The sequence below is a fragment of the Nicotiana tabacum genome, chromosome 19 (genome assembly GCF_000715075.1).
Source record: "Nicotiana tabacum cultivar K326 chromosome 19, ASM71507v2, whole genome shotgun sequence".
NCBI classification, from domain to species: Eukaryota; Viridiplantae; Streptophyta; class Magnoliopsida; order Solanales; family Solanaceae; genus Nicotiana; species Nicotiana tabacum.
Genome location: NC_134098.1, coordinates 112,456,013 through 112,527,937, shown reverse-complemented (window position 1 = coordinate 112,527,937; position 71,925 = coordinate 112,456,013). Strand labels below are relative to the sequence as shown.

At 38.2% G+C, this 71,925-nt stretch overlaps 3 protein-coding genes across 7 annotated transcripts; 2 read left to right on the top strand and 1 right to left on the bottom strand.

Moving 5' to 3' along the window:
• The first annotated feature begins 20,414 nt into the window (after window positions 1-20,414).
• LOC107828687 (THO complex subunit 1) lies at window positions 20,415-46,299 on the top strand. Of its 4 annotated transcripts, XM_075238416.1 has the most exons (23): window positions 20,484-20,590; window positions 20,768-20,851; window positions 21,922-21,996; window positions 22,653-22,746; window positions 22,845-23,033; window positions 23,461-23,517; window positions 23,615-23,760; window positions 23,885-23,956; window positions 25,614-25,686; window positions 25,789-25,854; window positions 25,998-26,044; window positions 27,099-27,170; window positions 27,272-27,397; window positions 27,494-27,559; window positions 28,405-28,446; window positions 40,326-40,442; window positions 40,543-40,625; window positions 42,055-42,121; window positions 43,317-43,388; window positions 43,542-43,592; window positions 44,780-44,839; window positions 44,928-45,077; window positions 45,802-46,299. In XM_075238416.1, the coding sequence occupies exons 6-23, from the start codon at window positions 23,490-23,492 to the stop codon at window positions 46,051-46,053; spliced, it is 1,590 nt and encodes a 529-aa protein (XP_075094517.1). In that variant the 5' UTR covers window positions 20,484-20,590; window positions 20,768-20,851; window positions 21,922-21,996; window positions 22,653-22,746; window positions 22,845-23,033; window positions 23,461-23,489; the 3' UTR covers window positions 46,054-46,299. The 4 variants fall into 4 exon arrangements, with proteins under 4 accessions (XP_075094515.1, XP_075094516.1, XP_075094517.1 ...); XM_075238415.1 differs by lacking the exon at window positions 23,461-23,517 and having other exon boundaries at window positions 20,422-20,590; window positions 22,845-22,963; XM_075238417.1 differs by lacking the exon at window positions 23,461-23,517 and having other exon boundaries at window positions 20,500-20,590.
• A 663-nt stretch (window positions 46,300-46,962) lies between these two features.
• On the top strand, window positions 46,963-49,380 carry LOC107828686 (small ribosomal subunit protein uS10y). Of its 2 annotated transcripts, none has more exons than XM_016656051.2 (4): window positions 46,963-47,102; window positions 47,182-47,296; window positions 48,041-48,154; window positions 49,098-49,380. In XM_016656051.2, the coding sequence occupies exons 2-4, from the start codon at window positions 47,182-47,184 to the stop codon at window positions 49,238-49,240; spliced, it is 372 nt and encodes a 123-aa protein (XP_016511537.1). In that variant the 5' UTR covers window positions 46,963-47,102; the 3' UTR covers window positions 49,241-49,380. The 2 variants fall into 2 exon arrangements, with proteins under 2 accessions (XP_016511537.1, XP_016511536.1); XM_016656050.2 differs by having other exon boundaries at window positions 47,178-47,296.
• Window positions 49,381-50,492: 1,112 nt separating this feature from the next.
• LOC107828685 (uncharacterized) lies at window positions 50,493-62,149 on the bottom strand. The gene is made up of 5 exons (XM_075238413.1): window positions 62,023-62,149; window positions 61,807-61,887; window positions 57,797-58,383; window positions 51,444-51,619; window positions 50,493-51,363 (listed from the first exon to the last, which is right to left on the bottom strand). Exons 2-5 carry the CDS (start codon window positions 61,826-61,828, stop codon window positions 50,910-50,912), a joined length of 1,239 nt encoding a protein of 412 aa, XP_075094514.1. The 5' UTR covers window positions 61,829-61,887; window positions 62,023-62,149; the 3' UTR covers window positions 50,493-50,909.
• Between the last annotated feature and the right edge of the window lie 9,776 nt (window positions 62,150-71,925).

Sequence of the window (71,925 nt, the reverse complement as noted above, 5' to 3'; positions counted from 1 at the left end):
TTGTCACTACTTTGTCGAGGTTAGGCTCGACACTTACCAGTACATGGGGTCGATTGTACTGATGCTGTACTCTGCACTTTCTGTGCAGATTTGATACCCGCTTAGGTTGATCGAGATTTGCTATTGGTCCGCTGTCCGGAGACACAAGGTAGATCTGTCGGCGTTCATAGATCTTAAAGTCTCCGTCTATCTTTTATGTCCTACTTTTTTCTTTCATTCAGACTGTTCTATTTTTTTTAGGCTATTACTTGTAGTAAATTCTAGAATGTTCGTGAATTGTGACTCCAGATCCGAGTGGTAGTAATTAATACAGTTTTATAATATTCTGTACTTATTATATTTCATCTTAGTTAATTATTGTTATTTACTGAATGGAAATAAGGAATTGGTTTAATAATTTTCTAACGTTGGCTTGCCTAGCAAGTGAAATGTCAGGCGCCATCACGGTCCCGTAGGTAGAAAATTTTGGGTCGTGACAGTTGGTATCAGAGAACTAGGTTGCCTAGGTCTCACGATTTATGAGTAAGCTTAGTAGAGTCTAGAGGATCGGTACAGAGACGTCTGTGCTTATCTTTGAGAGGCTATGAAGTTTAGGAACAAGTTTCACTTCTATTCTTCTCTATCGTGCGATTTTGCTTTCTCAATACTGATTGAACTTTTCTACTCTTATTCTCTCGCATATGGCGAGAACACGTATCGCTTCCTCAGCTGAGCAGCAGCCAGAGCCTCCAGTGACAGCTCCTACGCGGGGCAGAGGTCGAGGCCGTGCCAGAGGCCGAGGCAGGGCTCAGTCTAGGGCCCGAGCAGCAGCCCCAGTAGTGGAGCCTTAGATAGAGCTTGACAAGGAGGTTCCAGCCCAGACTGTTCCTACCGGACCGGCTCAGGTTCTGAAGGGGTTCATTGCTACCCCAGTACTTCAGGACGCTTTGGTCCGTTTGGTGGGCCTTATGGAGAGTGTGGCCCAGACTGGCGCATTTCCCATGGCAACAGCAGTCTCTCAGGCTGGATGAGGAGCCCAGACTCCCACCACTCCCGCTCCGGAGCAAATATCTCCCCAGTATCAGGCTCCAGCAGCTCAGCCAGTCGGATTAGTTCAGCCGGTTATTGCGGCACAGGTCGGAGATGAGCCAGCTATGTCTTCTGAGGCTTTATGGAGACTGGACAGGTTTATCAAGCTCTTTCATGTTCACTTCAGTGGTGCTCCTTCGGAGGATCCCCAGGAGTATCTTGACAGCTGTCACGAGGTCTTATGGAACATGGGTATAATGGAGACCAATGGGGTCGATTTTGCTGCATTTCAGATGACTGGTTCCGCCAAGAAATGGTGGAGGGATTACTTGTTGACCAGACCAGTTGGGTTGCCTGCTCTTACTTGGGACCAGTTTTCTCAGCTCTTCATTGAGAAGTTTCTGCCTATCATATTGAGAGAGGAGCGTCGCCGTCAGTTTGAGCGTCTCCAGCAGGGCAGTATGACTGTTACTCAGTATGAGACCCGTTTTGTGGATTTGGACCGTCATGCTATTCTTCTGCTTCCCACCGAGAGAGAGAAGGTGAGGAGGTTTATTGATGGACTTGCTCAGCCTATCAGATTGTAGATGGCTAAGGAGACTGGAGTGAGATTTCTTTTTCAGGCGGCTGCTAATGTCACCAGACGAGTCTAACTGGTTCTTACTCAGGGAGGCCAGGGGTCTGACAAGAGACCTCGTCATTCCGGTGAGTTCGGCGGTGCCTCATCTAGAGGCAGGAGTACTTTTGGTATAGGCCATCCTCCCAGGCTGTTTCATTCAACGCTCCAGGCATCCCACGGTGCCTCAGGTGGTCGTGGCCCTCATATGCATTATTCCGACCAGCTAGCCTACACTGCACCACCAGCTCTTATTAGTGCACCTCCACTCCAGAGTTATCAGGGTAGTTATTTAGGTCGACAGGGCCAGCTTCAGGGTTAGCAGTCATAGGAGCCGAAGTTATGTTATACTTGTGGTGATCCGAGGCACATTGCTAGATTTTGCCCTCGAGCAACGGGCAGCTCATAGCATCAGAGTTCGCGTGCCATGGTCCCGACACCAGTTGCTGCACCACCTGCTCAGCCAGCCAGAGGCAGGGGTCAGGCAGCCAGAGGTAGAGGCCAGACTGTTAGAGGTGGAGGTCAGGCCGTTAGAGGTGGAGACCAGCCAGTTAGAGGCCGTCCCAGGGACATAGTTCAGGGTGGTAGGGCCCAACCCCGGTGTTATGCTTTCCCAACCAGGCCTGAGGCTGAGTCATCTAACGCTGTTATCACATGTACTATTTCAGTTTTGCAGTAGAGATGCTTCAGTTCTATTTAATCCGGGATCTACTTACTCCTATGTGTCATCCTATTTTGCTTCTTATTTGGTTGTGCCCCGTGATTCTTTGAGTGCTCCTGTGTATGTGTCCACACCAGTGGGAGATGCTATTATTGTAGATCATGTTTATCGTTCGTGTGTGGTCACCATTGGGAGTCTTGAGACTCGTGTAGATCTCCTACTTCTCGACATGGTTGATTTTGATGTCATACTGGGTATGGGTTGGCTGTCACCTTATTATGCTATATTAAATTGTCACGCCAAGACAGTGACCTTAGCTTTGCAGGGGTTGTCTCACTTATAGTGGAGAGGAAATCTTGGCCATTCTGCCAACACGGTTATCTCTTATGTGAAGGCTCGGCATATGGTCGAGAAGGGGTGTCTAGCTTATTTGGCTTATGTTCGCGATTCAAGTGTGAAAGTTCCTTCTATAGATTCGGTGCCGGTTGTTCGTGAGTTTCCAGAGGTGTTTCCTGCAGACCTGCCGGGGATGCCACCCGACATGAATATTAATTTCTGCATTGATTTGGCTCTGGGCACTCAGCCTATTTCCATTCCGCCATATCGCATGGCCCCGCCAGAGTTGAAAGAATTGAAGGAGTAGTTGCAAGATTTGCTTGATAAGGGCTTCATTAGACCTAATGTCTCGCCCTGGGGTGCACTTGTGTTGTTTGTGAAGAAGAAAGATGGATCGATGAGGATGTGTATAGATTATCGGCAGTTGAACAAAATCACCATCAAGAACAAATATCCATTACCGATGATTGATGATTTATTTGATCAGTTTCAGGGTGCCAAGGTGTTTTCAAAGATTGATTTGAGATCTGGCTACCATCAGTTGAGGATTAGGGCATCCGATGTTCCTAAGTCAGCTTTTCGGACTCGGTATGGGCATTATGAGTTTCTAGTGATGTCATTTGGGCTGACAAATGCCCCAACAACATTCATGGATTTGATGAACAGTGTGTTCAAACCCTACATGGATTCCTTTGTGGTTGTGTTTATTGATGATATCTTGATCTACTCCCATAGTCGAGAGGAGCATGAGCAGCACCTTCGGATCGTTCTTCAGACTCTGAAAGACAACTAATTATATGCTAAGTTCTCAAAATGCGAGTTTTGGTTTTGTTCAGTTGCTTTCTTGGGTCACATTATATCAGCGAAGTGTATTCAAGTGGATCCTAAGAAGATTGAGGAAGTCCAGAACTGGCCTAGACCCACATCAGCTACCGAGATCCGTAGTTTCCTGGGTTTGGCGGGCTATTACCATCGATTTTGTGGAGGGATTTTCATCCATAGCAGCCCCGTTGACCAGATTGACCTAGAAGGGTGCCCCGTCCAGGTGGTCAGACGAGTGTGAAGCGAGCTTTCAGAAGCTGAAGACCGCTTTGACCACGACACCAGTATTGGTGTTACCCACAGGTTCAGGATCTTATACAGTGTATTGTGATGCATCTCGTATTGGTCTGGGTACAATATTGATGCAGGGTGGCAAGGTTATTGCATATGCTTCACGGCAGCTGAAGGTTCACGAGAAGAATTACCATGTTCATGATCTAGAGCTGGCAGCCATTGTTCACGCGCTGAAGATTTGGAGGCACTATCTTTACGGCGTGCCATGTGAGGTATTCACTGATCATCAGAGCTTACAGTATTTGTTCAAGCGGAAGGAACTCAATTTGAGGCAGAGGAAATGGCTGGATCTATTGAAAGACTATGATATCACCGCATTGTAATCCCGGGAAGGCCAACATGGTGGCCGACGCTTTAAGTAGGAAGTCAGTCAGTATGGGTAGCCTTGCATATATTCCAGTTGGTGAGAGACTGCTTGCATTGGATGTCCAGGCCTTGGCCAACCAGTTCGTGAGGTTAGATCTTTCTGAGCCCAGCCGTGTTCTAGCTTGTATAGTTGTCCGGTCTTCTTTGTTTGAGCGCATCAGAGATAGACAGGATGACGATCCTCATTTACTTGTCCTTAGAGACACAGTGCGGCACAAGGGTGCCAAGCAGGTTATTGTTGGAGATGACGGAGTTTTGAGGATGCATGGTCGTATTTGTGTGCTTAATGTGGATGGACTTCGTGAGTTGATCCTTGAGGAGTCCCACAGTTCCCGGTATTCTATTCATCCGGGCGCCGCCAAGATGTATCAGGACTTGAGGCAACATTATTGGTGGAGGCGAATGAAGAAGAACACAGTTACCTATGTAGTTCGGTGCCTAAATTGCCAGCAGGTAAAGTGTGCGCATCAGAGACCTGGTGGTTTACTTCAGAGGTTAGATATTCCTGAGTAGAAGTGGGAGCGTATCTCACGGACTCAGAGGAAGTTCGATGCAGTTTGGGTTATTGTGGACAGGCTGACTAAGTCAGCGCACTTCATTCCTGTGGCAGTTACCTATTCCTCGGAGCGGTTAGCAGAGATTTATATTCGGGAGATCGTCCGTCTTCACGGTGTGCCCGTGTCTATCATTTCTGATCGAGGTAGCAGTTTACCTCGCACTTTTGGTAGGCAGTACAACGTGAGTTGGGTATGCAGGTTGAGTTGAGCACAACATTCCATCCTCAGACGGACGGGCAGTCCGAGCGTACTATTCAGATCTTAGAGGATATGCTCAGCGCTTGTGTTATAGACTTCAGAGGATCGTGGGATCAGTTTTTGCCCCTTGCATAGTTCGCCTACAACAACAGTTACCAGTCGAGTATTCAGATGGCTCCCTATAAGGCATTATATGGTAGGCTGTGTCGGTCGCCAGTTGGGTGGTTTGAGCCGGGAGAAGCTCGGTTGTTGGGCATAGACTTAGTACAGGATGCCTTGGATAAGGTCAAGATTATTCAGGATTGACTTCGCACATCTCAGTCCAAACAGAAGAGTTATGCTGACCGTAGAGTTCGTGATGTTGCATTCATGGTCGGAGAGAGTGTGTTACTTCGGGTATCACCCATGAAGCATGTAATGAGGTTCGGAAAGAAGGGCAAGTTGAGCCCTAGGTATATCAGACCTTTTGAGATTCTGGAGAGAGTGGGAGAAGTGGCTTACAGGCTTGCGTTGCCACCTAGTTTAGCAGCTGTTCATCCGGTATTCCATGTGTCCATGCTTCGAAAGTATCACGGCGATCCGTCACATGTGTTAGATTTCAGCTCTGTCCAGTTGGACAAGGATTTGACTTATGAGGAGGAGCCGGTGGCAATTCTAGCCCGACAAGTTCGCCAGTTGAGATCAAAGAGTTACCCTTCAGTTCGAGTGCAGTGGAGAGGTCAGCCTATTGAGGCAGCTACTTGGGAGTTCGATTTCGATATGCGGAGTAGATATCCCCACCTTTTCACCAGCCCAGGTACTTTTCTATGTCCGTTCAAGGACGAACAGTTGTTTTAGATGTGAAGAATGTGATGACCCAAAAGGTCATCTTATATTTTAGAACTCGAATCTATACTCTTAAGCCTTAAAAATCTCATTTTTACCCTCCTCTATTTGCGCACGCAGTTCGGGCAGGTTTCCGGAAAGCTTTTATGTTGAAAACAAATGAAAATAAGAATTTTTGCCTTAAAAGTTGATTTTAGTTAACTTCGGTCAATATTTTTTGTAAACGGGCCCGAATCTGTTCTTGGACGATCCCAGCAGGTCCGTATCGAATTATGGGACCTGGGCGTATGCCCGAAATCGAATTCGGAGGTCCCTAACTTGAGTTATGAGGTTTTGATAAAAATTAAAAGTTTGAAAATTATTTGTTTTTAAAAATTGATTGATGTCTGGCATTATTACTGTCGGGTCCGTATTCTGATTACGGAGTCCGGTACAGGTTCATTATGATATTTAAGACTTGTCTGTGAAATTTGGTGAGAAACGGAGTTGATTTGACGTGATTCGGACATCCAGTTGAGAAAATAGAAATTTTAAAGTGTTTTTGAGAATTTCATTTGATTTGGTACTAAATTCGTAGTTCGAGGTGTTATTTTGGCGATTTGATCGCACGAGCAAGTTCGTATGATGTTTTTAGACTTGTGTGCATATTTAGTTTGGAGCCCCGAGGGCTCGGGTGAGTTTCGGATATGCCACGAGATGTTTTGGACTTTGGAAATCTGGTATTTTGTTGCAACAAGTGTTCTGGCATGTCCTTCTTCGCGTTCGCGAAGGTACTCTCGCGAACGCGAAGAGTAAACTGGGCAGCTGAAGATTTCTTCTTCGCAAACGCGAAGGCTTGGTCACGAATGCGAAACGATGGGGGCGTTACCCTTCGTGAACGCGACAAGCCCATCGCGAGCACTTAGTGTTAGGCATTGGGGAGTGGGGAGTCAGTCGTTCCTTCATCGCGAACGCGAGCAATGCCTCGCGAATGCGGAAGCCGGGGGGGGGAGTAACCATCGCGAACGCGAGCTGGGTCTCGTGAACGCGTAGGCTTGGCAGCCAGTCCCCTTCGCGAACGCGACAATGCTCTCACGAACGCGATGAACATTGTCACCCAGCACTTAACAGAATCCAAAAACGGGATTTTAGCCAAAAATTCATTTTCTCAAAAACCAAACGATGAGAGACGATTTTTCAAGAGTCATCTCTTCCCCAAATTGTTGGTAAGTGATTTTAAACCATTTTTTTCAATTACCCATTACATTTCTTGAATTTTCAATCTAAAATCTAGAGTTTTCATTATAGAATTAGGGGTTAGGGTAGAAACTAAGAATTTCGTGAATTTGGGGATTTAGACCTCAATTTGAGGTCGGATTCCAAAACCGATTATATATTTGGGCTCGGGGATGAATGGGTAAAATAATTTTGGTCCGAACCTCGGGTTTTGACCAAGCGAGCCCGGGGTCAATTTTTTGACTTTTTGGAGAAAAATTTAGAAAATTTAATTTATGAAATATAATTGATTCCTTTAGCAATATTTGATATTATTGAGTCATTTTTGAATAGATACGAGTAGTTTGGAGGTGAACTCCAAAGGAAAAGTTGTGATTGAGAATTAAGTGGCCTTCAGAGCGAGGTAAGTGTCGTGTCTAACTTTGGCTTGAGGGAATAGGTATTATGTATTCATTTGCTACGTGGTTGGTTGTTAAATACGATGTATAGGTAAGGTGACGAGCATCTATGCTTCGTTGTCGAGTCATAGCATGCGAGTGAAATTCTATTCTTGTCTATTTTGTAGTCTTAAATTCTACTATTCATGCTTAGCGGGTTATTTGAAATGTTGGGTGATGTCGTGCTGTTCTATTTATTTATTTGGGTGAGGTTGAGAGTAAAAGCACGAAGGGTGATGTCGTGCCGTTCTATTTATTTATTTATTTGGTGAGGTTGAGAGTAAAAGCATGAAGGGTGATGCCGTGCCGTTCTATTTATTTATTTATTTGGTGAGGTTGAGAGTAAAAGCACGAAGGGTGATGCCGTGCAATTTTCCTTGCTATTTTAATGGCTCAATTCGTTTAAGGATTTTCGGTGTACTTCTATCTTTTCATTATTCTCACTCTTTATGTTGTATTCCCCATTGTATGTTCCCTTCCCATTATTTCTATGTTATTTCTTTATTTATTGTTATTGCCACTAGCATGATTATATTGTTCAGGTTATATGTGGGTGTCTTGTCCTAGCCTCGTCACTACTTCGCCGATGTTAGGCTCGACACTTACCAGTACATGGGGTCGGTTGTACTGATACTGCACTTCGCACTTTCTGTGCAGATTTGATACTAGCTTAGGTTGATCGAGATTTGCTATTGGTCCGCTGTCCGAAGACTCAAGGTAGATCTGTCGGCGTTCACAGACCTTGAAGTCCCCGTCTATCTTTTATGTCCTGTTGTTTTCTTTCATTTAGACAGTTGTATTTCTTTCAGGCTATTACTTATAGTAAATTCTAGAATGCTCGTGAATTGTGACTCCAGATCTGGGTGGTAGTAATTAATACAGTTTTATAATATTTCGTACTTATTATATTTCATCTTAGTTAATTATTGTTATTTACTCAATGGAAATAAGGAATTGGTTTAACGATTTTCTAACGTTGGCTTGCCTAGCAAGTAAAATGTTAGGCGTCATCACGGTCCCGTCAGTAAAAAATTTCGGGTCGTGACAGTTAAGAAGGTGTAATAAATGTGATACACCTCTTCAGATTTTAGTGCTTCACAATTAATTGGAGAAAATAAAGGAAAACTGTAGAAATTTATGAAAAAAGATAAATAATAATCCTAGTTTCTAAGAGGTGCCACGTCATCACCTTTTGTCCCTCATTTATATATATAAAAGATATATATATATATATATATATATATATATATATATATATATATATATATATATATATATATATATATATATAAAAGATTGTTATTTGAGCTTGCTGAAGCATTGTTGCATTCCTTTAAATGCTCAAAATTATTACTATTACATTGCTGTAAATTGTAATACTTGTACTCAAAACTATTGGATGTTGACTAATCATCTAAATTTTTTAAATATAGCTAAGTTAGTTAAATATTTTTTTTATTTATAATTTTTTAATTATACGGGATATACACACTTAATACATCTTTAAATACATTTTTTTGTTATAACATATAGTTGTCTATGAGAAACATATATATATAAATATAGTCCCATGTTAGTGATGATTTGCCCGTATATTTTATTTATTATTATTGTAAAATATAAATAAATTACTTAGTATAAATTATTTTTGGTCGAATTAAAAAAGATTTTATTCATTTTCGATAAGCGGAAGTTAAACTTTGGAAACAAAGGCAAACTTAGAAGCAAATGACCCATTATGAATTTTGCATGTAGGACATTATTAAAACATTTAAATACCATATTAGTAATCATTAGATAAGTTATTTGAAGGATTAAGTTTATAAGTAGCATCATGAGTGCACCTTTTTCAAAACCAACATGTACGCTAAAAGGAAGATTATTTTAAGTTTGTCTACTAAATGCATATATACATATATATGACGTACGTGTGCGATGCACCGTCCCAATCGTTGCCCTTGTTTCTTATTTTCTTCTTTTTAATATTTTTTGGTCTATTGCTAATTACATATTTTATTCGTCTTCACGGAAAGAAAACAATATAGGCATTTGTATAATAATGTATAAAACCACATTTATCTATATTATTTTTTTTATATTTTGCGTTATGTGAATTTTATTTTTTTTGAAATCGTATTCCTATACCAATCACTTTGTAATACTTGTTGAAGTGTGACACTTTATTTTACAAAGATTATACAATACTTCAAGTGCAATGTAGAGTATTTCTACATATTTTAATTTAAAAAAAATAGTTTTGCACCACCAAACTTAAAATTGATTATAAAAAAATTGATTGAATAATTGAAAAACAAGTCACGATGTATTTTCTCATGGTTTAAATTGAATATATATAGTTTTACTCTTTTAGTATTTTCAATTGTGTTAATGTATTATTTTTTTATATATTAATCAAAATTTGAATAATAAAACATATTCATTTTATTTCCAAATAGTTGACGAAAATATTTTTTTTGTTCTTTGAAAAAATAATTGTAATTTTTAATTATGCGGAATTGTTCTACCATAAAATTTGTATGTTATTCTAGTTTAATGGCATATATGAATAATTTATTAAAAATAAATTTATTTTTTCAATCACTTTAAATACTAATCAAATTGACCTTGAATTGAAGCATTGCAGTATTTTTCTAGTTTCATTTGATATGATTGAGATACTCTCAGGTGTAATACAACTTTCTTTACCATAATTATTTGTTGATCTTTTTTAAAAAATTGTTAATTTTATATTTATGTATTTTGAAATTTATATAATATTGAATTATTTATTGAACACGGAGGATGTACCCAACTAAATTTAATCGTAGAGAAAAAAGTATAATCATGCAGAATGATACTTCTTATGTTGCCTAATACATAATAAAGAAAATAATTTCCCAAATTAGTTGTCTTAATCTTTTGATTAGATTATTCTCAAATAATGCTTTATAGAGGGAATCATTATTATACAATTTGAACAGTATTCAATATTCTATAATAAAAAAGGAACTTGACTATATTTTATTCTTTTTTTTTTCTAATCTTATAAAGTATTCCAATTAAAATTACAATTTAATGATAACTTGTACAAAATTATGCCAATTGATACTAATATAAGAACGCCTTAATAAAAATTTACAAAATTTATTGCCACTTTAAAAAAAAAAATAGTCATTACCTAATAACAACAACAACAACAGCCCAGTAAAATCCCACTAATGGGGTCTGGGGAGGGTAGTGTGTACGCATACCTTACCCCTACCCCGAAGGAGTAGAGAGGCTGTTTCCGAAAGACCCTCGGCTCAAAAAAATAAAAAAAGACAAAAGGGGCAAAAAGGGAGACAATATTAGTATCACAACAATAATCATAGGATAAATAGGAACACCATGAAATCTAGAAGAAAGATGCAAAGTAAAGGGAGACAGTATTAGTAAATATTAGTATCACCACAACAGTCATAAGAAAAATAGGAACCTCATGAAATCTAGAAGAAAGATGTAAAGCAAAAGCGATAGCTAGTAAATAGGACCTGCACTGAAAAGAGAAATAGTAAGCCACAATATTCCCACTAGTTATCTTAGGAAAAAAGAAAAAAGAAGAAGAAAAAAAAACCCTACATGGCTAGTCCCACCATGTTACGAAGTAAGGCACGACTCAACTACCTCCTAACCTACAACCCTAATACTCGACCTCAACATCTTCCTATCAAGTGTCATGTCCTCGGAAATCTGGAGCCTCGCCATATCCTGCCTGATCACCTCTCCCCAATACTTCTTAGGCCGCCCTCTACCTCTTCTCGTGCCCTCCGTAACCAGCTGCTCACACCTCCGTACCGGAGTATCTGGGCTTTTCCTCTGAACATGTCCGAACCATCTAAGTCTCGCTTCCTACATCTTGTCATCAATGGGAGCCACATGCACCTTCTCCTGAATATCATCATTCCTAATCTTATCTATCTTAGTGTGCCCGCACATCCACCGCAACATCCTCAATTCTGCTACTTTCATCTTGTGGATATGTGAGTTCTTAACAGGCCAACACTCAGCCCCATACATTATGGTCGGTCTAACCACCACTTTATAAAACTTACCTTTGAGTATCGGTGGCACTCTCTTGTCACACAGGACTCCAGATGCTAACCTCCACTTCATCCATCCTACCCCAATACGGTGTGTGACATCCTCGTCGATCTCCCCTCTCCCCTGGATAACCGAACCAAGGTACTTGAAGCTGCCTCTACTCGGGATGACCTGCGAATCAAGCCTCACATCCACGCCCACTTTCCCTGGCTCAGCGCTAAACTTACACTCCAGGTATTCCGTCTTCATCCTGCTCAGCTTGAAACCCTTAGACTCAAGAGCCTGTCTCCAAACCTCCAGCCTCTCGTTAACACCGGCTCGCGACTCATCAATTAGAACTATGTCATCGGCGAATAGCATGCACCATGGCACATCCCCTTGAATATGGTGTGTTAACGCGTCCATAACCAGGGTGAATAAGAACGGACTGAGCGCAGAACCTTAGTGTAGCCTCATTACAACAGGAAAATGCTCAGAGTCGCCTCCTACTATCCTAACCCGAGTCTTAGCCCCATCATACATGTCCTTAATCGTCATAATATAGGGAACCAACACACCTTTTACCTCCAGGCATCTCTAGAGAATTTCTCTAGGAACCTTGTCATATGCTTTCTCTAGGTCAATAAACACCATGTGCAGATCCTTCTTCTTCTCTTTGTATAGTTCCACCAACCTTATGACAAGGTGTATAGCTTCTGTAGTTGAATGACCCGGCATGAATCCGAACTGGTTGTCGGATACAGACACCGTCATCCTTACCCTCACTTCAACCACTCTCTCCCACACTTTCATGGTATGACTCACTAATTTGATACCCCTATAATTGTTACAACTCTGGATATCACCTTTGTTCTTATACAGTGGAACCACCGTACTCCACCTCCACTCATCCGGCATCCTTTTCCCCTTAAAAATAATATTAAATAACCTAGTCAACCACTCCAAACCTGCTCTCCCTACACACTTCCAAAATTCCACCGGAATCTCATCTGGCCCGGTCACTCTGCCCCTACTCATCTTACGCATAGCTCCCACGACCTCCTCAACCTCGATACGCCTGCAGTACCCAAAGTCACGGCGACTCTCGGAATGCTCCAATTCACCTAGCACAATATCCCGATCCCCTTCTTCATTCAGGAGTTTGCGAAAGTAAGTCTGCCATCTCCTCTTAATATGGGCATCTTCCATCAATACTTTACCATCTTTGTCCTTAATGCATCTCACTTGGTCCAAATCCCGAGCCTTCCTCTCTCTCAACTTGGCCAGACGAAATAACTTCTTCTCCCTACCTTTTTTCCCTAATTCCTCGTACATACGACCATAAGCTGCAGTCTTAGCCTCTGTGACCGCCAGCTTAGCCTTCTTCCTAGATGCCTTATACCTATCCATGCACACTCGCCTCTCCTCCTCATATATGCTCCCCACTAACTTCAGGTACGCCACCTTCTTTGCTTCCACTTTACCTTGGACCACTTCATTCCACCACCAGTCTCCTTTGTGCCCACTAGAGACGCCCGTCGATACCCCTAACACCTCTCTCGCAACCTCCCTAATACAGTCTGTTGTCGTTGACCACATAGTGCTCGTGTCACCACTGCTCCTCCAAGCTCCCATAGCCGACAACCGCCCATCCAACGCTTGGGCTTTATCCTTAGTTAAGGCTCCCCACCTGATTTCGGTCTTCCTCGAGTAGACCTTTTCCTCCTCTTTAACATAATACCAACGTCCATCACCAAGAGCCTATGCTGCGTCGCGAGTATCTCACCCGGAATTACCTTGCAATCCTTGCACAACCCTCTGTCACACCTCCTGAGGAGGAGATGGTCAATCTGCGTCTTCGCCACCGCATTTTGAAAAGTAACCAAATACCCCCCTCTTATGAAAGCTAGAGTTCGCAATCACCAACCCAAAAGCCTTAGCGAAGTCCAACAACGATATACCTCCTCCGTTTCTCTCCCCAAAACCAAAGCCTCCATGCACCTCGCCATAACCACTTGCGGTCGACTCAGTATGCCCATTGAAATCCCCTCATATGAATAGCTTCTCAGCAGGCGGAACCTGACGCACAATCTCATCTAACCCTTTCTAGAAGCGTCATTTAACCTCCTCATCTAGGCCCACATGCGGCGCATAGGCACTAACGATGTTTAGGGTGCACTCTCCAACCACCAACTTAATAGTCATCAATCTATCATTCACTCGTCTAACCTCAATCACCGACTCTCTAAGTTCCCTATCCACTAAGATGCCCACTCCATTCTTACCTTTCTAGACTCCTGAGTACCAAAGTTTATACCCGTCAACGTTCCTCGCCCTTGACCCTACCCACCTTGTCTCCTGGACACACGCTATATTGACCCTCCTCTTCTGGAGGATCTTCACCAACTCTATAGATTTTTCCGTAAATGTACCTATATTCCATGACCCAATTCTCAACCTACAGACACCCTTGTTCCCTTTACCTCCCTTGCCTCCTGCCCCAACCCCTAAACCCTGCCCTACCTCCCGCCCCACCCCTCGTTCCCCCCGAGGAAAATTACCTAAAATAGTCAATAAATAAAATAAATGAAATAATATTTCTTAAGGAGACATTAGAATTGTTATATATAAATGTATGTAACCATTGTATATTTTTAATCAAATAAACGTTGAATTATAAAATTACCTAATATATATTTTTTTTAATTAAAAGTTCTAAATGGAAAAAGAAAAAAAAATTAGTCAGTGAAGGTGTGAAGTAGTCTCCTTTCAAACAAATTGAAGAGTAACATTAATTAAGTAGTGCGTTTAAAGAAGATAGCCAAGGTTAAATGGGAAGTGGGGTCCATCGAAGAATTCAATAGTTTGGGCCATGCTACTTTTGGTTTTTTCCGTCAATAGAAACCTAAAATCAAGCTTTTGAGCCTATTATACAATGTAATTATATTTTTAAAATAACCATGATGCCCTTGGTCGACCTTCTTCTCCTCTCTTCTATATAATAAACTAGAGGAGAGATGGCCCATGCTGAGTAGGGGTATTTATCGGTCGGTACGGTACGGTATTTAGATATTTCGGTTCGGTATTTTCGGTAATCAGTTTCGTAAAATGCTATACTAATTCCGTACCTAATTAAATTCGGTATGGTTTGGTTTTCCTCTTTTCGGTTTCGGTTTATTCGGTTCGGTAACTTTAGTTTATTCAGTTTGAATATTAACTAGTGCATGGAATCATAAACGATAATATTCTTAATTAAAGTACTCAAAAGTACAAAACTAAAAATATTTGTTGATAAAAGTTTTTCCTAAAACCAACATATAACAATCTAGAGAGAGAAAACTTAGAGAAATGTTTTGTTACTTGCTTAGAGTTAATTGATGAACTTAGAGAATAAAGAAAAGTAAAATTTTAGATTTCTTATACTTATGTTATAATTAATAAAATGTGTATTGTGTAATATAATATATATTTCGGTATGGTATCGGTATTTTGGTATTTTATTTTAAAATACCAAATACTAATTTTTTTTATAACTTAAACCAAATACCATACCGAATACCAAAATATCGAATACCGAAACCAACATTTTCGATTTCGGTACGGTAATTCGGTATTTACCAAATTATGCACAACCCTAATGATGAGCATGTGCCCAACACTTAATTACAAAAATAATTTTCTTAATTTTATCTCTCTAGTTATTTCGTAAAGATTATTTTATATTAATTTAAATAATATATTTAAAGATAGAAAATTTATACGCATCTTTATTTAATAAAAATATTATTTTTTAGAGTTAACTATCTGATTTTAAACTTATTTTGTTGGAATTAAACATCAACGAAAAAGATATAAAAAGGTTTCCAATATTTCATTAGCTTGCTTTTTTTTTTTTAATTGTTTTTTCCTCATATTCTTATTTAAAATTTACAATAAATTTTTTTTAGCAAAATATTAAGTAGGCTTGTTGTTAACACAAAAAAATTCATAGACAACACATGTTTATAATTTCTTAGTGAGTTAATGTAAGAGCAAAAAAAGACCCTAATTTATTTAAATCTCGTCAACTTGTGAATAACTAAAGAGTTTGCACTTTTTCCGTTGATAATTCATTTGCTAATAGTTTTAAATAAGATGAGATGTCCTCTTCTAGCATAAGAAAAATCATGTGTTACATTAAAAGCGGACCTGAAAATATAGAAACAAATATTTCTAAAAGAATACCAGCTCTACTCTTTCTTTTTAGAGACTTTTCTTATTAAGTGCTTGAATTAAAGATAGTTATTTGAGCAATTGCACCTTAAAATATTTACTTGACCTTCAAAATAATCATGAAGATAGTAAAGTTATTATAATTTGAATAGTAATATCGTGACTTATAATTTGAACCCATGTTATTTTCTAATCAGATTACTCTTTTCTTATTATATATACAAAAAAACATAAATTTACTACTAATATTCTATTTTCATTTTCCTTTTTCACGTGAAATATCGTCATTGGGTTCTCTTTTTTTCTTTTTCCTAATACTGCAGTACTATGCTATTTTACAAATTTTAGTATATTCTCTATTATTATTACTCCATTATTTTGTGTTTCCAATTAAAATGAGAGGTTGAAATATAACTGTGTTGCAATATCGCCAAAAGGAAAAATATGTGCACATGTTGGCAGTCTACGTGGTAATTTTTTGACTTAACATCACATGCAAAACAAAAAGTGATGGATGACATTTTGTACACTTTTAAGGGCATGCAAAGTTGCCTTAATTACCAAAATGTATAATGACAACTAAAGTAATAACAGACCATATCATGGTAAAATTTTGAGTGAACAACTGTCCTTTTTCAGCTACAGAAGCACGAATCAAAAGTATCCCTTCTGATCCAAAATATAACCGGATATACCTCAATTTGTATTAGGACAACTAAAAGAATAAACTAATCCGTCATTTCACTTTGATCGAAAGCTCCTCTCGATTCTCTCTTATTAATAGTAGTAAAATATACGCGCATATATGTGGTATATTGAACCTCGTAGTAATAATATGGTGTAAGGCCATTTCGCGTGTTAAAGTATTTAAGAACACGTCATGATAGTAGTTGTTAATAACATGAAATGTGAAGTCTACATTAACGAACCTTTTGTTAAAAACCAGTGTTTTAAAAGGCATGGGCGTGGGCGTGGGCGTGGGCGTAAGGCGAGGCGTTTTACATATGCCTCAGCAGGGCGTAAGCCCCATAGGTATTTAATTTTTAATATTTTATAAAATAATATAATGACAATTAATATTTATAAACAGGTAAAATTACATAAAAATTGAAGAAAACTATATATATGTGTGCTCCATCCCCACAAAAAAATAATCAAAACAATCTATTATACGTTACTTACAAGCACAAGTAATTTGAGTCTAAAAGAATAAAATTTTCTATATGGAGGAACAAAAATGATGATTAACCTGCAATTTGAACTTTGAATTTGCTGCAATGAAGAAAAATATAGTTCTCTTTGTATTTGTAAAAAAAATTAAATATTCGTTGCTTTTGGGAGAGATATTAGTAGACTAGCGGACAAGATACAAATTTGAGATTTTTAAATTTAATACTTTTGAGTTCCTTTTTAAACCTTTTGAGTAATTACCAAACTCACTTTTGAGAATTTGGGTATTATATGAAGGACTAATTCAACAAATTTTATTTTAATTTGAAAAAGTCTCTGGGGCTTACTCCTTACTAAAAAAATACGTCCCGAACGCCCGGACGTACGCCCCAAATTGCGGGCGTACGCTTCTTGAGACTTTCACCCCACACCATCGCCCGGGACGTTTTTGGTACGCCTCGCCCCATAAACGCCTTTTAAAACAGAGTTAAAAACCAAAATTGTGGCAACGACAAACGATGAGCCAGACCCCCCCACCCCCCCTAACTACATTAACTCATTATAACTTAACAAGTGCGAAACTTTAATCTAAAACGATCATGTATAAACAACTCATCAACACACTAAAATAGGTATCGTATGAATACATTCCTAAATATATTATCCTCACACAGGAACATTGTAGAACCTTTATACCAGTTTAAGATACTTCAAATTATGGGTGTTTAACGGGCGGGCTGAGACGGGTTGTACACAAAAAAAATTAGCCCGTCCGTTTAACGTTCCGGGCTGTTAGCGAGTTGAATTAGTGGACTGTTAGCGGGTTATACTTTTTCGATTTTTTTTGTCCGTCCGGGTTCGGGCTTAGCGGGCTGGACCGGGCTGTGCAATTTTATTTTTTTTTAAAGTAAATTTTATTTTTCTTATTCAATGTTATTGATACTTAAGTGTTTGCAAACTTTTAAGGCTTAGAATTAAACTTTGAAGTTTAAAGTTTTAAATTTGAACAAATTTTAAATTGAAATTTGAAAGTAAGCGGCTACAAAAAATTATTTAATAAGACAAATAGGCAATATGTAAGGATCAAGCTCCGAAAACTTTCATTTGATATTTTTATTGAATAATATATAATACTTTAAATTAAGTTGCAAGTTCTTTTTTTGATTTTGTTATTTTTGAACTTGAAAATTAAAAGTTTACAACAATTATAAAAAAAAAAAGTACATCACATGCTTTGCATCATTTTTGTAAGTTCATCCATGTCAATTGATAGATCGATACTTAATAGTTGATACCACACTTCACTTGAATACTTGATATTTGATAATAATAATTTTGTAATGGCTAAACTAAATATTTAATGAAACTTGAAATAATAAGTAATTGAGAATTTAAGAATAATAATTAATAATATCAAGAGAGAATTGAGAGAGAAATAGAGTAGTAAGAGAGTGAATTGTGAGGAAAAATGAAGAAGAAAGGAGGCTATTTATAGTTTTTAAAAGGTTAAAATTATAATTTATCAAATATTATGGGTGTGGGGGCTATTTTTCTTAAAGGGTAGGCCGAAATGGCCATTTCTGCAAAAAAAGGGCCGTTGGCCAACGGTTGTATTTGAATTTGGCTGCTGGCAACGGTCCAGAAAAAAAAGAAAAAAAAAAGAACAAAAAATTGTAACGGATAACGGGTTGAACCGAGCTGTAGCCCGTTAAAAACCCGTTAACAGGTTAACGGGTTTCGGTGCACCGATATCAAAAAATTATTCGTTTGAAACCCGCTCCCTGCCCAACCCGTCCCCGCCCCTCTCCCCTACCCTACAGTACCGGACTGACCCGGGTTGTAAACGGGTCAGCCCGGCCCGATTAACAGGTATACTTCAAATAAGTGAGACATATAGCTTGTTTGGCCAAGCTGGAGAAATCAACTTATTTTGATAAGTGCTTTTTTCAAAAGTACTTTTGTAGATAAATAGTTTGTGTTTGGCTAATCACTATAAAAACACTTTTGAGCAATAATTTGTGTTTAGCTAAGTTTTTCAGAAAGTGCTTTTAAGTATCAAATTACGAATAAGAACATGAATAGATTTGCTTAATAGTTAATATTATAAGTACATAAATAATCTTAAAAATTTATTATTACATGCAATAATTAAATATTTTTATTTTATTTAAGTAAAATATGAAAATAAATTTTAAAAGTACTTAATTCTTTTGATATAAGTTAAATATATTAAAAATTATTCAACAAATATAAAAACATTCACCCATAAAGTCACTATATATTAGAAAGTTATCCTAAAAATAATAAAAAATATTTATACATTAATATCCTAAATATTAGGTTTAACGGTTTTTTTGGTATATACTATATTTTGTTAAGAGAATTTTTGGTAAGAAGAAAATTTAAAACAACTTCTGATTCTACTTTTAGGAAGAAACTATTTTTTTCTACTTCTCAGAAATTGCTTCTGCTTCTTCCCAAAAGTATTTTTTTCCCAAAAAAGCTTGGCCAAACAACTCAAGTTAGGAAAAAAAAAATACTTTTGATCTCTTGAGAAGCTTGACCAAACAGACTAATAATTTGACAAATATCAAAAGAGAAATGATACCATTAAGAAAATGTGTTAGACTTACTTGAGGATAAATTTATAATAGAGATTAACTTATTTGGTGCAAAAGACTAACTTAAATCACCACATGCTATCCACCAATTTTAGAAATCGTCCGAATTAATAAGAACAATGTCACGAAATTAGCCCTTTTAAGAATATGTGCAAAGAAATAATTTTGAGGTTTGACGATTGGATTGTGATTTTTCCTGCGACGCAACAATTATTTTATACCAACTTAGGCACCGGACACTGCTATTAGCATAACACTCGGTACACCATAGGTTTGTCCAACCAAGTCCTCTAGTAATTAGAATTGGCCAATTAAAGAAGAATAATAATTTTTTGTTGGGCTCAAAAGTTTCCTTTTTAGGTTAGGTGGACTCTCATTTTATTTGGTTCATTACTTTATCACATCAACGCATAAAAATTTCACACATTCTATACTGAATAGTAATAAAAACTTCAATACACACATTCTAGTCAATATTTATCATGCAAAATGGAGGTGCTAAAATTAAATCTTGCATCGAGTTCAGGAGGCTATATGGATGCATTTTTTTATTACACCGGCTATGGATTTGGCTAGCAGAAAATAGCACCAACTTGGAGAGAGTCACTGTCTAATATTTCTTTAACATATTAAAAGTTATTGTTGATTGAAACTTGAAAAAATGAGTGTTTGAATATGAGATGAAAAATGATTTTTGAAAGTTGAAATTGTGTTTAAATATGTATTATAGTTGAAAAGAAAATGAAGTTTCGTGAGGAGAAAACTTGAAAAACTAGTCTAAATCACTTTTTAAAGCTTGAAAATTCAACTTCTTATATAGCCAAATAATATTTTTGAAAAAAATAGAAAAAACTTATGGCCGAGGAATTCCCCATTTTCCCCAAACTTACTTGTACCTATTTAACAATTAACAAAAACTATATATTTCTTAATGATTTTGAGACACCAACAAATATATTAATAGCAAATAATATTTCACTCTATCGTTATTCATTAGTTTGTGTTTTTTAATTCATAATAAACCGGAACAGAAGAGTCAAAAACTTGAGGAAATTCAAGAAAACCCCCCAAACCCCAGCAGTCTCTGCTTCCCTTCTCTCACTACAGATGTATCGTTTTGGCATGATTTTATAGCGTCTCTCGCCTAAGAAAATTTGAAAAAAAAAAAAAAGAACCACTCAATCTTCAATATGGTAAAGCTATATGGTTTATCTTTCTTCTGTTAGTTCTCCGTCGATGTTCTTCACCCATTTTCGCAGTCTTTAAAATGGGGATAAGACATAGGAACTTTCCGCACAAGCACACAAAAACAGTTATTTATGTATTGAAAATCTGTTAACATCTTAAAGTTTTGGTTTGATATTTTACAGGATTTGTTTAGGCAGGCTATCCTGCGCCCAGGGCCACCTGAAGAGTTCGCACTTCGAACTGTTCAAGAAGCAATAAAACCTCAGGTTTGTTTAGTTCGAGTATACCCTCAATTAATTGTCCTGCTTTCTGTTTTGCATAGTAATTGTTCCCAAATTGTATACATTTTTCCAAAGGGGAAGTGTTCTCTATGCTACTCACTTCTTTTCAATATTGAGTTGTCTAAAAGGTACTTTGGTAGTTTGGTCACACTAATACTATAAAAAATTGTTCAAATGTGGTGAATGCTAGTAGCTTTATCTCCATCTTTTACCCTCATTCATTTAATGATTACAGTTTCAACGCTTAGTTAATTCCCCAAGCTAAATAGGACGCTCGGATTGGGATGGAGGGAACATATAAATGTCCATAGATCTGTGTGTTTGTTCGCAGGTGTGGGTAGATGCAAACAGGTGTATATGCACCTTGTAGTGTGTTATGGAGGTGTATCTATGTGTGTTCTATATTTGACTGCTGGGGTAGATCAGATGGGAAACAGAAACAGAGACAATTTAGCATTTACTCTAGGAATGTAAAACAGAAAAAAGACAGATTAAACAAATATACATGGCAACGTGCACATCAAGGAAGATTCATCTACTGGATCCCATATAGTAAGTGTATGCATGTCCTTTACATTGTTTACGTTTCTGTAGACCTATAACTTGAATGTGGCCGGTCAACCAGATGTTGATATTGGTTAAAATTCATCTAACCCATTCACTTTACCTGACAATAATTTGCTTCTTTTCTGTGCTTTTGGGGTGCTTTGAGGGAATGTTCAAGTTTCAACGTAAGAACTAGCTCCCTGCTTTAAAATGGACCTTTTTCCCGTGTTACAAGTAGCAAAGACTTGATAGTGTTTCCCAAATATAGTTTGACTGTGCCATTTGTTTGTGGTGGTGACATCTGTAGATTTTGCTCTCTTCTTGGTTTGAGGTGTAGTATTTTTTTTATAAAGAAGTCCATTTTTGCATAACATAATTGTAGCTTATTTGATAAATTATACATCCAGGTCTTGTTAAATAATGATGAATGAGATATGCTTACCGATGTGAGCTTACTGCCATGGAGTTCTTATCCTTCATCTTCTTGACTTTTTTCTGGTCATCTGCAGAAGCAAATAAAGCTAGTCCAAGACGAGAATCAGCTGCTGGAGAATATTCTCAGGTCGCTACTTCAAGAACTGGTGGTATGTGTTTTTTTTCTTAGTAGGAATTGCATCATCCTTTCTTATCGTTTTCGCTCATGTCCTTGCTAGAATTTGTTATCTGGGCTAGATCAAGTTCGCTGGCTTCACCTCTAGGACCAGTTGTGACTGATTCGAGTTCCAACTTGCATTACATTAAAGGGTGAAGCTGGTTCTTTCTTGTTCCTGAGCTCTGTATCATTGGGGAATATTTTGCTGTACCTTTTTGTTGAGTTGTCCCACATCGGTGGGATTTGAGGTCCTTGAGACCTCGTAAGCTAGCTTTTGGAGTTGAGTCAGAACCAAGGTCCATTTATCATGGTATCAAAGCCAGGCCCGTCCCAATTTTTGTTACCTATGTTGGGCCCCATTTATGTTGTCCACGCTCCAGTTTGCAGACCTGGGCGTGAGGGGGGTGTTGAGTTGTCCCACATCGGTGAGATTTGAGCTACTTGGTCTCCTTATATTGTGTTGGAAAATCCTCATCTCATAAGCTAGCTTTTGGGGTTGAGTTTGGCCCAAAGTCCATTTATCACTTTTCATTAAAACAATATTTTTTTCTTGTTTTTGTTTGAACTTCACTTTTGGTCATGCTATAGAGTAGTTTTGTGGGTAATATGTCTGTCTTATGATTAGTGAACAATTGTATCCTGTCACAGGCTGCTGCAGTTCAGTCGGGGCAGAAGATCATGGAGTATGGGATGTCGATTGTTGACGGTGAATCAAGTCAGGGTCAGATTCCCCGCCTTCTTGGTGAGTGTCTGGTAGCATTGGCAATTATACTGAAAGAAAACATATGTCCTATTAGCTTGTTTCTTGGTCTCGGTATATTTGAAGTATTTCATTTTTAGGGAATCATAAGTTATGCCGTTGTTTAAAGTTCCCGGTGGTTGGAGAGACATGGAAACTCTTGCTTTTCGAGTGCTGGAAGAGCCCAGATGTAGAAACACACAACATCATTATGCTTATGGTAGTATGATTTTACTGAAAAGCATCATCACTTCTTGCCCTCCATCTCCACAAGTCTTGACCAATGACCAGTGAGTGTGGTATTCTGTTTTTGGAACATCAACGCTTCATAGTTTCCCGGAGTTCGCTCCTAGAAATATAGCCATCACTTGCCCCTCGCGTCTTTGACTCGTTGAAATTCATCTGCCTCCAATCTTGTTAGTTCCTTGTGGAAGACTCATTTTCTTGAGCTTATAAACTTGCGATACATTTGTTTTTCAATTCTTAAGGTTGTCTATGTTTTTTCCTTTGGTTATTATCAGGAAATATTTATCCTTGAGATTCTGTGGTTGTAAATAGCACTACTAGTACTAGAAAAAAATAATTCATCTTATTGATGTACATTTATTGTTTAACTCCATAGAAAAATTCAGCTTAGATCACAACTGGTGTAGCAGTAGAGGTAGAGAGATCCTTGAGATATGCCTTAATTGCTAATGAGTGGGTACATAATGGTAGGTGTTAATTGGATTCTAGGAAGCCTATGAATGCTCTGGATGATTCACATAGGAGTTGGTGAGATGCATTTATGTTATCTTAATCTTCTATATGAAGCTATCATGGAAGGTCACTTGTTCTTTCCTAGTAACCTTTCCGTTTGATTTGTTGATAGATATTGTTCTATATCTTTGTGAGAAAGAGCACGTGGAGGGTGGCATGATATTTCAACTTTTAGAAGATTTGACTGAAATGTCAACAATGAGAAACTGCGAGGATATCTTTGGTTACATAGAGAGCAAACAAGACATATTGGGGAAGGTATGCATAATTGTTGCTGGTTTCAGTTCTATGAACATTTCCGACTTTATTTATGGTATGTGTTTATTTGGTGAGGCAAATTCTTGACATTCACAATGTTTATGTTCATTTTTGTGACATATAGCCAGAACTCTTTGCACGAGGGAAGCTTGTTATGTTAAGGACGTGTAATCAGTTGCTTCGCCGTCTATCAAAGGTACGCAGTGCTTTTCCCTTCAGCTTCGTCTTATAATAGATATCAGAAATATCTTTGTCTCTGTTGCACATTAATTCATCTGGTGCACGTTGTGAAAATGAATCAATTTGCAGCAAATATAAGTCATTACTTTATTGTCAATGCAATGAAACAGAAAGGGCCCCTGGTATCCACTAATGGCATTGTCCATTGATTTCATTTTATCATGGTAAAAAGTTTCATTTATTGTATATTTCTAAATCTTTCCCTCTGTATTAGATCAAGGCACTATCTTGGAAGTACAAGCTCCAATTTCAAATATCTCTTCTTTTTCCATGTACGAGCTCCAATTTCAAATATCTGTTCCTATTTCTTAATGATCAAGAAGTTTAGTTCAATTTATTATATGGAGTAATGAAAGAAATATTTGCTATTATTAGAGTATCTCCTAATTCGAATACCTTGTTTATCCCCCCCAAGAAAGTCCTCCTAACTTGTAGTTTCTTGGGTTGTTTTGATTACATTTGGGTGACACATATTAAATAAAATTGGGGGGGGGGGGGGGGTTGTTATGTGGAGCTATAGAAGAAGAGATATACTGAAGCTTTTTGGGATGAATACTTATGTTTGTTTTGTAATGTTTATTTATTTTGCCCAGTCTTTCAGGGTGATGACATGATAGATGAAGATATATCATATAGAATTAAAATAGGATCTTCGTATTGTACCAGTGCTATTAATATGAATCCAAGTGGTTTTGATCCAAGTCATGAGGATGAATTGAACCCAATCACCCAAACCCCTTGAGTACCGGCAACTTGGAGAACAACTGTGTGGCCATCTCATTGAAAAGCTTAAGCTGTTGGGGAGAGCACATTTTTTGTTAATTATATAATGTCTTAACACAAATTGTTGGCAGAGAGAAAAAAAGGTGATGAAATATTTGGTTGCTGAAACAGAAATGGGTTTTATTAAATGAAGGCAGATTACTGATACTGTGCTTGTTGCAAATGAATGCTTGGATAGTAGGAGACAGGGGGAAGTTGGGGTAATGTGCGAGCTGAACATAGAGAAAGTGTATGATTATGTTAATTGGTCATACTTGGCTAAATTTGTTGAAAGAAATCGGGTCTGGGAAAAAGTGGATTTGGTGTATGAAATGCTGCATATCTACCGTGAAGTTTTCAGTTATTATAAATGGGACGAAAGATTTTTTCCTACATGCAGAGGTTTGAGAAAGTGGCTCCATTATCTCCATTTTTATTCATTCTGACAATTGTGTGTGTTGTGTTTGGGGGGGGGGGGGGGGCTACGTAAAATGCTATGTAAGGCCATGACTTTAGGCGGGATTAAGGCTTTAGAATTGGGACAGAGCAAGTTAGCGTGGAGTTTCTCTCCATTTGATTAACCATTGATTGCCAATAAAGAAAAAGCAATGTACAAGGTCTTGAAAGTCATTGCTTGCATTGTCTTTTCTCTCCTTGATGTTTTAAAATATTTTCTTTAAGCCAATTTACCTATCACGAGTCGGTACTTGAATCTAAATTTCGTTGTATTTCATTCCATTTTTGTATGACTGGTAAAACCTGATTAATGCTTGTGGGCATTTTTACCTTCTCTCTTCACTAAGTAAACAAAATGTTCTAATTGTGTCCTGTGTAAACATCTTGTAATGCAGGCTAATGATGTTGTTTTCTGTGGGCGCATTATCATGTTTCTTGCTCACTTCTTCCCCTTATCCGAGCGTTCAGGTACTTAATTTTCTTTTTCTGTATATACTTACATAGAAGATCCCCCCCCCCCCCCCCCCCCCCCGTATATTGGTGCTAATTTGTTTGCTTGAATTCCCACAGCTGTAAATATAAAGGGAGTTTTCAATACATCGAATGAGACAAAATATGAGACACAAGCTCCTGAGGGTAGATATATTTTCTCCATCACTTTCTTGCTGATTTGTGTTTGCATTTTATTTAGTGCTTAACAATGTATCAATCACTTTCTTGCTGATTTGTGTTTGCATTTTATTTTGTGCTTAACACTGCATCAATTTGTCTGGTTTCAGGTATTTCTATAGATTTCAACTTCTATAAGACACTTTGGAGTTTACAGGTCGGTATCAGGCTTTTGTACTTTTAAGGGAATGCTTGTGAATAACATAGTCTGTTTGATAAGCATTCTGAAAATCTAGTATTATGGTATTATTTCTGCATTTCCTGTTAACATGGTCAGTTGCTTTCGTGCTTGTTATTCCTGAAGAAGTGTCATTAGTGTTCTTTTACTGGGGGTGAAATCCTACTATTACTTCTTTTACAATCTAAGTGGGAGCTAGAGATCCCGATACAACTTCTAAAGAATTTACCACTAAAAACTCTAAATATGAGGCATTTCTGTGAAGCCCTTCCCATCTTGCCATTGATTTTGCTACTGAATCATGAGTTTTAACTTCTATCATCAATACAACAACTTCGTTATTAATGAAGTCATCAGTTGTCTTCGTAACATTGAAATCCTAGTTCATGTTGATAGATGAAGGTCAGATGAGACCGTTGGTGAGAAACTGTTGGGACAGAGAATTGTAGGCAGACATAGAACACAAGGAAATATTAAGTGAAAAGGTTAGTGATGACGAGGATGAGAGGTTGAAGAGAAAATATGAGGAGATTTTATATATTTATATATTTGAAGAGAGAGAGAGAGCGGGGGGGGGGGGGGGGGGGGGCTCAAAGAGAAACCCAATAAAACACAGTATCAGTGTCCATGAGTTTGATTTAGTAAGGAGTTAGCTTGTGTTGGCAAAGCATATAGCTACAAAAGCCTTCCTTATGTAGTATTTGCTTATACAGTCTGCTCACATGGGAGATATAAAGGATGCTGATTTGATAGGATCATATTCTAGCTCTTTGATTCTGTCAAACTTGATTAAAGCCCCCCCCCAAACCCCACAAAAAAGGGGTTGGGGTGGAGGTAGGGAAAAAAGAGCTACTTCCAAACTTAATTTTGAAGTTATTTCCTTATGATCTTCTAAGGTGTTATCTCTTGATAAATTCAGACAACCTTTATTTCTATATGAATCACTGTGTTTGAAGTATCTCTGACAGGCTCTGTGCATGTGCTTCCCCCATCTTCCTATCTTGTTTTGTAATTTTTAGCTTTGCTAACTCAGGAATACTTCTGCAATCCGCCATCCCTGATTAATGCTCCCGGCAAGTGGCATAAATTTACATCCGGTTTGATGGTACACCTCTTTCTCTGTTTTAATTATTTGAGATGTTTCTGTGGCTTTTTTTTTCGTTAACCATATCTAATGTGTGATTATATGATTTTATGGGCTTGAAGATCGTGCTAAATACTTTTGAGGCTCAGCCTTTAAGTGATGAAGAGGGCAATGCTCATAACCTTGAGGATGACGCTGCAACCTTTAACATAAAATATCTTACTAGCAGTAAACTTATGGGTCTCGAGGTATGGGAGCATTTCTCAATTTAGAAAGCTCTTCTAAAGCAAAATGGAGCAGCAAATTCAATGGCATATTATTTCTGATCGTTCTTTTTGTCTCAGCTGAAAGATCCTAGTTTCAGGCGCCACGTTCTGGTTCAAAGTCTCATTCTGTTTGACTATTTGAAGGTAATGATATGCATTTTGTTAGCTCTGAGCTCGATGTGCGAGTGGATCTTTTAGTAATAGTGTGACCTTAAATACTAATGAATGAACTACAACTAAAGTTGGAAGGTTATTTTGTCTCTCCTATGTGAATGTGGGATAAGCTTTCCTAGTTGAATTCACATATTCAAAACATCAAAATTCAGGATTATCTTTGATTTCAATCATGATGACGATAATCCACATGATTGTTTGTTAATCATTAAGTTGAAGATTCTCTAGTATAAAATGTCAGTATGATACTTAAATGTCTTAGGTTTGGTGTTCATCAGAGAGGAGAGCAAATGAAAACATGCCAAATCTGGTTTGCACTGGAGCTTTGCCGAGGGAAGATGTGGGAGTAAAGTTAATTGAGGGGGAGGAAGGAGAAGGAAAAACATGGTAGAAAACTGAGAGAAAGAGAGATAGCAGTGGGTTAGGTGCTCTGTAACTAAACTAGAATGAGTTTGTCCCAGTTTTTTATTTTCTGTTGATCTCGTTTCTTATCATTATGATTTCGGACTCATTTGGCCATAACTTCACTTGCAAATAATGACTTCATTATTTGGAAGTTGAAGTTTGGTCATCAGTATTGTGCATTAATTCAACTTCAACTTGAAATAGGGAACATGAAGTGAAAAGCTTCTTGAGGAATGTCAAGTGAAATGATGGTTTCACTCACAAAACTTCCAACTTTTTTTCCAATTGAAATATATCCAACCACCGCTTCAACTTGCAAATACTTTTTTTCCCAACTATAGTTTCAAATGCTCTCTTTTTCAGTTTCACCCAGATAATGTCTGAACTCCTACTTGTTCGTAATCATGCAGGCACCGGGAAAAAGTGAGAAGGAATTGCCCTCTGAAGCAATGGTTGGTCTTGCCTTTGTTTATTTCATTTCATGCTGTATCAATGTAATGTATTAGTGGTCCCTTGATTCCCACCACCTCTTTCTCTATAATGTATGTATGTGTGTGTATATATATATATATATGTGTGTGTGTGTGTGTGTGTGTGTGTGTGTGTGTGTATATATATGTAAGATTATATGTATATGTAGCGCACACACCCTCATGCATATAAAATTCTTCCACGAGGGTGATCAATCCTTGCTTAGGTGTGAAAGTAAAACTGTTGATCGGGAGGAATACTATTTATATGTTCCTTCCAGAGTCACGGGCGTGGTTTCTGTTCGTCGAAACTTGCCTGTGCGGCAGCCAAGTCCCGCACTTGACTTCAGCCTTCTCACAACACTCGGCCAAAATTACATGAACTTTGGACTTTGAATAATTTCGGGCAGCTTCAACGTAGTAAGCCTTTTTGAACTGATAGGCAACGAATTAAAAGTAAGGCAACGGTAAATTAACAAGAACACAAGGCACAATTTACAGGAATCTCTTCCCAACTTTGTATTTAACTCGAGCATACAAAGAAACTCAAACTCAAAGTACAACCGCGTACAAAAAGAAGATCACTCTTGACCCTCAGGTTTTCTCTCTAAGACTACTCTTAGCCTTAGGTGTTTTCACTCTTGAAAACACACTTAGGAACTCTTTCCTAAGTTAAACATGCACTCTTACACATTTTTCCCACTCTTGGGTCTCTCTTAAGACTACTCTTAGTCTTAGATATCAAAGACTACTCTCAGTCTCTGATCTTTGGAAGGATCACATCTGAACTCCCCCTCTCCCTCTCAAGACTACTCTTAGTCTTGATATTTGGAAGGATCACATCTGAACTCCCTCTCTCAAGACTACTCTTAGTCTTCATGCCCTTAAACACGAAATGCCCCCATATATATAGATATAGGGGCTGCCACTGGCAGATTTGAAGGGCAACTTACAAAGGGGCAATTCCATTCTAGTGCTTTTCTCAGTCAAAGCACTAAATAAGCACTTAACTATTTAATGGGGCACTCACTCACGAAGTGGCCCTCTTAAGCACTTAGCTCTGTTTTGTGGAGCACTCAGCCCTCTTGGTGGAGCACTTAGCCCTTTGGTGGAGCACTGGTCCCACCACCCACTGAAACAAGCCTTGCATACAACATTGCTAAATCTGTCCTAATTTGTAGTTGACATCCTCCAACTACTTAGGCCTTTTCCCACACGAAATGATATTAGATACAAACACTACACAGACATGGATACAAGTCATTACAAAAAGGTAAACGCCCACTACTTTGGCATATGCATTGCATGTGCTCTTTTCATTTGGTCAACTGTTGCACGCCCAAGGCTGGCATTGTGCCCAGCCTTGGCGCCTTTTGACATTGCTCCGCACCAATGCCTTGTCCGCAACCTGCTGCCCATGATTTTGCCACACGCCCGACACTCTTGTCGCACGCACATTACCTTAGCCGCGTTTCTGCCTTGTCTTTGTCAACACTTGTCTCACCCGTGCCATTGCTTGTCTTTTGCCTCACATAGCCTTGCCTTAGCTATTGAGACCCCTCGCCATCATTTCGCGCTGTCTTGATTTAGCTTAGCCTGTACTTGGCGCTACCACAATTCGAATCGCCCATACCTTTGTCTTTGGCGCGCATGCTGTACCATGCCGCACCAATTTGCCCACACTGCCTCGTCAAGCCTGTCTTGCCATCGCTTGCCTATTTCTCTTTTGCCTTGGTACTAGCTCGCGCACCTTAGCTTGGCAACACTCTTGCTGCCCTTGACAATGCTCTCATTGCCAAGTAAATCCCAAAGAGGCAGAGGTCTAACAAACCACCCGCACCCTTTGAAACTCGACGTCCTCGTCGATTTACTCAATTTATGAGTCCTAAGGGGTTGACAATCAACGCCCCTCGGTCTCATCTCTTTGCTCTTGGAAGTTCCAGCCTCCTGCTTTCCCTTCCCCTTGTTCTCATTAGCATTGCTTTTTAATTTCGTTAGCCTCTCCCGCAGTTCGACATAACCATCGGAACAAGACCCTGAAATCTGCCCCTGCTCGTCGTGACTCTGTCACGAACCTGCACTGCTCTGCTCTACTCTCAGTTCAGAGTAGCTCTGGTTTAGCTCTGATACCAGTTTATCAGAGCACTCCCTGTTCACAAGGCACAATTTACAGGAATCTCCTCCCAAATTTGTATTTAACTCGAGCATACAAAGAAACTCAAACTCAAAGTACAACCGCGTACAAAAAGAAGATCACTCTTGACCCTTAGGTTTTCTCTCTAAGACTACTCTTAGCCTTAGGTGTTTTCACTCTTGAAAACACACGTAGGAACTCTTTCCTAAGTTAAACATGCACTCTTACACGTTTTCCCACTCTTGGGTTTCTCTTAAGACTACTCTTAGTCTTAGATCTCAAAAACTACTCTCAGTCTCTGATATTTGGATGGATCACATCTGAACTCCCTCTCTCTCTCTCAAGACTACTCTTAGTCTTGATATTTGGATGGATCACATCTGAACTCCCTCTCTCAAGACTACTCTTAGTCTTCATGCCCTTAAACACGAAATGACCCCATATATATAGATATAGGGATGTCACTGGCAGATTTGAAGGGGCAACTTACAAAGGGGCAATTCCATTCTAGTGTTTTTCTCAGTCAAAGCACTAAATAAGCACTTAACCATTTAATGGGGCACTCACTCACGAAATGACCCTCTTCAGCACTTAGCTCTGTTTTGTGGAGCATTCGGCCCTCTTGGTGGAGCACTTAGCCCTTTGGTGGAGCATTGGTCCCACCACCCACTGAAACAAGCCTTGCATACAACATTGCTAAGTCTGTCTTAACTTGTAGTTGACATCCTCCAACTACTTGGGCCTTTTTCCACACGAAATGATATTAGATACAAACACTACACAGACATGGGTACAAGTCATTACAAAAAAGTAAACGCCCACTACTTTGGTATATGCACTGCATGTGCCCTTTTCACTTGGTCAGTTGTTGCACGCCCAAGTCTGGCATTGCGCGCAGCCTTGGCGCCTTTTGACATTGCTCCGCACCAATGCCTTGTCCGTAACCTGCTGCCCATGATTTTGCCACACACGCCCGACACTCTTGTCGCACGCACATTGCCTTAGCCGCGTTTCTGCCTTGTCTTTGTCAACACTTGTCTTACCCGTGCCATTGCCCTCCGCCTCATTGGGATTTACTTGGCAATGAGAGCGTTGTCAAGGGCAGCAAGAGTGTTGCAGCCTTCTTCCTTATTTTCTCAGCTAGTCTTTCGTTGTAGTAATTGGGGGAGGCTCTCCGACTCTTGTAAAGCTGCAAGCTTATTACCTCGTATATCCAACGGAATTTTTGATGTTCTTACTCACCTATGATGATCCTTAGTTACTTACTTCCGCAGTGCTCGTAGGGTTGCTTTTGAACAAAATTTTTGATTGTCTCCCTAGTGGCACTCTCTTTTATTTCTGTAACACTTATACGGTACCTTTAACTACCACAACTCCTATCTGAATATTTTTCAAGGATTACAATGTCATATCTGCGAGACTGAATTCCCTATGTTAGGGTTAACTATGTTAATCTTGCACGATCTGTTGATTTGTCTGTATCCTCTTGTCTAGCCATAACAAGACTCTTCCTCTCACACACCATCTGGCTCAGGTTTACATTCGCGAGATTGTCAGGCTTCATGGCGTACCGGTATCTATCATATCTGACTGGGGTACGCAGTTTACATCACGGTTCTGGAGAGCCGTACAACGAGAGTTGGGTACTCGTGTGGAGTTGAGTACAACATTTCACCCTCAGACGGACGGACAGTCCGAGCGCACTATCCAGATATTGGAGGATATGCTTAGTGCGTGTGTGATGGATTTTGGGGTGCTTAGGATCAGTTCTTGCCACTCGTGAAGTTTGCTTACAACAACAGCTACCAGTCGAGCATTCAGATGGCTCCATATGAGACCTTATATGGGAGGCGGTGCCGGTCTTCAGTGACTCTCCTCCTTTATATTTTAGTTTTGTTTATAATGTTCTACCTTCCTAGGCATTGTTTCAGTTGTCAAACCGTGTTATTGTATAGATGATCATGTACTCAAGGACACCCGAATTTTGGGAAATTTTGTATTGAGTTGCGGTGTTTTCTTATAAGTAATTATCAGATTTTCTCTTGAACTTATCTTATTATGTTTTCCAAAGTTAAAAATGTGTGGTTTTATTCTGAAAGTCGGCTTGCCTAGTATTGTGATAGGCGCCATCACGACATGTGAGATTTGGGTCGTGACATCAAACCATGTGCCTCGAGGTAAGAGCTGCTTAGACACCAAAACAAACAAACGGATGAAATTTTCTGCCCCAGTTTACATTAGGAATATTTCGTGAGTTATTGTAACAAAATTCTAAACTACTTCTTTATTGAAAACAATAAAATGTCGGGAATGGAGTACCCTGGGTAGATCATGATTCTTTGGGCAAAAGAGAAATGAGCAAGCGATGGCCAAGGTCTTGGGACAGGCAAGACAGGCTTGGCAAAGGCTTGACGAGGCAGTGTGGGCAAATTGGTGCGGCATGGTACGACTTGCGCGCCAAAGACAAAAGTATGGGCGATTCGGATTGTGGTAGCACCAAGTACATGCTAAGCTAAATCAAGACAACGCGGAATGATGGAGAGGGGTCTCAATAGCTAAAGGCAAGGCTATGTGAGGCAAAAGACAAGCAATGGCACGAGTGAGACAAGTATTGACAAAGACAAGGCAGAAATGCGGCTAAGGTAATGTGCGTGCGACAAGAGTGTCGGGCGTGTGTAGCAAAATCATGGGCAGCAGGTTGCGGACAAGGCATTGGTGCGGAGCAATGTCAAAAGGCGCCAAGGCTGGGCGCAATGCCAGCCTTGGGCGTGCAACAACTGACCAAGTGAAAAGGGCACATGCAGTGCATATGCCAAAGTAGATGGCATTTACCTTTTTGTAATGACTTGTACCCATGCCTGTGTAGTGCTTGTATCTAATATCATTTTGTGTGGGAAAGCCTAAGTAGTTGGGGGATGTCAACTACAAGTTAGGACAGATTTAGCAATGTTGTATGCAAGGCTTGTTTCAGTGGGTGGTGGGACCAGTGCTCCACCAAGAGGGCTGGGTGCTCCACAAAATAGAGCTAAGTGCTGAAGAGGGCCATTTCGTGGGTGAGTGCCCCATTAAATGGTTAAGTGCTTATTTAGTGCTTTGACTTAGAAAAACACTAGAATGGAATTGCCCCTTTGTAAGTTGCCCCTTCAAATCTGCCAGTGGCAGCCCCTATATCTATATATATGGGGGCATTTCGTGTTTAAGGGCATGAAGACTAAGAGTAGTCTTGAGAGAGGGAGTTCAGATGCGATCCTTCCAAATATCAAGATTAAGAATAGTCTTGAGAGAGAGGGAGGGAGTTCAGATGTGATCCTTCCAAAGATTAGAGACTGAGACTAGTCTCTGAGATCTAAGACTAAGAGTAGTCTTAAGAGAGACCCAAGAGTGGGAAAAATGTGTAAGAGTGCATGTTTAACTTAGGAAAGAGTTCCTAAGTGTGTTTTCGAGAGTGAAAACGCCTAAGGCTAAGAGTAGTCTTAGAGAGAAAACCTGAGGGTCAAGAGTGATCTTCTTTTTGTACGCGATTGTACTTTGAGTTTGAGTTTCTTTGTATGCTCGAGTTAAATACAAAGTTGGGAAGAGATTCCTGTAAATTGTGTCTTGTGTTCTTGTTAATTTACCGTTGCCTTACTTTTAATTCATTGCCTATTAGTTCAAAAAGACTTACTACGTTGAAGCTCCCCGAAATTATTCAAAGTCCAAAGTTTCTGTAATCATGGCCGAGTGTTGTGAGGCTGAAGTCAAGTGCGGGACTTCGCTGCCGCACAAGCAGGTTTCGACGGACAGAAACCACGCCCGTGACAACTGGTATCAGAGCTAAACCAGAGCTACTCTGAACTGAGAGCAGAGTAAAGCAGTGCAGGTTCGTGACGGAGTCACGACGAGCAGGGGCAGATTTCGGGGTCTTGTTCGAGAACATGGCCGGTGGTAATGTCGAACTGCGGGAGAGGCTAACGAAATTAAAGAGCAATGCTAATGAGAACAAAGGGAAGGGAAAGCAGGAGGTTGGAACTTCCAAGAGCAAAGAGATGAGACCGAGGGGCGTTGATTGTCAACCCCTTAGGACTCATAAATTGAGTTAATCGACGAGGACGTCGAGTTTCAAAAGGTGCTGGTGGTTTGTTAGACCTCCGCCTCTTTGGGATTTACTTGGCAATGAGAGCGTTGTCAAGGGCAGCAAGAGTGTTGCCAATCTAAGGTGCGCGAGCTAGCACCTAGGCAAAAGAGAAATGGGCAGGCGATGGCCAAGGTTATGGGACATGCAAGACATGCTTGGCAAAGGCTTGACGAGGCAGTGTGGGCAAATTGGTGCGGCATGGTACGACATGCGCGCCAAAGACAAAGGTATGGGCGAATCGAATTGTGGTAGCGCCAAGTACAGGCTAAGCTAAATCAAGACGGCGCGGAATGATGGCGAGGGGTCTCAATAGCTAAGGCAAGGCTATGTGAGAGAAAAGACAAACAATGGCACGGGTGAGACAAGTGTTGACAAAGACAAGGCAGAAACGCGACTAAGACAATGTGCGTCGACAAGAATGTCGGGCGTGTGGCAAAATCATGGGCAGCAGGTTGCGGACAAGGCATTGGTGCGGAGCAATGTCAAAAGGCGCCAAGGCTGGGCGCAATGCCAGCCTTGGGTGTGCAACAACTGACCAAGTGAAAAGGGCATATGCACTTGCCAAAGTAGTGGGCGTTTACCTTTTTGTAATGACTTGTACCCATGTCTGTGTAGTGCTTGTATCTAATATCGGGAAAAGGCTTAAGTAGTTGGGGGATGTCAACTACAAGTTAGGACAGATTTAGCAATGTTGTATGCAAGACTTGTTTCAGTGGGTGGTGGGACCAGTGCTCCACCAAGAGGGCTGAGTGCTCCAAAAAACAGAGCTAAGTGCTGAAAAAGGCCATTTCGTGGGTGAGTGCCCCATTAAATGGTCAAGTGCTTATTTAGTGCTTTGATTGAGAAACGCACTAGAAAGGAATTGCCCCTTTGTAAGTTGCCCCTTCAAATCTGCCAGTGGCAGCCCCTATATCTATATATATGGGGGCATTTCGTGTTTAAGGGCATGAAGACTAAGAGTAGTCTTGAGAGAGGGAGTTCAGATGTGATCCTTCCAAATATCAAGATTAAGAGTAGTCTTGAGAGGGAGAGAGGGAGTTCAGATGTGATCCTTTCAAAGATCAAAGACTGAGAGTAGTCTTTGAGATCTAAGACGAAGAGTAGTCTTAAGAGAGACCCAAGAGTGGGAAAAACGTGTAAGAGTGCATGTTTAACTTAGGAAAGAGTTCCTAAGTGTGTTTTCGAGAGTGAAAACACCTAAGGCTAAGAGTAGTCTTAGAGAGAAAACCTGAGGGTTAAGAGTGATCTTCTTTTTGTACGCGATTGTACTTTGAGTTTGAGTTTCTTTGTATGCTCGAGTTAAATACAAAGTTGGGAAGAGATTCCTGTAAATTGTGCCTTGTGTTCTTGTTAATTTACCGTTGCCTTACTTTTAATTCGTTGCCTATCAGTTCAAAAAGGCTTACTACGTTGAAGCTGTCCGAAATTATTCAAAGTCCAAAGTTTCTGTAGTCATGGCCGAGTGTTGTGAGAAGGCTGAAGTCAAGTGAGGGACTTGGCTGCCGCACATGCAGGTTTCGACGGACAGAAACCACGCCAGAACTAAACCAAAGCTACTCTGAACTGAGAGCAGAGTAAAGCAGTGCAGGTTCGTGACGGAGTCACGGCGAGCAGGGGCAGATTTCGAGGTCTTGTTCGAGAACATGGTCGGTGGTAAGTGTGGCAAAATCATGGGCAGCAGGTTGCGGACAAGGCATTGGCGCGGAGCAATGTCAAAAGGCGTCAAGGCTGGGCGCAATGCCAGCCTTGTGCGTTCAACAGCTGACCAAGTGAAAAGGGCACATGCAGTGCATATGCTAAAGTAGTGGGCGTTTACCTTTTTGTAATGACTTGTACCCATGTCTGTGTAGTGCTTGTACCCATGTCTGTGTAGTGCTTGTATCTAATATCGGGAAAAGGCCTAAGTAGTTGTGGAATGTCAATTACAAGTTAGGACAGATTTAGCAATGCTGTATGCAAGGCTTGTTTCAGTGGGTGGTGGGACTAGTGCTCCACCAAAGGGCTAAGTGCTCCACAAAGAGGGCTGAGTGCTCCACAAAACAGAGCTAAGTGCTGAAGAGGGCCATTTCGTGGGTGAGTGCCCCATTAAATGGTTAAGTGCTTATTTAGTGCTTTGACTGAGAAAAGCACTAGAATGGAATTGCCCCTTTGTAAGTTGCCCCTTCAAATCTGCCAGTGGCAGCCCCTATATCTATATATATGGGGGCATTTCGTGATTAAGAGCATCAAGACTAAGAGTATATATATATATATAGGGGCATTTCGTGTTTAAGGGCATGAAGACTAAGAGTAGTCTTGAGAGAGGGAGTTCAGATGTGATTCTTCCAAATATCAAGACTAAGAGTAGTCTTGAGAGAGAGAGAGAGGGGGGGAGTTCAGATGTGATCCTTCCAAAGATCAGAGATTGAGAGTAGTCTTTGAGATCTAAGACTAAGAGTAGTTTTAAGAGAGACCCAAGAGTGGAAAAAACGTGTAAGAGTGCATGTTTAAGAGAGTTCCTAAGTGTTTTTTCAAGAGTGAAAACACCTAAGGCTAAGAGTAGTCTTAGAGAGAGAACCTGACTTAGATCTAAGAGTAGTCTTGAAAACACACTTAGGAACTCTTTCCTAAGTTAAACATGCACTCTTACACTTTTTTTCACTCTTGGGTCTCTTTTAAGACTACTCTTAGTCTTAGATCTCAAAGACTACTCTCAGTCTCTGATCTTTGGAAGGATCACATCTGAACTCCCTCTCTCTCAAGACTACTCTTAGTCTTGATATTTGGAAGGATTACATCTGAACTCTCTCTCTCAAGACTACTCTTAGTTTTCATGCCCTTAAACACGAAATGCCCCTATATAGGGGCTGCCACTGGCAGATTTGAAGGGGCAACTTACAAAGAGGCAATTCCATTCTAGTGCTTTTCTCAGTCAAAGCACTAAATAAGCACTTAACCATTTAATGGGGCACTCACCCACGAAATGGCCCTCTTCAGCACTTGGCTCTGTTTTGTGGAGCACTCACCCCTCTTAATGGAGCACTTAGCCCTTTGGTGGAGCACTGGTCCTACCACCCACTGAAACAAGCCTTGCATACAGTATTGCTAAATCTGTCCTAACTTGTAGATGACATCCCCAACTACTTAGGCATTTTCCCACACGAAATGATATTAGATACAAGCACTACACAGGCATGGGTACAAGTCATTACAAAAAGTTAAACGCCCACTACTAGTGGCTGCCACTGGCAGATTTGAAGGGGCAACTTACAAAGGGGCAATTTCATTCTAGTGCTTTTCTTAGTCAAAGTACTTAACCATTTAATGGGGCACTCACCCACGAAATAGCCCTCTTCCGCACTTAGCTCTGTTTTGTGGAGCACTTAGCCCTCTTGGTGGGGCACTGGTCCCACCACCCACTGAAACAAGCCTTGCATACAGCATTGCTAAATCTGTCCTAACTTGTAGTTGACAACCCCCAACTACTTAGGCCTTTCCGGGTGTGGCAAGAAGGAAGGGAGCTTGGCTAGAGGGGTGGGGAAAAAGGGGTGTCATAGTAGAAAAGTACGATTCCACGGGAGGGAGTTGGAGGACCAAGGCAATTACAACACCTTTCGGGTGTGGCATGTGGAGGAGCATCATGAAGAATTGGGAAGCATTCAATGGCAACATCACTTACAGGGTGGGAGATGGAAGGAGAATCAACTTTTGAAATCATAGGTGGTGTGGAGAGTCTCCTTCCACCAGGTCTTCAAAGTTTCAAACCAGAAGGAAGTGATGGTCCAACAGATTCGTAAGGAGCATGAAGGGGTATGGGGCCTCTCATTTAGAAGGAACATGCAAGATTGGGAGATTGCGGAGCTCCAAGATTTGTTGACACTGCTATATGGGCAAGACAGGCCCCGGCCATCTTGTGATTCTTGGAGATGGGGTTTGCGTGGCGATGGTTTGTTCACCGTAAAGTCCTTTTACCAGAGTATGTTGGTGAGAGAGGAGGCCACTTTTCCACACTCCTCGATCTGGATTCCTAGGGCGCCCACGAAGGTGTGCTTTTTTGCATGGCTAGTGGCGAGGGGAGTGATCTTGACTGCTGAAAATCTTCGAAAGAGAGGAATTACACTTGTTAGTTGGTGCTACATGTGTAAAAGCTCAGGGGAAGAAGTTGATCATCTTTTGTTGCATTGCCCCTGTGTCCTCGGCTTTGTGGAGGGCAATCCTGAATCTTGTTGGTGTTCAATGGGTGATGCCAAGCACTGTAAAGGAAATGTTATATAGTTGGGCCGGTTTCCGTAGAAGAAGAAAGCAAAAGGCGTGGAAGTTCGCCCCGTTAGCTCTCATGTGGATAGTTTGGGGGAGAGAAATAGGAGAGCTTTTGAGGGTATTGAGTCTCCTTTTTCACATCTTAAGAATAGTCTTTTATCTTTGATCGCTTTTTGGTGCACTCATTTAGCCCCTACTTGTATAGAAGATTGGGCGTCTTTTGTAGAGAATCATGTTCTGATGTAAATTCTCTACTTTTTGGTATACTTCGTGTATACGGGGGTTCTCTCCCTTTTGATTAATACAATTTACCTTATCAAAAAAAAAAAAAAAACCAGGGAACAAGTGAGGCCGCTTCTGTATAATTTATGTTCTGAATAGAAGTTCTCTGAAGGAACATTGCAACTGTTAACAGAAGTGATTTTCTTTTACAATCTTTAGACTGCTCTTTTCTAGAATGGTGCAACGCAATTTAAGATGTTTTAACCCATGTTCTTAAGATATAATGCAGTGGATAACAAAGAGTATTTCTTGTGGTAATTTCTGATGTTGCAGATCTGGACTATATTTCCTTTGATGAATTACTTCATTCTCATTAGCAGGTGTTACTTTTTTCCTGGAGGAAAACGTGCTTCTATATCTTTCTACCTTTTCTCTAATTACTTTTAAGGAAACAATGAGCAAAAATAAACCCACCATTAGGTGAATTACTATTCTGTGGATCTCTTTCATAAAGGAGGAATCAAATACGTCCCCCGAGAAGAGCTGACCCAGGAACGGCAACTATCAGAAGGAAAAGAAATAAATGAAGAATCTAATATAAGTAAAATAAAAAATACGTATAAGTAAAATTTACCTATTATCAAGAGAAGAGGACCTATGAGTCCATGACCTCAATGATTTGACTTTTCCACTTTAGCAAGACCTCTATCAATAACATGTCTCACTGCCTCGGAAACAACAAAAAATTGGTAGCATGCACCTTATTTTGATGCATGTTTTAGGATGAAAATGTGGTCATGGCATATTCTTGTAGGGAACTTATAATCATCTCTCATCATTAATAGATTTTATGGTCAGGAGAAAATGCCCATTTTTATAATAATTTGAGGACATGAAATATCTAAATAAATTGGTTAAAGGGATATATCACATATTTCTCATTTGTTTCTTTCTACCATTATGAAGTTCTTGCAGATTATGGTGTTTCCTCTGTAGGGTTTGATATTTTGTTAGTGTTTGCTAGTTTGCAAGTCAAGATGCTCTGCGTTTAAATTTGTTCCTTAGACAGAAAACAGTTGATCATTTTTGTGGCACTCGGAGAATTTGTGCTTTACCTGAGCAACAAGCTAATTTGTTTCCTCAAAATTGTAGGAGGAGGAAATAAAGACTAGTGAAGAGCGGGTAAAGAAGCTTCTTGAAATGACTCCACCAAAAGGAAAAGATTTCCTTTGTAGCATTGAGCACATATTGGAGCGTGAAAGGAATTGGGTGAGCATCAGTTTTCTCTCTCTATTCGCTTTTTCATGCAGGAGATCTTTGTATTGTGGGTTGACTTATTATGCTGTACGAATGATGGCTCTTTCCATAGGTTTGGTGGAAACGTGATGGCTGCCCTCCATTTGAGAAGCAACCAGTAGAGAAAAAGCCGGTTCAAGGTGGAACCAAAAAACGGTAACTACAAATTGGCATGTGCTGTTGCTTTTAATCCTTACAATGCATAATATATTGGTTAACATATCCAGATCATATGTTTTTTCTTAGTTTTGCATTTCTCTGGCATTGAAAAGTTTTGTTAAAAAGAATGAAAATGCATAGGAGGACTAAGTGCCCTCTAGTGACAATATTAGAAAATGATGAGTAATGAAAAGTTTAAACAAGGAGTATCCCAATCTCTTTGAAGATCCAATAGCTCCACTCCAGAATTCAATCCTTCTGCGATCACCATACCAATGCTATGAGAACTATTCCCTTCCAAACTAACGCTGGATGAATACTTTTGTCCTGGAATATTTAGCATTATGCTAAAGCCTAATACACCACTCAACAGAGAGCATGAAAGATTTCTTCAAAGCTTTTCACGTTTAGTCTATGTTACATGAATCCTTCATTTGCCTTGATATATCTGTTTTGGGAGGGGTGTGATAAGAGTGTATATTTCGTGCAGATTCTTTAAAATATCCTAAAAATTAAGCAAAAAACTTGACATACCTGTACCAAATACTTCCACACACCATGCTTAGTACGTAACATAAACAAATCCATGTAACATAGCATTTAGTACAGCCAAAGTTGTGAATTTAACTGGAAAGGATTCAACCAACGAACACATGCTTCATGGTTCTCTTCCTTACGGGGAATGACTTAAAGGTGGATGAGACCCATTGTTGTTCTGGACATATAACATGGGTGAATATCCTTACTTGGCCTGTAGATTTTGTAGTAAATTTTTGTGAACTAAAGACCATGTGCAAACCATATCACAGCTTTCCATAATGAAAGCCAGCCAACATAATTTTGTGCTTCTGAAAGTCTTCCCAGATTTCCTTGTGTGATTGGTATAATCGTCAGTTCTTAAATCCACTGCTTAAGGTTAAACTATTTACAGAACAGTTGGTAGATGTTTCAATCTTGTGAAATTAGTTGGTTTGTGATATTTGGTACTTTTGCATTGGGTAACAGAAGAATTTGTCTGAAAATTTCTATCTATGTACATCACATATCTGTAGGAGATGAAGTCATTCAGAAGTCTTTCAACAATTTGAATTGTGTTTTCTCCAATCCTTTTGAAACAAAACTTATGTTCTGCTAAATGGTGCCCTTATGACTTATTTCATCTTAATCCATTGTGGACCCATCTGCGCTGGATAGTTGCTTATCCCATCCTCAGCAGCCTATGTAATGAATTGACAACAAAAAAGTTTTGTATTCTAGCCTTGAGAAGCCAAGGAGCATAATAGTTATGTTTAGTCATTAGTTCCTTCTAATCCTTTTTACTTAATAGAACATGTTTTCAGGAACTCAAGCTGTTGCTATTGTTTTTGATTCCCTTTACCCACAACTTAGGTGATAATTAACCATCTTCTTTTTCCCTTACTCGCAGTCGGCCACGATGGAGGCTCGGAAACAAAGAACTATCTCAATTGTGGAAATGGGCAGATCAGTATCCGGTTTGTTTTTATCAACTTATTACTTGCATGAGTCCCATGTAGCAAGATATATATCACATTAATTTTCAGTCGCTGTGTATGAGGAACTTGCTGATATTGTCACAATTACACAACGAAATCATTACAACTCTTTTGTTAATGAATTCTCATCATAGATCATTCATTTTGAACCTCTGACAATAGTTGCAGTGAGTAATAATGTGTAATGGGCTTGTCTGTAATGGATGGTCTTCTATGGACTATGCAATTGTGAAAACCAAATATCCTCTCAATCATCATGAACCGTATGAATGATATACACATTGAACACATTTTAAGATAATTGTTAGATATGTTGTGTGTTTCCAGATATGAATGCTTATTTCTGGCTTTTCAAATGTAAAACAACTAAATAAAATGAAAATATTCCTTCATCTTTTTTGATAATTGAAAATCATTTCACTGTTCAACACATTGAGACAATGTCAGCTGTACAAAAGGTCTGATATCAAGTATACGAAATATTATTCCAACTATATATACAAGAAAGAATGTTCTGTTTACCCCAAAATTACAAATGAACAAGATCTCGTTCGACTTTCTGTGCTGGTCTCGTTTTTAGAAGTTCTATTTCTTTCCTCTTCAGATTGTTTGGAATATATAAAGAGGTGTTGTCTTCCACAGCCTTTATACTAAATAGAACATACTAAGATCAGTTTGCTATGTTGCGAACTGCACTATTAGTAAATGATCCGCATCCTTCCCATGCACTTTGTACAAACAACACTGATTCGTAACATACTTCTCCATTTCATAAGATTGTTAACTTTTAAGATAGCATCCATGTGGCACCACGTGAAGGACCCCTCTTTCTTAGGTGCTTTGGTATTCCATAGTTCCATTTGGACCTTGCATCCCCGCCATTGAGCGATCATCTATAATATGATTTCACCAAGAAATATTTGTCGCGTGCTCCTATTTTAAATTATTTATCCTTGCTGCCGAACTGTGTATGACTATTTTCTTCTGCAAGAAATCTAGTTTCATCTGATTCTCAATCTTGGCTTTGAAATTGTATCATCCAAAAGACTAAAACCATGAATATGTAGTTCTAACATGTCTTATTCAAGGTATCTGACTCTGAAGAAGACGTAGCTTATTATTTTGATGCTGAATGGCTAAATGTAATTATCTTCTCTTACTCTTCTTTCTCCAGAATGCTTTAACTGATACTCAACGTGTATGCACTCCCTCTATCACAGATTACTGGAAACCTCTGGCAGAAGATGTAAGCATTCATTAAGTCTCCTAAGACAACTTTTGTAGGAGATATTCTCTAATCTTTACTTTGTGTTATTCCTTTCATTGCGATAGGAACAGGTATTTTCGTAATATTTCCTTGATTTTCTGAGTTTCTTAGTTTGATTTTTCTCTCTTCTAGATGGATGAATCTGCTGGAATAGAAGCAGAATACCATCACAAAAATAACCGGGTTAGTGTCTTCTTCTTTTCTGCTTGATTTTTTCCTACACGTCTTATTACCACCATGACATTCATTATGTTCTTGGTTACAGCTTAAGTGACCTTTTACTTTTTATTTTTATTTTTACAATGGCATGTTTAAGAAGACATTATAGCAAACATAATGCTAGCTAACTCTGGTTTATTTCATTGAAATATTTGGATTCATTTCTAGCAGTTTGTTATACACCAAAAATCAGTGATATTGAGATTCATTTGTGTATCATAACATATTCTAATGCAGAACTGATCATGTCATAACTAAGGCTATATACACACGATAAGTAGCTAAGGCTCATTTACGTTGGAACATAATAGAACCGTGTTGCCATAGATGAGTGCATATTTATCTCTACATATACAGAACTTGTACCTAGTAAAAATGTATACAAGACTTGTGTGAGCCTCAAAGCTGGACCAAGTAAATATCTTGTATCAGCTAAAAATATTAAAAGGTATATTTGCTGTTAAAAGAGAGATTAGGAAAAGGTTTGTCTCGGTGTATAGATAGCTGATAGTTCAGAATCTTCTATTAGAATACAAGTTGTGTACTTCTATTTTTAAACAAAACATTTTCTTGAAATGTTTTGGCGTAACACCCTTGAATTATTCCAAGTTGTCACTTGATTCCAACACATGATCAACTCTTTTTCTTCTGTAGTTTCTAATCAGTAATTAAGTGGCACATGGATCTAAACTCATTGCATAGAATGATTTTGGGTCATAATTCCTGTGTGGGTAAAGAAAGTAATTGGAATGCTAAGATTCCTTCAGCTGTTCGACACGAGCTATGTGCTCATCATTAGTGTCCTTCCCTCAGGGATGAAAACCAATGCCAAAGATTAAATAGATGTTCTATCTGACATATTGTGACCATGCTTAGTATTTCACTCTCTGTTCATTTGTTGGGATAGTGTGGTGGTCAAATGCACTTTCTAAGGCAGGTGTATTAAGGATTCTTTGTTCTCATGCTATATTGAAGATGTCACATGTAACAATATGTAATAATTATCTCTAAAGTAAAAATGAGAACTCGCGGAGAAAATTGTTCTGTGTTGATATCATCATATATCTTTATGCTCTGCTCACGATGCATATTTCTATAACTTCTCTTTCTTGGATGCATGATTGTAACGATGTATCCTGGGATCTATCCAGGTCTATTGTTGGAAAGGTTTGCGGTTTTCAGCCCGGCAAGATTTGGAGGGATTTTCCAGAGTATGAGCTAACTTATGGGTGTGATTTCCAGTCTTTATCATTAAACTTTAAACTTCTCAATGAAATTTGTTACATGTTTCTTTTTCAGTTTACAGAGCATGGTATTGAGGGGGTTGTGCCTCTGGAACTTTTGCCTGATGACGTACGGGCCAGATATCAAGCTAAGCCAGGTGAAAGGACTAAGCGGGCTAAGAAGGAGGAAACAAAAATCTCAGCGCAGCAAGCAGAAGAAAATCAGGTACCTGAAAGCGAAACTTAAACTTACGTTCCCCGTTTCTATTTTTTTTCCCCATAAGTTTAATCCTTGTTGCAGTTCTCTGCTGATTTGAAGATAGCAATTGGCTTTACCATAAGAATCAAGTATTCTTTGGCGTTTTGAAATTACCACGGTTTTCACGTCCTCTGTACCACATGCTCTGTACACAGTCTGAACGAGAAAACCCTTCCATAACATTGGACACTCACATTTGTCAAATGCTCACCATTTCTGAGGATATAACTTCAATTATAAAACTAATTATTTTAATCACCTTTTATAGTTCATTATGGCCTGTCTTCGTCACGGCAGCTTATATCTTTTGTGAAATATCACATCATGATGTCCAAGGTACCAAGCAAACATATATGCCACATTTGGAAATGACCACCTCATGTTATTGGCGTATAATTAAAATATTGATTCTGCTTGGAGAATGGTGAACCAAATAGGTTTTATCATATCATTATTGGAGGTATAGATGCTAAAATATATTTGTTTTGCTCTTTGATGTACTGTACTAATGGTTATTATCCTTCATTTGCAAAAAATCTGATTTTCTTTCTGTCTGATGCTTTAATTATTCATACTTTGGAGTATTTTCTAGTTCATGTTTTTTGAGTAAATATATATATCTAGATCATTAGTCCTCCCATTTTCTGTCCTTAACAATTCTTTTGGTCTAATCTTGTAATGTTATGGCTAGATCGCGACAGCAGCAAGTGAGATGGACAATGAAGGGGGGCGAGCTGATCCTGAAGCATCAGTTGCTCCAATTGACACAGACACGAGAATTGCAACTGTTACCATATCTCAGGAAGAAACTCCAACTCCAGAAGATAACCAGAAACAAAGCTCTGATACAGATATTGCTCAAGAAGCAGGGCAGATGGAAGCAGAGACGGGGATGATTGATGGAGAAACAGATGCGGATGTTGATCTAGATGCTGTAGGCTAATCCTACTTTTTTATCAGTTCCAAGTGAAAAGAAGAACTGATACTGAACGGTTCATAAACAACGCAAAAACAATGCCTTTTAGATTTAAAGCTAACTGTCCTCTCAATCTTTTAGCATTAGCGATACTCTATTTTTACACCCTACCTCCTTTAAGTTTTCTTTATTTATCCTTTCCCATGTTATTTAGCTTATTCTGACGAGCTTAAAACTATACAAGTTGTTAATTTTCATTTTACCTGCTCAAAACTATTGTCTCAATCTGCCCAATCCCGCGCTCAGATCCAATTCGCCACATTGCTCTCTACTGAACAATTTCTAGGGAGTGTGAGGTAATGCAAAATTTAGATTTTGATAAATAAACCAAAAATGCAGGCGGGCAAAGGGTTGAACAGGTAATATAAGGAAAGATATGTAATACACCGAATACCTTAAACTTCAAAATAAGTGTTCAACTTTAGTGTTCCAACACTTATTGAAAGTTACAACGCTTAACATTCTCAAGCACCACTATAAGCTATTCATAAACCCCATTATATATCTCTTTTCTAGTTCCCCATGTTATCTATAGCTATTTTAAAACTATAAGGTTGAGGTTGCAACAGATTAAAAAGACTTTTTTTACATTGCAAATATATTTGGAAAAACAAATGAGTTAGTATTTTCTGATCATTCATATTGATAAGTAATCAACGTAAGTGATTTTTTTCAATTCAATTAAAAAAAAGTCATCGTACATTTTAAATATTATATAGGAATAAAAAGTGTTCATTTTTCATAAAACATAAAGGATTAAAATTGCTCAAATGATATTTGAAGGACTATTTTAAACTAACCAAGATATAATGGACTAATTCTATGATTTTCTATTCCAAAGTCCAAGTTTGTTACCCTAACAAACAGAAGAAAATAAAGCCCTAGCTAGGTTTTAGGTATATAAAGCAGACGGAGTACTCACAAAAGCCTCCTATTGCCTTTGGAAAGAGAAGTTGAAGCGGCAGCAGTAGTCAGTCTCCGTTGCATAATTCTGAGCTTCTTCTCTCCACTCTCAGGTAATGTAATCTCCACGCACCCGTCTTCTCTCTAAGAAATGGATGATAGAGAAATTGATTTCTTTTTGTGTGCAGAAAGATGGCAGCATATGCAGCAATGAAGCCGACCAAGCCAGGGCTAGAGGAGCCACAGGAGCAGATTCACAAGATTAGGATCACTCTTTCCTCCAAAAATGTTAAGAATCTCGAGAAAGGTTTCCCCTTTTATGCTTCTTTTACATCTGTTCTTTTCCAATGTCATGAGTATGTGATTTTCCTACGAGTCAGTTGCGAAGAGTTTCCGTTAAACTCTTTAGGGTTTATGGTTTTGGTTTTTGGCCTAGACTTGATGAGAAAATGGTGGAAGTACAATTATAATTAGTATAATAGAGTAATTGAATTTGTATCAATGTGTCTATTTTGAGAAACATTGTTCTCTAACAAATCAACTAATGGTGTTGAGCTCATATGCTAGTCAGAAGCAGATTTTAAAGCAATTTGTTTTAATTTTTGAAAGTTGTTGAAAGGACTTAATTGGGAATTTACTCGTTATGTGATGTGACCGTGTTGTATGAATCCCCATGGCTACTATTTGATTTCATTATTATTGGTACAGGTCAAAAGCTGCATTTTGTTTCTATCTGGTAGAAGGTTATTTGTTTGATACATTTTTGTGTGTAGATTTGATTTATGTCTGGACTTTCAAATGCTTAAAGTAGAACTAGTTTATATATTTTTAAAGTCAATGAGTTTTAGTTTCTCTACCTCTAAGAAATGTACCCTATATCTTGTAACTTTTGGTTAAAGTAGATTTTGGAGCATCGTGTTTCAGCTGGGAATGACTTTTGCAGTCAGAGTTGTGGTTTGAAATTTCATATATGGTTTACTTGTGGTTGTGGTTTTGTATAAATTATTAAGAGATACACTCTTATTCTTTGACATGATTTAAAAACATGTAGTGTGTGCTGATTTGGTTCGTGGTGCCAAGGATAAGAGGCTCAGGGTGAAGGGACCAGTGAGGATGCCCACAAAGGTCCTTAACATTACCACTAGAAAGTCTCCTTGTGGTGAAGGTACTACCATTTCATACTTTTTTATGCCTTTTTGTTCCTCTCTGAAATAACATAATTTTAACTGGAGATATTTGATTCTGAATCCAATCCAGAGATTCTTGTATCAATAGGAGAGAGTATTTTGTTCATCTGTCAACTTAGGCTCAACTATTTTAAATTGGTAATTTGGAAGGTTAGTTTCTGTAGTCTTATATCTGAGACTTAATCTTCTAGCAAGTGGTTTTAAAGAATATAAACTTGTGTTCCAAAGTCCTTAATAAAGAACTTTTTTTCGAAAGTTTAATTGCTGGATAAGAGTGGGTGCTTACCGCCAGCGTTACTGGTGGTAAGAGTTTGAAAGCATGAACAACGTTTGGATCTAACAATCAATCTGAAAGCATGAACAGCGTTTGGATCGAACAATCAATCACTTGACAATCAACCACCAGCTGGCAAGAGTTTGAAAGCATGAACAGTGTTTGGATCTAACAATCAATCTGAAAGCATGAACAGTGTTTGGATCAAACAATCAATCACTTGACATCCTTTTCCTCAACTTCTTGAGCCACACACACACACACACACACCCCCCCCCCCCCAAAAAAAAAAAAAAATCTCTCTTAACCCATACCGACAAGCCACATTTCCATTACATCTACTCATAATAAAATTCCAGGCTCTTTTTCGTTGTCTTCCTACCGTGATGATGTTTGGATTGCTGGTTGGTTTTGATTCCCCCAGGCCCCACTAGTTTCTTTATTTTAATGCTCATTCTCTAGGTCTTAGAAGATAACATTAAGTAATCTATGGAGTCGGACCCTCTTGTATTGCCTCTTTTAATTTTGTTTCATGTTGATGATATGTGATTCTATCAATAAAAAACTGTATATCCGAGGAGTTTATTTTCTGGAAAAATTATTTTCATCAAAAAGTTTAATTTTCTACTTCATTTGTCTCTACACAGGTACAAATACATGGGACAGATTTGAGCTGCGTGTCCACAAGCGGGTCATTGACCTTTTCAGTTCTGCAGATGTTGTCAAACAAATCACCTCAATCACCATTGAACCTGGTGTTGAGGTTGAGGTCACTATTGCTGATTCTTAGGTCTTACCTAGGTAGATGAGTTACTCTTTATATGCTGTGGTATTTTGCCCTCCAGACTTTATGTATTACAAAGTTTTTGGAATTACAATTTTGCTGTTAAACTAAGACTTTTGATAAAAGCAAAGTGCATGGTTTGTTTATTTAGTAGCTAATTTATTGAATTTCCTACACTAGATTACTTCAAAAGATGTGATTATGACCTTTGTTTGCTTATTTTCATAATAAGACCTTAAAACTTTTAACACCACGGGGAAGTATCGAGTACAAAGCCGTTTTACATTTGAGGTGCAGTTTCAAAATTTCTCAGATGCCCAAAATTTGTGTTATTTTTGCTACTGGGACTCTAATTATATTCGATGACATTTTAGGACTATTAAGTGAAAATTGTTTACTTTTTGTTGTTCTTGTAACAATCTTTGGATATTGAAGCCTCTATCCTCTGCAGTTCTTACTCGATCCCTCGTTTCCCTGTTTTGCTGGGCAATTAAGGTGGAAAAAAGGATGTCAAAGCATTCACTTGCTATTTGTCATGGTTGAGAAATGTTTTTAATTCGTGTGCATTATGAATTCTCAGAACTAAAAGCTCGAAAAATAAAAAATAAAAAGGCTTTTGAAAGATGCAACGACCACCATCCAGCTGGTATTTGGTAAATGTACCATTTCTTTTGTAATATAGTGATAGACGAGAAGTAAGCAAGTGTGCACGGGGTCAATAGCTACTTTGGTGGAAGAAAATAAATTACAACATATAAAAGTATAAAAAGAGTTGATAAAATCTTGAAGGCTTGCATATAACAATGATAACCAAATGTAAGTTATATAAGTTTGTCAAAGACTGAACGAACTAAAGAACTTCAAACTTGCTGAAACTTTACGGAGAATGAAAATATTCCTCAAATGATTACTCTACTCGAGAAAAGGCTAAGCAAATTTACATTAAAGACATGGAACTGATGAAAGAAGTCTACACATGCGGCAGCTTCAACTTGGTCAACTTTTTCGCTCAGACACTTATACTAAGGCTTGTTCCTATTGACACTAAATATCTACCAAAAATGTGCCTATGAGACTCTTCCTGTAACGCCCTTCATTTTCAAGATAAGCTATTTGAAAAGACAACTGGAAATTACTACAAAATTCAATCTTGAATAATTTGAGGTCCACTAAGGCACAACACTTCCAGCTCCAGATCCAATGTAATAGTCAAATTTAGAAAAGAAATAAAGGGTGAGGGGAGGGGGATAAGGAGAAATTATGAGCAAGCAACTCTGCTATCATTCCCATTGAATAGCAAATGCTCACACGTTATTTTTAACACAATAAAGCATGTCTGGGCATGTCAATGCATGCTTCTAACTACACCATTACTCATCTCCATAGAGTTCAATCACTGTTAACAAGTCAGTTTAAAATGGTTGGATCATTCCATCTTTCATTTCCTAAGTTTACCGCTCATAAACATTAACTGGAAACCAAAGGGTTTGATTCAACTATCCATATTTACTTTGGTAGGAAGTGAAGATCTCCACAAGAGAAGTGTAGACTCACTTCCTCAAACAGTCATCAACCAAGTCTTTTCGTTTCACTTTTTACATAGAGAGAAAGAAGCGAGAAAGAGAGAGATGATGATGATTCGGCTGAATAATGTTATGTCATTTTTTCTGGTCCTTCAGGACAAGGCCCACTCGAAATACTGGCAACAGGCACCTCTAGCAGCAGTCCAATTCCCACACCCGAAGAATAAGCTTCCTTGCTTTGGACCTGGTTTCCGGAACATCCCTTTGCTGCTTCTTACTCCACAGAAACAGTAAGGCTGATGATTTTGCAATCCTGGAGGCATGTCCCTCGTCTTTTGAGGTTGATAAGAGGGAAACGATGGGTGATCTGGGGGTAGCTTCCATGTAGAGGGTTCATTACTAAAATGATACATCAGAGAATCAGTGATAGAGAATCTGAAACCCCTGTGCATGAGCAAAGCAAGCAAGCGGGCTGTATTTTTGGCATCATCAAGACCACAGTGTGCACGGCCCTGCCATGCTAGGCCAGCCATTTGGACCGCCTCTTTCAAATTGCACCTTGCACCTCCAAAAACCTCTTTGAAAGGAACCTTCAAGTTGATCCATCTGGAATACGTTTTTTATGTTAACCCAAAGAAAAAGTGCTCCATTTTAGAACACAGATAAAAATAAGAATATAAACCTACCGGTTGAAATAAGGAGGCTTCCTTATCTTCTTGTATCGGCATTCTGATTCCAACATCACACGGCAATCCCAACTGGACCATGTCACAACAGCAAAGTTGGTATTCTTTATCCCTTTCTTCTCAAGCCACTTGTCATGCCTAAGGAGAGCTTCACTTAGAGTAACTCCTCTGTCAACCTGTCAAAGGAAAAAAAATCCAACTTGCATGACTCAGCTGTTACAACATTAAACCCACAGAAAGTAGCAATAGACTGGGCAATATTCACAAAACAGGTCAAACCTACTCGAGAAAGAAGGTGCAGCACAATAAGTTTCAATAGAAAAGATACTCTAAACTCCAAGCCTGTCCTTAAAAACTGCGTTATTCCTTAAGCAATTCAGGTGAATGCTTTAAGCAAAGAAAGGCACAAATGAAGAAAAATATGAGAAATATATAATGCAATATATATATATATATATATAGGAAGTTTAAAACATACTGGAATTTAGTAAATTATATGAAGTGAAAACCATGTCATTGGAGTTAAAACGCCATACATATCAAGTTTCTGATGCAGATGCAAAAATGCAGTTCAAAATTTCTTGTTCACATTCAGTAACTAGTTTTTTTTTACTAAGGAGATTTAGTAACAAGTTTTCTTATATTAATTTTTTATTCCTGTTTCTAATATTAATATATTGCAGAATGTTTTCTTAGCAATTGTTAGTTTACAGCATGTATATAGTGTAGTATTGTCCCACATTGGTAGAGGAGTAGTATGTCCTTGTATAGTATAGCTATAAATAAGTACCTCTTGTATTGTATTGTTCATCAAAATATCAATAACATATTTTCTCCCGTGCCTTCTCACATGGTATCAGAGCAATTGTGAGAGACTTATCGCTGTGCATAAATTCCAGCGATTCCGGGAAAGAGAAATCAGTACTTTTTTAAGGCTGTTTTCTATCTGCTTCATTTCTGTCAGTGTTGTGCAAAATCCAACACTACCACAAGAGTCATCACTGTCCGGCGACCAAACCCCAGTGAAAAGCTCTGGCAGCAGCCTCCTCACGCGCCTCCACGCGCCACCAGAAGCTCGCGCGTGAGCTCACGCGCTCCGGCCATTTTTTGAAAATCTTCTTTCAGAACAGTTGGGTCGCCTGGTAATTCCGATCATACCCCTACTGTTTTCATTTCATTCCGACAACTGAGTTTTTTCCGACAGCTACGGTAGATTCCGGCAGCTACAGTATTTCAGTATTCTATTTCTGTGCTTCCGTACTCTGTTTCAGTGGATTACAGTTGATTCTTTCTCTTATTTGGTAATAATTTGCAACAATGTCTTTGGGATTTGATTCTTTTGGGTCTAGAAACATGAGTTCTGGAAGCTCTAGTGCTATTATTACCTCAGAACCTTTAATGGGAGGTTCAAACTACTTAGCTTGGGCTTCATATGTCGAGTTGTGGTGTAGAGGTCGAGGTGTTCAAGATCATTTAATCAAACAGTCTAGCGATGGAGATGAAAAGGCAATAGCACTTTGGGCAAAAATCGATGCTCAGTTATGTAGCATCTTGTGGCGATCTATTGATTCCAAGTTGATGCCCTTGTTTCGTCCATTCCAGACATGTTATTTGGTTTGGGCAAAGGCACGCACCTTATACACTAATGACATATCTCGCTTCTATGATGTGATATCGCGGATGACAAACTTAAAGAAGCAGGAATTGGATATGTCTACTTACTTGGGTCAAGTACAGGCAGTCATGGAGGAATTTGAGAAGTTGATGTCAGTTTCTGCTAGTGTGGAAAAACAACAAGAGCAGCGACAGAAGATGTTTCTCATTCTTACCCTCGCTGGACTTCCTAATGATCTTGATTCAGTACGCGACCAGATTTTGGCGAGTCCGACTGTCCCGACAGTTGATGAATTATTCTCTCGATTACTCTGCCTTGCTGCTGCACCAAGTCCACCAGTGATCTCATCACAGATACTGGATTCCTCTGTTCTTGCATCCCAGACAATGGATGTTCGGGCATCTCAAACTATGGAGCATAGACGAAGAGGAGGTCGTTTTGAAAGATCTAGACCCAAGTGTTCTTATTGTCACAAACTTGGACACACTCGTGAAATGTGATATTCCTTACATGGTCGTCCACCCAAAAATGCTTACATTGCTCAGACCGAGACTCCAGGTAACCAGGGATTTTCTTTATCTAAAGAAGAATATAATGAGCTCCTTCAGTATCGAGCAAGTAAGCAGACATCTCCACAAGTAGCCTCAGTTGCTCAGACTGATACTTCTGTTACTGGTAATTCTTTTGCTTGTGTTTCCCAGTCTAGCACTCTTGGCCCATGGGTCATGGACTCAGGCGCTTCTGATCACTGGTAATATATCACTTTTGTCAAATATTGAATAATCAGTCCTTCCACATACGTTTAGGACATCCGAGTTTATCCAAACTTCAAAAGATGGTGCCTAGTTTATCTAGTTTGTCTACATTAGATTGTGAGTCGTGTCAACTTGGGAAACATACCCGAGCCTCCTTTTCGCGTAGTGTTGAGAGTCATGCAGAGTCTGTCTTCTCCTTAGTTCATTCTGATATATGGGGTCCTAGTAGAGTCAGTTCGTTATTTTGTTAGTTTCATTGATGATTATTCAAGATGTACTTGGCTTTTCTTAATGAAAGATCGTTCTGAGTTATTTTCTATATTTCATAGTTTCTGTGCTGAAATCAAAAACCAATTTGATGTTTCTATTCGCATTTTTCGCAGTGATAATGCCTTAGAATATTTATCATTCTCAATTTCAGCAGTTTATGACTTCTGAAGGAATTATTCATCAGACAACTTGTCCTTATACCCCTCAGCAAAATGGGGTTGCTGAGAGAAAGAATAGGCACCTTATTGAGACTGCTCGCACACTTCTAATTGAATCTCGTGTTCCGTTGCGTTTTTGGGGCGATGCAGTTCTCACAGCTTGTTATTTGATTAATCGGATGCCTTCATCTCCCATCAAGAATCAGATTCCGCATTCAGTATTGTTTCCCCAATCACCCTTATACTCTCTTCCACCTCGTGTTTTTGGGAGCACGTGTTTTGTTCATAACTTAGCCCTAGCCCCTGGGAAAGATAAGTTAGCTCCTCGTGCTCTCAAGTGTGTCTTCTCGTGTTCAGAAGGGATATCGTTGTTATTCTCCAGATCTTCGTAGGTACCTTATGTCAGCTGACGTCACATTTTTTGAGTAAACCTTTCTTTACTTCTGCTGACCACCATGATATATCTGAGGTCTTACCTATACCGACCTTTGAGGAGTTTACTATAGCTCCTCCTCCACCTTCGACCACAGAGTTTTCATCCATACCAACCGTTGAGGAGTCTAGTGTTGTTCCCCCTAGTTCCCCGGCCACAGGAACACCACTCTTGACTTATCATCGTCGTTTGCGTCCTCCATCAGGCCCAACTGGTTCTCGTCCTGCACCTGACCCTGCTCCTGCTGCGGACCCTGCTCCTAGTACACCGATTGCACTTCGGAAAGGTATAAGGACCACACTTAACCCTAATCCTCATTATGTCTGTTTGAGCTATCATCGTCTGTCATCTCCCCATTATGTTTCTATATCTTCTTTGTCCTCGGTTTCCATCCCTAAGTCTACAGGTGAAGCGTTGTCTCATCCAGGATGGCGACATGCCATGAGTGACGAGATGTCTGTTTTACATACAAGTGGTACTTGAGAGCTTGTTCCTCTTCCCTCAGGTCAATCTACTGTTGGTTGTTGTTGGGTTTATGCAGTCAAAGTTGGTCCCGATGGACAGATTGATCGACTTAAGGCCCGTCTTGTTACCAAATGATATACTCAGATATTTGGGCTCGATTACAGTGATACCTTCTCTCCCGTGGCTAAAGTGGCTTCAATCCACCTATTTCTATCCATGGTTGCGGTTCGTCATTGGCCCCTCTATCAGCTGGACATTAAAAATGCCTTTCTTCACGGTGATCTTGAGGATGAGGTTTATATGGAGCAACCTCCTGGTTTTGTTGCTCAGGGGGAGTCTCGTGGCCTTGTATGTCGCTCGCGTCGGTCACTTTATGGTCTAAAGCAGTCTCCTCGAGCCTGGTTTGGTAAGTTCAGCATGGTTATCCAGGAGTTTGGCATGACTCGTAGTGAAGATGATCACTCTGTGTTTTATCGGCACTCTGCTTCAAGTCTCTGTATTTATCTGGTAGTCTATGTTGATGATATTGTTATTACTGGCAATGATCGGGATGGTATTACCAATCTGAAGCAGCATCTCTTCCAGCACTTCCAAACTAAGGATCTAGGCAGATTGAAATACTTTCTAGGTATTGAGGTTGCCCAGTCTAGCTCAGGTATTGTTATTTCTCAAAGAAAATATGCTTTAGACATTCTTAAAGAGACGGGGATGATAGGTTGCAGACCTGTTGACACTCCGATGGATCCGAATTCTAAACTTATGCCAGGACAGGGGGAGCCGCTTAGCGATCCTGCAAGCTATAGGCGGCTGGTTGGAAAATTAAATTATCTCACAGTGACTGGACCCGACATTTCTTATCATGTGAGTGTTGTAAGTCAGTTTATGAATTCTCCCTGTGATAGTCATTGGGATGCAGTTGTCTGCATTATTCGATATATAAATCGGCTCCAAGCAAAGGGTTACTCTTTGAGGATCGAGGTCATGAGCAGATCATTGGATACTCGGATGCTAATTGGGCAGGATCACCTTCTGATAGACGTTCTACGTCTGGATATTGTATTTTAGTAGGAGGAAATTTGGTGTCCTGGAAGAGCAAGAAACAGAATGTAGTTGCTCGGTCTAGTGCAGAAGCAGAATATCGAGCAATGGCTATGGCAACATGTAAGCTAGTCTGGACCAAATAATTGCTCAAAGAGTTGAAATTTGGTGAAATCAATCGGATGGAACTTGTGTGCGATAATCAAGTTGCCCTTCATATTGCATCAAATCCGGTGTTCCATGAGAGAACTAAACACATTGAGATTGATTGTCACTTCGTCAGAGAAAAGATACTTTCAGGAGAGATTGCTACAAAGTTTGTGAGGTCGAATGATCAGCTTGCAGATATTTTCACCAAGTCTCTCACTGGTCCTCGTATTGGTTATATATGTAACAAGCTCGGTACATATGATTTGTATGCACCGGCTTGAGGGGGAGTGTTAGTTTACAGCATGTATATAGTGTAGTATTGTCCCACATTGGTAGAGGAATAGTATGTCCTTGTATAGTATAGCTATAAATAAGGACCTCTTGTATTGTATTGTTCATCAAAATATCAATAACATATTTTCTCTCGTGCCTTCTCACAGCAATCAATGATTTTGCCAGATATTTATTGTTTAGTGCCGTCAACTTCAGGACAAATCCATGAGCACCATTGTTCAAACCTCAGTAAGACATTCCTTTTAGAAAACTCAATTCTATGACAGAAAAGGGTTCTCTCACGACTTCCTTTGAAAAAATTCTATTAATGAAAATAAGGATCATACCTGCTTGAGAGTGAAATGTGTCCAAAAACTAGATCGAAATACTTAAGTCAGATTGGAACAAAACATGCCTAGCAATGGACGAAACTTAATCACCTTATATTCAAGAAAGACTAGTGTTCTCTAAGGAGTTTGGACGTATCCACCTCATCTTACAAACTCATGTTTTTAGACCTAGTTAGATTAATCTCTTCAATGGTGGTCAATAAAATTGGTAATCACAAGCACATAGAGGTAGTAAAGGGTGTATTAAGAGACAAACCCTTCTATATTGTCTAAAACCAATGAGATACTACACATCACAGGGGGGTGAAGTTGATATCATAAATTTGAGGTTCAATCATTTGCACCACATAACCGAAACAATATACCAAAATCTATCATTTACTTCTCAAATATCTAATAGCCATATGGAGGATATATCTCAAACCACATGTTGGCCATTTCAAATTTCCGACATAACAAATGATAGAATTCTACTACAACTACTCCATTTCATGATTGCTCATTTAACCTTGCAAGCTGCAACACACATTCCCGCACAAGAGTGAAAGTACCTCCACAAGCTTTGTAAAAATCTTAATTTTCTTTGTTGTTGCTCTAGTTATTTATAATTTTTTTTACACTAATAAAGTTAGAAAAGCAATCAATGAGCAAATGAATAACATAACTACTAGCAGATAGTTTCCAACTTCAACCCATCAAATTAAGTCAATCTTCATAATATGGAAGGATAGTAAGCTACATGTTTAAAAATATGCTTATCCAAGGTTCTTCCATTATTTAGTTAAAACTCTCATCCATCTCAGACGAAATCTTATAATAGGTAGCAAATCAAAAGTTGCAACCAACCTGAATTTGCTGGATACCAGTCAGATCTTTGCAGAAATCACTCAATAGTTGATTGCACGTTGGCCTCACATAAGTTTGAAAACAAGCCTCCAGCTGGCCAGTCGTGCTACTCACTATTACTGATGGAAACTCTATTATCTCCTGAGGGTGAGGATTCTTTTCCTTATCACATGTTGCCTCAAAGTCAATAACAACAAAATACTGAAAATCTTGGAACCGATAATCATACTGATAATTTTGAGGGAACATGTTTAATAGGCTATAATGGTAGTGGTTATCCATTGGATATGGAAAGATCTGGCTTTCAATAGCATTCACGGAGCGCAGATGCATATTTGAGTTAGGATAAAAGGCTGACCATAAACCAAAGCCATTCTGATAAACAGTGTGGTTTGGCGATTCTTTTGAAGAGTCAATAGATTCACCACTCAATGTGCCGTCCAAGCTATCCCCACCTGGATGAATATAGGCGCCATCACTAGGCTCTGGTAAGACTTTGACAGCGGTCCTACTGTAATGCAGATTATGGGGATAGCCTGCATTCTGGAGGCATCTTACGGATGCCTCACAGTTCGTATGCATAGTATCTGCAGTCCAAGAATAAATAACAAATACATCACATAGGTACTAATGAAAGTGTTTCACAAACATGAGTAAATTAAGATCCCAAAGTACATAATTGCCACAAAATCAAACAAACCCAAAAGAAGATTTTAAAATAAACACAGCATACTGACTTATAACAAAGGACTAAAAACCAGTGTTGTCACAGGCGCGCTTAAGCCCTGAAGCGAGGCTCAAAATACGTTGACCGCTTCGCCTTGCTTTGTGGGCGCTTTAGTGTCGCATCAAAGCTCTAAGTCATACTTTTCCTTGCCAATGAGTGTAATCCTGAACATGCGTCCTTAAACAATTGATATTTCACTTTATTGTGAATTTTTTTTCAATTTCTTTGTTCATATATTTGTTATTCATGCTTATAATGATTAGTCTTGGACTACATGCATATTTTTTACTTTTTCTTCCGTTGCGCTTTTTTTCATTAAAGCCCACGCTTTATTTGCGCTTTGAGCTTAAAACCCCAATGGACCTTAGAGCTTTTTTGCGCTTTTCGCCTTTGATAACACTGCTAAAAACTTAAATCTCATTGCAGCTTGTCTGTTCAGATGACTAAGAGGCCGTGCCAAAGTTCTAGTTAAATGTTAATGCAGATCTGCAGCTTTTCTCCTTAAGGTACCAGCCCTAACTACAGGCAATCAAACTACTTCTCAAATGAACTAGTTACTAGTCTATAACTTAAGTACATGAGAACCATGGGAATTCTTTGATGCTTATTTTGAACAGACTTCATGGACTAGAATGGCAAAGCTCCATCCAAGCTTTTACAGTTCAGAATCTCTGGCTTTTGTTTTGAATTTTTTTTATTAAGGTAAGATCTCTGGCTGTTAAGAGGAGACACTCTGCTGTATGCAAAAGGACACTCTGCTCACCTCTCAAATAAGCATTTTCCTTCAACAATGGAGTTTTGCTTCATGCAGAGAACATAGGAGAGGGAAAATACAACTAGTTCCATAAATTAAAAACTAAAAGGGGAGTAACTATAGCATTTGTGGTTACTCAAGTCTCAAGCTTAGTTTTGCTCCCACACATAAATCAGAATGTGATACTGGTACACTGACTTTACTCTGAGGGCAGGTGGTACAACTCAACTAGTCATGGAGTAGAAGGAGTGGACATCAAGTGTTAAGATTGCAGAAATGATCGCGAGTTTATTCCTCACACCCAATAAAACATGTAGATCATCAATCACTATCAACTACCCCAAAAGAGAAGCTTGTGTGGCATCAAGAAGTCCCTTGGGAGGCAAATTTTATAAGTTCATATTTTCCAAAAGGTATAGCTTTATTCGGTGGTCCTACTTACGAAAAATAAGCCTATTCACTGGTTCCTTTTTCTGTGAGAAGACAGGTGGTTAGATGGTGTATTATTGGAAACACAAGTAAGAGTTAGCATTTAGTACTAGAAAATTTATGAAAAGAAAAGGGATCACTTCCAGCTAATTACTTACAGCAAGCCCAGATAGAATGTTACTAGCAGATTTCCAGTAAAAGGAGGTATTTCAGAAAATGAAAATTTTACATCTGGAAACCTCTGTTCAAGGGTTTGTTTGAAAAATAACAGACACGCTTACCAGTTGCCAATATAGTGGGGGTCAGTGGCTTCTTCCTTTTCTTTGGGGGTGGGGGTGGGGGAGGAACTTGCTAGAGCTTTTTATTTTCACGTAACGGTGAACTTTAGGTCCCAAAAGTGCACTAACACATTAGTTCTAAATTGCCATTAAATCACATTAGTAAACTCTTCACCAGTTCATCCCAGTAAATCATCTTTTTTTATAAGGTAAGATTTAAATCCCAGCAAATCACCTTTTCAACCAAGAATCACAGCTCAAAAGATAGGAAAACAGCAAGGATCCTCCTGAGGCTAAGAGTTTAGGATAAGCAGCTTAAGACTAAATATATGCACGATTGAAGTTGAGATGAGATTAGATAGGATTGTGGTGCCTAAATGCAAACAATATCCACAAGATGAATGTCACGGAGATCCAGATGATAGGAAAGATGTGGTCATACAAGATTAGACAAGATTAAAAATGGTCATGCTCACCAGAAGGTGCAAGTAGCACACTTCGAGAATAAATAAGAGAAGGTTATTTGAGATGGTTTGGTCGTGTCTTGTATCGACTTTCGGATGCACCAGTCTATGAGTGTGAAAGCAAAGGTATTGACGGGGATGAGGTAGACCTAAAATCACATAAGTTATATCGAAAGACCTACAATCTCTAGAGAATCCATGCAAATCTAGCGGAAAATAGGACATAATGGAAGAAAAGAATCTATATAGGCGATACCAATTAGTTGGGAATATATTTTAGTTATAGTAATACATTTACTTTAGATCCAATGTTTTCTAGGAGTCTTTTAGTCATGTGAGAGATTTATATGCCAGTAGAACGTGTAGTACTTTTTATTTTTAATTTACATAATATTTGTCTAAAATGAGCTTAACTGGAACAATATAGTCGATGAAGATTCATATAATAGACAACAATTTATTCTGGATTGAGGTGTAGTTGCTTTTTCCCATCCCGGTTGTGGATTTAGTGCAATATTACATTTACTCCAAAAATTGACAATGGAATGAACTAGCCAAATAACAACTTCTCTCAACAAAATAGTATCTCCAAAATGAAAGAACCATTGTTCTTTGATAGGTTTGGAAGAACATTATGTATGTCCATTTAAACTTTAAAAAGTCAAATAGCACTAAAACTTACAGTTCTAAGTTCCAACATAAACTCCCATTGAAAAAAAGGGGAAGCAAAATATCCATAACCTAAAGACAAAATTATTCCCCCCACCCCACCCCCACCCCCACCCCCACACCCCCTACCCCAGAAATTATGTTTATCCAAGGTATTGGCATAGTGAGTCAATAAAGTGAGTGTAAATTTGGGGGACTAGGGTTCAAACCTCAACAGAGACAGCAAAAAACTAGGTGATTTATTCTCATCTGCCTGAGTCGGTGGGAGGTAGCAGGTACTCGGTGTAATAGTCAATATGCGCATAAACTAGAAAGGACGCTGTCCCCGACCACCGTTGTCACAAAAAAAAACTTGGTAACCAATTATTCAACCTTAAAGTCTTCCTAGTCTTTCCCCAACAATAGCATTGCATGTATTATCTTCATAAAAAGTAAGAAAAAAAACACCAATAGCACTACATGATCAAAAACTTACTCTTTCACATCCATTCAAAACCAAAGACCACAGTGAATCAAATGCTTATTCATTGCATTCAAAAAATACACATGAAACCCACAATTCCTATCCTTCAGTTCAACCCCATAATTTCTGAAAAGTCGACATCCCACCATGGCAAATTCCACACACATAAAACATAACAGCATTAAATACCCATATTAAAAAATAAAAATAAAATAAAAAGTCATACCTTTATGCTCTACGGCGATCATGATCTCCCGAATAATTAAGATCCACAAGCAAGTACATCAGATCTCCTTCCTCAAATTTCCTACATAAACACACACAACATTAACTGAATAAAATTCACAATAAAAAAACATAAAATTTTGTCATCTGCACGAGCGCGCGCACACATATTAAATAATTAAAGATAAAAAGTAGAAGGTCTCAGAGAATTAGAAACCTTCAGCCCCTTTGCGATCTGAGTTGCGCACTAGGAAGAAGAAAGGGAAGAAGTAGAGTAGGTTATACTTGTACTTTTCATTTATTATTAATGTTAATTCTTTATTCTTTATTGTTATTTTTAGTAACGTATTTAATCTTTTTCCCTTAATTAAATATTTCCATAAAATATGTTTTACACGTGTGGTTTAGCTACGCACGTGCAAGTTTTGGGTTAACGAAGAAAGCGTGTCCACAAAATATGATATATTGGGTTCGGATATTTTTCACAAATGAATAAAGAAAATATCCAACCACCTTTTGAGTAAAGAGCCTAGAATTATTTGTTATATTTCTCGTGAACAAATTAAGGTCAATATAGTCAATTTTATTGTTAATTAATGCTATAAGGTAAATTTTTTAATATGTGTGAAAACAACCAAAAAATCTATATCTATTATATATATATACTATATTAAAAGCACGAAGACCCTTAGCGAAATGTCGTTCGCCTTTTTTACCCTTTAAAAATAGAGTTCACAATGAATAAAATAGTCATTTTATTAATTTTCTAATATTTAGGATTTTGACTTCAACTAAAACTTTATTGTTATAAATAAAATTGTATTTAATGTGAATGTCTATATTTTAGAGAGATTCTAGGGTTTGTTACTTGGTGGCTAAGTCACTTTTTCCCTATAAATATAGGGATTCTATTCCATTGTAATTCATCTCAAATCAATAAGAATTATCTCTCCCTACTTTTCTCTGCAATATTCTTCTTCTTCTTTTATTGTTTTATAATACATTATCACGAGACTCTAACCAATTGAGTATAGGGCGGTTGTTTTAATTTGTAGATATGCTATTAATTAGTTGTCTAGCGTTTGAGAAATTAAACCCCCGTGGAGAGAAGATATAGGAATTTGCGTGAAATTCTTGGGTGAATACATTAATATTCCTATATATACTATATTAAAAGTACGAAGGCCCTTAGTGTCACGACCCAACTTGTCGTTTTAAGAATTTACGCCCCATTCAGTGACTTAAGGTCTCGAGCAGCTTCACAATATGTATTATGACCCGCGGGTGTGGTCGAATTTGATTTAATGAAGATTCAGAATTAAATTAAAAGAACAATCCTTAATTTGAAGCTTAAATGGAAAGAGTTGATCGGAGAGTTGACTTTTGAGCAAACGACTTTGGAATAGAATTTTGATAATGTCAATAGCTCCGTATGGTGATTTTGGACTTAGGAGCGTGTACGGAAAATTATTTGGAGGCCCGTAGTGGAATTAAGCTTGAAATGCCGAAAGTTGAATTTTTGGAAAGTTTGACCGGAGAGTTGACTTTTGAGCAAACGACCCCGGAATAGAATTTCGAGGATGGCAATAGCTTCGTATGATGATTTAGGACTTAGGCGTATGTTCAGATTTGGATTTGGAAGTCCGTAGGACAATTCAACACATTTTGGCGAAAGTTAGAAAATATAAGATTTTGGAAAAGTCCGACCGAAGGGTAAATTTTTGATAACGAGGTCGGATTTTGATTCCGAAAATGGGAATAGCTCCATTAAGTCAATTATGACTTGTGTGCAAAATTTGAAGTCATTCCGGATTGATTTGATACGTTTCGGCGCACAATATAGAAGTGGAAAGATTTGAAAACTTATAATTCGATTCGATGCGCGATTCGTAATTTCGGCGTTGTTTGACGTGGTTTGAAACCTCGACTAAGTTCGTATTGTATTTTGGGACATGTTGATATATTTGGTTGAGGTTTCGAGGGCCTCTGGTGGATTTCGGAAGGTTAACAGATCAATTCGGACTTGAAGAAAAGCTGCTGGAATTTCTGGGCAGTTGTTGTTTTTGTCGCAGGTGCGTGAACAGTACCGCATGTGCGAATCTGGGCAGAATGTTAAGGACCAAAAATTGGTCATTTTGCCATTTTCGTTTTTGAATTTTTGGAGCTCGGATTTGGGCGATTCTGGAGGGATTTTTCACAAGCTTGATTGGGGTAAGTATTCTATATCCGAAAGTGTTTATATTTCATGAATCCATGATTATATTCATCATTTAATTCGGATTTAAATGGAAGAAATCAAGATTTTTACAAAATCTTCCAAAAAAACAAAAATTTAAGATTTGGAGGTCGAGTTGTTATTGGAATTCGATATAATTGGTATGGTTGAACTCGTATCGGAATGGGTGTTCGAATTTTATGAAAATTATGTCGAATTCCAAGGGGTGGGCCCCGCGTTGACTTTTGTTGACTTTTTGGAATAAATTTTTAAGTCGACGTATTATTATTCGGAATTGTTTCCGATGAATTTTAATGAAGTTATACAATTAATTTGGTTAGATTTGAGCGGTCCAGAGGTCAATTCAAGCAAGAAGACGATTTTGGAATATCAGCATAACTTCAAAAAGGTAAGTGTTTTGCTTAACCTCGAGTGGGGGAATTACCCCTTAGGCATTGAGTCTTATGTGCCATTTGTGAAATGTGAAAAGTCGTGTACGCGAGGTGACGAGTACGTACTCGGGATTATACGTGCAAAAATTCATTGAATTAAAGTTTTAGGCATTATTGTGTAGTAAATTGGGAAATTGTGGAAAATTATTAAATTATTTATTTGCCATGCCTAAATCCTTATTGTTGAATTTATTTTTATATGATAATTTGATGTGATTGTTACTTGAAACATTAATGAAAGTTTGTGAGTATTGTTGGTTTAATATTTCTTGAAAATTAATTCCAATATGAATTTTCCTCTGCAAATATTTAATTAAATGAGCTTAAGAAGAGGTATTTATATAATTATTAAAAATTTGAATTTAATGAAGACTTTGCTTTATGTTGAGTAATTTCTATCTCTATTGATTATTTTTGGGTGTTATATACATTGTGTGGAGCCTTGGGCTATTTGTCATGAAATTAATTGATTTTGTTATATCTTTAGAATTTAGTTGTGGCCATTGGGCAAATTGTGATATGAATTGATTTTATTATGTTGCTGTGATAATTTTCCGTGTAAATTATTGTGTTGTGTGCGTTGTTATTTGGGGGAGATAAGGGTAGCATTTCACTGTTGATATTATGTGGTTATAAGGGTGGCATTTTACTGTTGTGTTTGTTGGAATATTGTATGGGCGGAGCGATAAGGGTGACTATAGGAGCGATATGGGTAAAAATTGGTATTGTCTGGACAGAGCGATAAGGGTGGCTATAAAAGTGATAAGGGTGGCAATAGAAGCAATAAGGGTGGCTATTGTCAGGGACGATATGTGATGATGTGGGGTTGTAGTGTTGATAATTTTCATGTAATGTTGTAATTTTCTTGTGTTTACTTTTATATCTTGTGCAATTTATCTTGTTGTTGATAAATTGATAATAACCTGATTTATGTTGAAATTGAGAGCATGTGGCTATTGTCAGGCGGATTATAAAATAAAATGTGGGCACGAGGTGCCGTGAGTAAATAATAAGGATATTTGGCACGTGAATTGTCCGTGAAGTTGAGATATGAAATGTGGGCACGAGGTGCTGTGATGAAATGATAATGATAATTGACACGTGAATTGTCCGTGCAGTTGTGATATGAAATGAGGGCACGAGGTGCCAGAGAAATATGATTATTTAATTATGGGCACGAGGTGTTGTGAAAATATGAAAATAGGTTGAGACCCGTGTTTACGAAAAATATAAAAATGGGCTGAGACCCGTATTTTTATGATTATGAAATGAGGTATCACATGGTGACTTTTTAATTGAAAGAATTATATTCAAAATATTTATTTGGAAGGATTTTTATTCAAAAAGAATTATATGAAAGAATTGTATTTGAAAGATATTTATTTGAGGAAATTATATTTGAAAAGATTTATTGAAAGAATTATATTTGAAAAATAATTATTTGAGAAAACTACATTCAAAAGAGAGTTATTTGGAAGAATTATATATGAAGGATATTTATTTGAAAAACTTGAATTAATTGGGCGTACATGTATTTATTAATTATTGAATGATATTTATGGTATTTTTGTTGTCTTGTTGCGCATACCACTGGTTGTTTTATCCTGCCCTTATTGCTATATGTTTCCTAATATTTTGTATATTATATTGCACAGGTTATTAGACTAGTGAGTGTCTTGACTGTACCTCGTCTCTACTCTATTGAGGTTAGTCTTGATACTTACTAGGTACCGACCGTGGTGTACTCATACTACACTTCTGCACATTTTTGTGCAGAGCCAGGTATTGGAGATATCGGACGTAAGTAGAGTTAAAAAGGGATCGTAATGATTCAAGGTAGAGCTTCTTGGTCGTCGCAGTCCCTTAGAGTCTTTTCATTTCATTGTACTGTTAATTTGTAATCTAACAGTATTGTATATTCGGTCCTCGTGATCATTCCATGTATTCAGTTAGAGTTCGTGACTCAGTACTACGAGTATTGGGAGGTTGTATATTGTAATTATTTCCGCTGTTAGTTTTTAAAAAAATGGCTTCAAAAGGTAATTGAAATCGGCTTACTTAGTTTTAGAGACTAGATGCCATCACGACGTATGTGGTGGGATTTTGGGTCGTGACACTTAGCGAAATGTCGTTCGCCTTTTTTACCCTTTAAAAATAGAGTTCACAATGAATAAAATAGTCATTTTATTAATATCCTAATATTTAGGATTTTGACTTCAACTAAAACTTTATTGTTATAAATAAAATTGCATTTAAGGTGAATGTCTCTATTTTAAAGAGATTCTAAGGTTTGTTACTTGGTGGCTAAGTCACTTTTTCCTTATAAATATAGGGGTTCTATTCCATTGTAATTCATCTCAAATCAATAAGAATTCTATCTCCATACTTTTCTCCGTAATATTCTTCTTTTTTTTTTTAATTGTTTTATAATACGTTATCACGAGACTCTAACCAATTGAGTAGATGGCGGTTGTTTTAATTTGTAGATATGCTATTAATTAGTTGTCTAGCGTTTGAGAAATTAAACCCCCGTGGAGAGAAGATATAGGAATTTGCGTGAAACTCTTGGGTGAATACATTAATATTCCTATACTAGGAATCTGCTTCGGTCACCAGACTTTGGGATACGTGCATGGTGTTCAACCTATACATAATATTGAGCATAATGATTGTCAATTGTTTCATGAACTTCCATCGAGAATAAATTTTGGACTTAAGGTAAGTATTTTGCCTTATTTTTCTCTTTTAAATTCTTGAAATTCTATAATTTGATTTTAAATACAAGCAAAGACAATAAATTTTGCTTATAACTCTAGTAGAGTTTGTAAGAAATTATAACTATCCGAAGTGCTAAACTTTCTATGTCTTACCATGATCAAATTCATGTATGATTGTGGGCACAATAAGTGAAAACCCGTCCCATTGAATTTGCTTCATTCTCATTCCCTTAAGAGGATGTGATAATAATATGTGATAAGTCTGAAAGAACACAAAATTATTACCATGAAGGTATCAATGTGTGGACGTGGCAATAGACGAAATTATAATCATCATCATTGTGGTAATGAGAACAACAAGGATTCTCAAAATAATCCTCCACTCTATGAAAGTAATATTGGTCATCGATTTGACATAAGATTTTATAAAGCACATATAGATGATTATGGTTAATTCATGATGTGAATGTGACAACATGTAATTTATGAATACATATTCATTTTTGGAAAAATATGAATGTGATAGTGGTAGTGAATATACCACACTCACCTCTAGAAGGAGGTTTGAGATGAAATAAGAAAATAATTTCATTATTATGGCATGAATGGTCATTGATCACGTACCTATTATGATTATCCCAAAATACTATGGCAATGTGATTATTATAGGGCATAAGTAATGGAAGCAACATATCTTGCCTATAACGATTTTGACCATGACCATAATGGTATAACTTTCTCCTTGAAAGAGATATTTACCATATGAATGTTGATGTACAAAAGTAATTGAGAGAGAGTCAATTATTACTATTTTGGAAGAATAAAATTGATTATCAATAAGGCATTGTGTCGTACTAAGTCTCAAAGAAACTTATTGAGTTTCTAAAATATTCGCGAAAACGGTTGGTCATATTGAGACTATAAATAAAGGAAAGATTTAATATCTTTTATTACTACAATTTATAGTGGGGTAATATTTAGGTGAAAAGTTACCCGCTTTATTCTTCAATTTGTACTACACACATAAAAGAATGCCACGATAAAGTGGAAGTTTGTTGATATAAAAACCTATATCATAATAAACTCAAAGTTTATTGATAATTGCACACGTCATGGTGTAAACCTGAAATTTATCAATATTGATAATTTATCGAGTTGGCATAATTGATTTAGCCATATTAATTTAAATATGATGTGCAAAAATAAAAGAGAATTCACATGGGTTAATATTAAAGAATTAGAAAGTTCTTTACGAATTCTCTTATGTTGTTTGTTCTCATTCATTAATAGACTAACTAAAATTGGGATTGAATCTCATGAATGCTGGAAATATCAAAGGTGAATATGGGCCCATTCACCTGCCATGTATACCACATAAGATGCATCTATGAGATGGTTACATGTGCTCTTATTATTAACCCGCAACCTGATATTTGTGAGTTAACTTGCTCAATAATTTAATTTAGAGCATAATTTTTAGATTTTCTATTCAAGACAGTTCATCTTGATAAGTTGGTTTATATTACAGTTAATTTAGCAAAATAATTTATTGAGAGCATCCACTTAATAGCTAAACTACTGCTCATGAGAACAAAGTTATCTGTATGAGTTTGATAAATATTATATACGAAAGTATATTATATTCTCCTCTCACAAATGGTTCAGGTCATAAACCAAATAATTCCATCTTATTATTATTGATGTGCGGTATATATTTTGATTAACACCATAACATGCAAAATTCATGAAGCAAGTTAGTTTTTCTAACATGAAGGGGAGACAGGATAAACAGTTAAGAAAAAAGTTACAGAATGAATTATCGTTTGTACATCTAGATCCTCGAATAAGATAATATGAACTTGAAGTTCATAAAAAAGATAATTCATCTTCAATATGTTGCAAAGCATGCCAGATGTATTTGCTGACCTAAAGAAAATAACTATATTTTCACTACAAATGCTCCCATTAGAATAAGTTCTACAAGGACAAAGTCTATGGTACGCTTAAAGCATATAGACAAATCGGTTTCAAATAAAATTCTTGATAAAGAAGATGACCAAATGATCAAAATGATCATAATAAGGAGGCAAGTAATCTAGAAGATCACATGACATAATATTTCATAAAATTTCAGGAGAGGTTCAGGTACTTGAAAATATGAATGAAGAGATCATTGTGTTATGTCTTTATAAAATAATGTTGGAACCGATATAAAATGTGCGTCGACGACATCTATGATAGCGCTAAGTATATATGGGGATCTTAAGTCTGTTGAATACGGACACAAAAATATTGGCCAAATGAAAGGGATGGAATTCGAATATAACTTGTTTCATATAAAAGACATATAGTTTTGGACCTGCAGTTCAATCACTTAAAAGTATAAAGTCAATGGTGTGTGCAATCACTTATATCTATCTTAGATGTCTAGCATGACATGAAAACTTGATATGTATCTAAAGTCTATTTAAATGGCTTATATGAATTAACTTATATGACAATCCCTAAGGGATTCAAATCGCTTAAAGCATATACAATCCTAAGTGCAATTTGTGCACATATGTATCTTACTATAACTATAAGCATGATAATATGATAGCGAGGATTTTCAACGTGCAACATATTCATTGGAGTTAATATGACTTATTTATTCATCAAATCTCTACCGACGTCAACCTTCAAGAAGTTAGTGCACAAGATTGGAATGCGAAGTATCAAGGATGTGAATTGATGCTCTCATCAGAGGGAGTTAATACGCGTTGTACTTTTTTTCCTTACACAGTTTTGTCCCACTGGGTTTTCCTTGCAAGATTTTTAACGAGGCAACCAAAGTACGTATTTTTAGATATGTGTTCTCTTTTTCCTTCACTAGAATTTTTTTCCACTAGATTTTATTTTTAGTTAAGGTTTTAACGAGGCACGTTATTAGTTAAATATACATTCATGGGGGAGTGTTATAAATAGAATTGTATTTAAGGTGAATGTCTATATTTTAGAGAGATTCTAGGGTTTATTACTTGGTGGCTAAGTCACTTTTTCCATATAAATATAGGGGTTCTATTCCATTATAATTCATCCCAAATCAATAAGAATTCTCTCTCCCTACTTTTATCTGCAATATTCTTCTTCTTCTTTTATTATTTTATAATATTTATTTATTATAGTTGTCACGACCCAATTTCTCCTATAGGCCGTAATAGTGCCCAACGTCGCCGCTAGGCAAGCCAACGGTGAACTAACTACGTGATTATTCTTTTTAATAGGTTTCCAAGTAATTAAATTTTATTTATTAAGAGATTTAAGAAGTATAAGATTTAATAAATAAAACAAAAGCAACTGAGTGCAATCATAGATATATAAATATTCTAAAATCATAAAGTCTACTAGCGTGCGTGTCAAGACCTGGTATCACAAGTGTATGAGCACTAGTAGAATATACAAAACTCTAACTACTGTCTGAAATAACATAGACAGAAAATAAGTACAAAAGAAAGGCTCTAGGTGCTACAGAACGACTCAGGAAGCATCTCACCACTAGGCCTCAGGGTATCGGGGATGCGCGCCTGTGTGACCGCCAGATGCACCTGCCTCAGATCCTGCACTGTTAGTGCAGAAGTGTAGCGTGAGTACATAAATAACATGTATCCAGTAAGTATCAAGTATAACCTCGAAGAAGTAGTGACGAGGGGTCAACATCGACACTTACTATGGGCTAACAGTAAAGAAATACAAAATTCTAAATAAGCATGGGTTATGTAAATAATAATAATAATAGCTCAATACAAACAAAAAGTAAATAAATCTTTCACACATGGTAAGTTCCAAATAAATTTTTGTCTTATATAATGTTTGCCTCTCAAGCCAGGAAAAGATATCAAATATATAATTACACTTCGAGTGTTATTACGCACGATTATGTCGAGGTCGTACGGCCCGATTGTAACGACCCGGTCGGTCATTTTGAGAATTTAAGTCTCGTTCGGCGGCATAAGGCCCTGTGCAGCTTCGTATTATGTGTATTGACTTGTGTACATGGTTGAATTCAGTTACCGGATGATTCAGAGTGATTTGGGACACTTAGTCCCTAAAACGGAAACTTAAGTCTTAGGATTTTAACCGTAGTTGGAACTATGTGAAGACAACTCCGGAATGGAGTTCCGTCGGTTCTGTTAGCTCCGTTGGGTGATTTTGGACTTAGGAGCGTGTCCGGACTGTGAATCTGAGGTCTGTAGCCAATTTAAGCTTGAAATGGCGAAAGTCGAATTTTTGGAAAGTTTGACCGGGGGGTTGACTTTTTGATATCGGGGTCGAAATTCGATTTTGGAAATTTGAATAGCTTCGTTATGTTAATTATGACTTGTGTGCAAAATTTGAAGTTATTCCGGATTGATTTGATGTGTTTCGGCACAAGATATAGAATTTGAAAGTTCAAAGTTCATAGATTTTGATTTGAGGTGTGATTCATCATTTTGATGTTGTTCGATGTGATTTGAGGCCTCGATCAGGTCCGTGTTATGTTACGGGACTGGATGGTGTGATTGGACGGGGTCCCGAGGGGCTCGGGTGTGTTTCGGGGTGGTCCCGGACCAAGTTTGGGTGTTTTGAAGCTGCTGGTTGCTGGTTTTGGTGTTGTTCTTCGCGTTCGCGAGGAGCCTCTCGCATTCGCGAAGAAGGATTTTGCTGTTGGGACTTTGTTCTTCGCGTTCGCGAATAGGTTCTCGCGTTCGCGAAGAAGG

What these genes read in the sequence shown, in the direction of transcription:
- LOC107828685 (XM_075238413.1), bottom strand. Translation starts at nt 61,828, where the DNA reads ATGATCGCCGTAGAGCATAAAG. An exon ending in CTGGTATCCAGCAAATTCAG is followed by an intron (nt 51,620 to 57,796) that starts GTTGGTTGCAAC and finishes TTCCTTTGACAG; the next exon opens with GTTGACAGAGGAGTTACTCT. An exon ending in AAGCCTCCTTATTTCAACCG is followed by an intron (nt 51,364 to 51,443) that starts GTAGGTTTATAT and finishes AACGTATTCCAG; the next exon opens with ATGGATCAACTTGAAGGTTC.
- LOC107828686 (XM_016656051.2), top strand. Translation starts at nt 47,182, where the DNA reads ATGGCAGCATATGCAGCAATGAAGCCGACCAAGCCAGGGCTAGAGGAG. An exon ending in TGTTAAGAATCTCGAGAAAG is followed by an intron (nt 47,297 to 48,040) that starts GTTTCCCCTTTT and finishes AAAAACATGTAG; the next exon opens with TGTGTGCTGATTTGGTTCGT. An exon ending in AAAGTCTCCTTGTGGTGAAG is followed by an intron (nt 48,155 to 49,097) that starts GTACTACCATTT and finishes GTCTCTACACAG; the next exon opens with GTACAAATACATGGGACAGA.
- LOC107828687 (XM_075238414.1), top strand. An exon ending in AACAAGACATATTGGGGAAG is followed by an intron (nt 23,761 to 23,884) that starts GTATGCATAATT and finishes TGTGACATATAG; the next exon opens with CCAGAACTCTTTGCACGAGG. An exon ending in AGACACTTTGGAGTTTACAG is followed by an intron (nt 26,045 to 27,098) that starts GTCGGTATCAGG and finishes TTGCTAACTCAG; the next exon opens with GAATACTTCTGCAATCCGCC.